The sequence below is a fragment of the Globicephala melas genome, chromosome 20 (assembly GCF_963455315.2).
Source record: "Globicephala melas chromosome 20, mGloMel1.2, whole genome shotgun sequence".
Taxonomy (NCBI): Eukaryota; Metazoa; Chordata; class Mammalia; order Artiodactyla; family Delphinidae; genus Globicephala; species Globicephala melas.
The window spans coordinates 30,635,543-30,704,424 of NC_083333.1; the positions used below are offsets into that span (position 1 = coordinate 30,635,543).

The window sequence follows — 68,882 nt, forward strand, 5'->3', positions numbered from 1 at the left end:
AAAAAGACTGGAGTCAGAGCACGAGGCAGCTTGCCCCGAGGTATCAACGCCATCCATCCAAGGAATCAATGTTGAACTCATTTGGACTGGTCCTCCCCACCCATCGGTCTGCCTTAGTGCTACCAACCCTGGACTCACCAAACAGCGTGGTGCCTGGATGGCTGCCCCCAGATCGTGCAGGTGCTGAGGCCCAGGGACTCACTGTCGTATGAGTAGCCCACGACATGGAATTGGTTTGTGAATTCTTCCGTGCCAAAAGATGGAAGAACCTGGGTGTGAGGACAGGTCAACAGCCCACTAGCCAATCCTGGAATCAACCTACTTCCAGATTCCTTAATAAATTCTTTTATCATTTACTGCCAACAAAACAAAACAAAACAAAACAACCCCAAACAAAAACCCAACCCTGTCCTCCAGTCTGTGGCACACACTGGGCTCACGGCAAGACATGGTGGGTGTCTTTTATTTGTGGTCAAGCACTCTGTTGGTGGCCTTTTAAGGTTCTTTGCAAATTCCCATTTTTACAAACAACGCTGAGATGAGAATCTCTGCCCCCATCCCTGTGCACATGTGCAAGGATTGATGGAGAAAAGATTCCAAGCACGTGCTGTTCCTTCTACCTGGAACACACCCTCCTCCCATTTCCCCCACATCTGCTGGCCCGCACTCTTCATTCTCCACTGAGATCCACTAAGGTAGCTCCAGCCTGTGCCTCCCCCTGCCACCCTCTGGTTTCCGTCACCTGTTATTCCAGCTTGTATTTACCCCAAGTGTTTTACTTGTGATCGCCTGTCTCACCCACAAGACTGCAGCTTCACACGGAAAGGACTGGGTCTGCTCATTCACTGGACCCCAGGGCCCAGCACACCCAATGTCCGAACACCCAGTGGACTCAACAACTCTTTCTGCATGAACAAGAGAACTTGGGAACCACAGTGCATTTTTTTTTAAAATAAATTTATTTATTTATTTTTGGCTGCGTTGGGTCTTCGTTGCTGTGCACAGGCTTTCTCCAGTTGCGGCGGCGGGGGCTACTCTTTGTTGCGGTACCCAGGCTTCTCATTGCTGTGGCTTCTCTTGTTGCGGAGCACAGGCTCTAGGCGTGCAGGCTCTGTAGCTGTGGCTCACAGGCTTAGTTGCTCTGCGGCATGTGGGATCCTCCCGGACCAGGGCTCGAACACGTGTCCCCTGAATTAGCAGGCAGATTCTCAACCACTGCGCCACCAGGGAAGCCCCCACAGTGCAATTTTAATGATCTCAGATAAGGCACAGCAGAGGGCACAGTGATAGGCAGGGGAGGAGACCCGACAGCTCCTTGTTGCTTCCCGACAAACCAGCTGGGCGGGCAGTGGGAAGTGGGAGCTCTCGGTTTGTGGACTGCAGTAGTTGAAAACTTCCAGTAATTTCTTTAAGCTCAGAGAGATCAACGGAAGCGGGGGGGGCCATCTGGTGGCTGGTGGTTGGAGATGGTTGCAGAGAGGAGGTGAAGGATGGGAGGTGCCCCGCCTCCGGGCGCTCCTGCCACCCTGGCTCCCCCAGCCTCGGGTCTAGTCCACACCCGTGGAGTTGGTCAGGTAGAAGGGACGGATGACGACTTGGAAGCTGCTGAAGGACCCTGCCGGGCAGGGGAAGAAGGAAGCACTCCTGGAGCTGTTGGTGCCCAGGGCGCTGGGGATCAGGGCCTTCCAGCCCTCGAAGTTGGTGACATCCGCCACGAAGTTTCTCCCACAGAGCATCAGGGCCTTGTTTTCATAACCGATGGTGGGATTGGAGTAGCTAGACTTGGAGAGGGCCAGGAGGGGGGGGTCGTCAGAGGAGCACGAGAACCCGTAGTTCCAGCAGCTCTGGACGGTGGGGAGGTAGACTAAAGACCAGGAGACTGAGCTGGCCTGGAAGAGGAAGCTGGGGTGCTGGGGCGTCTTGAAGGACCGGTAGCGGTTGTAACTGGAACCCGTCACGGAGGCGCTCCAGGTGGGCGAGGTGTAAAGCCGGGGCTGGTAGGTGTCCTCGGTGAGGTTCAGGCCCCTGTACTGAGCCAGCAGCTCGAAGGGCACGGTGTGGAACTCCAGGGCCTGCACCATCTTCTTCTGGAACAGCGCCTCGTGACTCCAGTACAGGGACAGGTTAAACTGCAGGGTGAAGAGGTCGCTGGGCGGTATCATGGGGAACCGCACCCTCTCCACCAAGCCCTCCACCTCCCTGCGGGAGATGCGCCTCTCCTGGCTCCATTCATCCAAGGCCAGCAGCACGGCCAGCTCGCTGGGAGTGACCAGCTCATTCCTGGAGAGCAGGTCTCGGAGCACGGCCGTGGGGACGCTCGGCCAGGCCTCGGCCTGCGTCAGGGCCCCGAAGTTCCAGGCCAGGAACTGCACGCAGATCTCCTCCAGCACGGGGTCCCGGGTGGCCAGGGCATAGGCATAGAGGTCCAGGGCCGTCCGGAAAGAGGGGTCCTGGGGGAGGAGGATGGCAAAGAGGTGTCCGCAGTAGCTCTGCAGCTGCTTGGCCCCGGAGGCAGAGGCGAGCTTGTGCAAGCACTTCACCGACGACAGAGAGACGTCGATCCTCCGGGAGTAGAGGTACCTGCGGGGAGACAAGGGCTGATGCCTGGTGATACTCCTTCCCCGCAGGACAGCAGGTGTGCCCTGGTGCACGTGAGCTATTGACCGCTGACACCGCGGTGCTAGCTATTTCAAGGGGCATTCAGAACCCCCTGATTTATCTCCTGGGTCAACGCACATTCCAAGCTCCCGTTTGCTTAGAGCCAGGTGTGGGCGGGTCCCAGGCTCTTTGAGGATGTTGTTTCATCCTCATCCGTGAGGGAGGTGGTCCCACCACCTCCTCCACCATCACCATCGTCCTCACGGGCCGGACCATGGGCGCCAGGGCCTGCCGGCCATCCCGGGCATCAGCGTTGCCCTGCCCTTCCCTTCCCACCGTCACGCACCTGGCCAGACCCCTTCGGGCCCCCACTGGGTGCCCGTAGGCGCCCCTCTGACCCCAGCACCTGTCAGGTGTTCCCGTGACATAGGCATCGCCGCTGGCCACCTCCTATCTGCCTTCCCCACCAGCCGTGAGCCCCGCGGGCGGCACCCAGTCTGTGCCATCTGCCATGTAACTCAGTGAGCCACCAGAAAGCCCTTTGCTGCGTGAAGATGTGTGCGGAGGGAGCCTGCTGGGAGGGGAAACGATAGGCTGTGGCTGCTGTCTCCTGGGACGTGGTGAGTGGGGTCCTGCTTTGGGAAGAGCCAAGCTCTCCCCATGGCTTCTCTCGAACGCTGAGCCTTCCCGGGAGCAGCGGACCTGGTGGCCACCCTGTCACCTGAACATGGAGCTGGGGGCGCCCAGAGCAGAGCTGGGGCGCCACAGTGTCCAGTGCCAGTGGCAGAGGTGGGCCCGCCCTCCTCCCACCCTCTCTGCCCTCATGCGCTCAACACATCACGTGATCCTGCTGATGACCGTGAACTCTGGGGCAAAAAAGGGCATCTGCACCCTCTGGCCCGTTGCCCATAGCTGTGTATCCGCCTGGTGGTGGCCTGAGCCCAGGAACCTCCGCCCTGGGCAGCACCCGGACAGCGGACGAGGCACTGCCTCTCTCATAGGCAAGGAGTGCCACCGAGGGCCCCGCAGATGGCCATTGACAAAGGGAGCAAGGAAACCACAGAGTGTCTCCGTCACCACCTTTTAATCCCGCTTTGGGGCCAGAGAGGGATGGTTCCCAGCCGCTGGGAGCTGTGCAGCTCCCACCCGGTGACGCCCCAGCCCGGCTGGCTCTCCCCGGTCTGGGCACACTGGCCACCCTCAGCTTCAGGCGGGCACCCGAGTGGCTGGGGACAGGGGGTCGCAATCAGCCCTTTGGCCCTGCGCCACCATCAGGGAAGAAAACATCCTGAAAGTTAGAAAAAAGACCAAAGGCCCTGGGATGTTAGTGACCCCCAGAGACCCCAGAAACTGGTGAGAAGCCGGATTACTGACAGAAGGCTCTGAACAGCAGTTGCCGCATGGGGAACACTGGGAAGAGGGAAGGGGAGCGTGCGGGGCAGCCGCAGTGAGCAGGGGTCCTCTGAGGCCTTCTGGGGCCTGGACGGGGCTCACTGCAGCCTCTCTGCCTCAGGGGAGGGAGAGAGACAGGGGCAGAGAGAAAGGAAGAGAGAGAGAGGGAGGGAGAGACAGAGACAGAGAGAGACACAGGGAGACAGAAAGGGACAGGGAGAGACAGGGAGAGAGAGCCGGAGCACATGGCCAGACAGTCCAGAAAATCACTGAACTCTGACCGAGGACGGTGACTCCAGCTGGGGCCGGGAAGCTGGGGACAGGCGCAAACGCATTACAGATACCAGTCCCGCTAGGAGGGGCACAGGATGACTGCCAGGTTCTTATATTGTCTTGGCTGAAAAGAAGCCACTTTAATCTGTTTTCACTGCCATTTGTTGTTTTCTCTTAAATGTCACTTTCAGCTACCTACAGCTTTGGGTCACGAGAGAGAACAGCTTTCATAGACGTGGTTCTTTTTTCAAGTCGATGCTCACAGAACCCCAGCCCCCCGGGAGGCCCCTCGGGTGGGGACAGAGTGGCCCCCAGCAGGGCGGTCTGGGGGAAGGGGCCGCCCCTCGGGGCCCACTCTCAGCTGGGAGACGGGCTCCTGAGCGTGGCCGGCCCACTGGTTAGACCCGAGGCCTGGGCGGCCCCGCCTGAGGGCTTCCCCCCACTTTTCTCCAGCAACAGATTTGGATTCGGTTTTTAAAAAAATTTTTTGAGTGAGCAGATCAGTCAGGTGAGAAGAGGGAGAATCCTTTGATGGTTGTTTTTTGGATGCTTTTACGACACCTGAGAGACAGGGGTGTGTGTGTGTGTCTGCGTGTGTGTGTGTGGGTGTGGGTGTGCGTGTGCGTGTGCGTGTGTGCTGCCCCATCTCTCACAGCCCCTGCAGAAAGAATGCATAAGAATGTGCGTGTGAACGTGAGGATGCGTGGCTGTGAAGGCAAATGTGTGAATATGTGTGCACACAAGTGTGAACAAGTGTGTTCACCCAAGCATGGCTGCCGTCGGTGCCGCATCCCTCGTCCCTGCGGTTTGCCTTGGAGGGGATGCTGCCCAGTCCCCAGCCCCTGGCCCCAAGGACACTCACTTGATAAAGTCTCTGACGACAGGCACACACTCGGTATCCACCTCCATGGTGACCCTGCTGCTCGGCTCCTTCCACAGGCCGTGTGCCTCGGGGTTGGTGGACAGGATCAGCTTGTGGGCACAGATGCCCAGCTCGTCCTCCTCCTTCGTCTTCACCCTGATGAACAGGTCACAGCCCTTTTGGCTCTCAAAGATCTGCTCTAGAGCTGCGGGGAGCTCGCTGGACAGGTCGAAGGTGTAGATGCCTCTGGTTTCTAAGAGGTAGAAGGGAACGTGCCGTGTTAGGAGGGGCCCTGGCACTCACTTCCTTTGTGACCTGAAAACACTTTTGCTCCCTGGAGTCAGTTTCTTCCCTTAAATCGTGGCCCCGCTCCTGCCTTATCTACTCAGAAAGGCTCCTGGGGAGGCAAGGAAAGAACAGCCCTGGAAGACAGGATGCTGTTGCCCTCCGTGGCCCAGAGCCCCCGCTCCGTCAAACACCCCTACTTAGCTCATCTGCCTCCTCCAAATTCTGACAGCACATCCAGGTGGGTGTTTCGGAGGCGCTGACTCCCAGAGCCTGGGGCCCCATCCCAATCAATCACTCACCCAGATATGACCTTCTAAAACCCAAACCTCCTGCCTGGTTTGGTCTGAAGAGGGAGGGTTTAATGGCAACCCTATTTAGAGTTTTGTGGTTCTTAGCAGCCTCCTTCAGGGGACCGAGGCCTAGAGAAGCTACTTGAAGCCCCCAGGGTGGTTTGGGGGTGATGCACCGCCTCTCCTGGCCCCTCCCAAAGCTTAGCAGGGAACTAAATTCCATCTGTTTTTTCTTTGCCACAAACAGGTTTGAATCAATTCTGACAATTAAACCAGGTGGGTTCAGCCCCCCCATTCCTCCCTGCACCCCAGACTCTCCTTTACTCTCACCCCGGGGCTCCCCACCAGGCCAGGGCTGCTTCCTGCTTTGCACCCCGGCCCCACAGCCCAGGTGTCTCCTGCACGTGCTCCCGCGCTCCCTGTGCGAGCCCAGGGAGAAGGACAAGTGGTCATGAGAGACGAGATAAAACTGGGACCCGAGGACTCAAAACTGCGGGGCAGCCTCGGTCCATTTAGAATGTCTGATGGCGTTGGGGAGAGGGCAGGGCTGGGGCTGTTTGCAATCAGGCCTTTCTGCCCCCAAGAAATGTCTAAAGCACGTTCAGCACGCTGTCTAAGCCCGGGTTCGGGGGGTGTGCTATAATATGTTTTGGAATGCGAACCAGCAGAAACAAAAGGCTGGCGTTTCGAGAGATAAGCCTGCAGCGTGTAGACACAGGGTGCAGAGGCACCTCGTTTTAATGGGCTTCACAGATGCCGCGTTTCTCTGAAACTGAAAGTTGTCGCAACTGTGCCTTGAGCTACACCATTTTTTTTTTTCCCCAACGGCATTTGCTCACTTTGCGTCTCTGTGTCACATTTTGGTAATTCTCAGTCACCTTTGATGTTACTATTGGAAAAAGATTATGACTTGCTGAAGGCTCAGATGGTGGTTAGCATTTTTTAGCAATAAAGTATTGTTTAATTAAGGTATGTACATTATTCTTTTAAAAATTAAGGTGTGTAGAGTGTTTTTTCATCGATAGCTTTTCTGGTTCACTGATTTTATGCCATCGATCTATTATATTTAGAACTGGCTAGTCTTTAAATTTGTTCTCTACAAAAAAAGAGAGAAAATATGCGTATTTATTTTATCTGAAACTCTTCAGCTTCAATCCTTTCTTAATGCAACAAGGCCTTGCCCGTGTACAGCTGAGCACGGGTGTCAGTCTCCCCGCACCTCCCCCCATCACAGGGAGGGGGCGCTGCTGGGCCAGGAGCCTGCATCCGGTGACAGCTGCTTTCTCTCTTGCAGGAGTGACCTAGGACTCTGGACTAGGGTCAGAAAATCTTTGTTCCAGTTCTAGCTCTGCTTCCAACTAAGTGTGCTTGCTTATTTATTTAATTGAAGTATAGTTGGTTTACAATATATTAATTTCAGGTGTACAACATAGTGATTCAATATTTTAGTATGTACATTGTTTCTTTAGACATAATACTATTGCACACTCAGTAGACTACAGTATAGTGTAAACATAACTTTTACAGGCACTGGGAAACTCAAAAATTCCTGTGACTCGCTTTACCGTGATACTCGCTGTCAGTGGTTTGGAACCGAACCTGAGATATCTCCGAGGTGTGCCTGTGTTTGGAATGTGGCTCATTGCCCGAGAATCGGGTTAAATGGAGCATTTCTGAGTGGCTCCGGTCGGTGGGGGGGGGGGGGGGGGCGGTAAGGAAGTGGAGATCTGTTGCTGTGAGGTGGTGGGAACTGGGCCTTTCCTGCCCCTCCTGGAAAGTAGGCACCACCTGCGAACCTTTGCACGGGGAGGTGTGTGATCCGCGTGGAGGGGTGGGGAGCCGACGTGACCACCGTCCCTGGGATGCCCGGCTTGGGTCTCCGTGGCAGCTCTTGGGCGGGGGTACAGGGAGGGCCCTGGGGCTCAGGATGGGGCACACCCCCCCGCCCCCGCTCACCGTTGGTGCAGATCACGCCGGCGTCCTCGTCATGTCTACAGTTGCTCTTCATCCAGCCCAGGGATGAGCAGTTGGCCAGCGAGGGCTCTGTCCCTGTGCACTGCACCTCGTCCAGCATGATGGGGCCCCTTCCTGGTGGCACAGCAAGGATGACAGAGCCTGGAGGGGGAGCTGGGGCTCTCGGGGCTCTTGTAACATCATACCGTGAACTAGCCTTGTTCTCACAAGGTCTGTCTGCCTCGTAGATATCAAATTATTATACTGCAATTTATGCGTCTACCCCTGTCTCTGAATATTTGGATGATTTCCCTTTTTTTGAATCACAGGCACTGCACACAGACTTTTCTTTTGGGGGGAAACTGTTTCAAGAAGGTAAATTGCCCGGAGTGGAGCCACTGCGCTGGAGGACACGGCCGCCGGCCAAGCCTGCGTGCGCGCCGGACCGCCAGCGCTCAGCCAGCGCGGGGCTTCGGCCTCTTTGAAACCTCTGCCGGCACCGAGCTGGCGGGAACGCCATTTGCCTGCCTTAGGTACGATCCCTTCCTGGGCCTGGTTACTTAGCAGCGCGTCCAGCTTTGGAGGCCCTGGGGACTCGCAGGTTACCTGGCCCGAAGGTGGCTCCGCCCAGAGCCTCGGTGGCATTCTCGAAGCCCAGGGCTCGGCAGACAACGCTGGCATCTGTCAGGTCCCACAGGTTGTCACACACTGTCCCCCACTGGCCGCTGTAGTAGATCTCCACGCGGCCCTCGTTGGCGGTGTCCCCGTCGGCCAGCCGCATGTCACCGTCATTCACGCCTGCAAGCTCCCGAGGGAGAGCAGAGGTCAGCAAGGATGAAAACCGCGTGCTGGGCCTCCCTCCCAGGGCAGCAGCATGGCCGCCCCACCCTCCTCGGGGGTCATGTGCTTTCACGGGGGCAGTAAAGTTCTCCCCAGTAGGGGGTGACCCCTGGATCCTTAGCTTTGAAGACTCCATCCATCCTCGAGGGGATCACCCCCCGGGGAGGAGTGGAAAGTACACGTAGACCGCCCCCCATACACACAGTGAGGGTAGACTCCACCTTTCTTGTCTCTGAGGTCTGAACCCTTTATTGATAGAGGAGGGGCAGAGGGGTGCCCGATGCCACCTGAGAGTAGGGTGGCAGGACCCCAAGGAAAGAATGGGAGACGGGGCGGAGGCCCACACTGACCCCACTGAGGGTGTCTGGGGCTTGGGGTGCAGCCCGGGCACCACAGTGAGGACTGCTGGAAGGGGCGTGCGGGAACGTGGGGGGCAAGCAGGCCCAGGGCGCCCCGGAACTCAGGCAGAGTGTGCCAGGCAAGGAGAGGAAGCGGGGTCCCGGCCCTACACCTGTTCTTCTGGGACTCGGCCCGCTGACCTCCCCTGCCCAGCCCCACATCAGCCCCCGCCGGAGCCGACAGGGTCAGGCAGGAGCTGGGTGCCGTGTCAAAGGGCACTTCTCAGATGGGGGAGCAACAGGCCTCTGTGGGGTCACCAGGATGAGGAAGGGCCTCGAAGTGTGAAGGGTGAGGACAGCCGTCCAGGACTCTGGAATCTGACTGTGTCCAAAGGGCACTGGCCTCGTGTCCCCAGGGTTGGGCCAATCTGTGGGCCCCTCCTGCCGGGCCCCTCTGGTTCCCACCGGATGAAATGGTGACTCCCTTGGCATCCCCCCACCAAAACATACAAGCCATGACTTGGGACACCCGGGGCTTCAAGCAGGAGAGAAGACCCGGGCTGACTCCCGTCACCCAGGCACTGGGCAGAACATTGCCCTGATTTTCTGCAAAGAGGGGGCTGACCCCGCAGAGCAAGGGAGCAGCAGCTTCACAGACGCTGCTTTCCAGATCTCCGGGGCCCCGCTCACCGTGAATCCCTGCGACCAGCAGCCACATCCACAGGAGCCGCAGGGGGGCCATGGCCTTGCCTGGGAGCCCCTGTCCTGCAGCGAAAGGAGGCAGCCGAGTGAGACGGCGGAGCTGGACAGCCCGCGGCACCAGGGCCGGCGTGTCCACCCAGCCTTTGGACCCTGCTCACGGAGGGCCGCCGGCGGGTGCAGGGCCTGCACCCTCAGAGCCGGGAGCCTGGGGAGCGCCCGGCGGGGGCCCCTTACCTCATCTGAAGGTGGTCCTCCGAGGACGAGGAAGACCTGCCCAGAGGAAGGGGGGTCTCTGGGCAGCGAGGACAGTGGGAACAGGAGCCCATCTCAGAAAGCTAGGCCTGGCGTGGCTGTGGGGGGGATGGGTGGGGAGGGTGGGGAGGGAGAAGGCAGGGTGTGCAGGGCCCAGATTGGGAGGGCCTGGGGAGCCCTGCTCAGGATGGGGCTTTGTCTTCAGTCAATGGAGCCCTGAGGGGGTGCCCTGAGGTCTGCAGCAGACGGAGAACATTCTGTGGGTGGGTTCTGGACCAAGTGAGCCCAGGGAGGGAGGGGGCGGCAAGAGCAGGGCAGGGGGACGCAGCAGGAGGAGGCCCCAGAAATCCGGGCAGGAGTGACAGAGGGACAGCCAGCAGTGAGAGAGCTTGGGCTGGGCGCGTCGGGCCGGGGGGACAGGGGTCAGGGCTGAGGCCCAGGCCTCTGACTGTGCAGCCGGGTGTGGGTGGGGAGAGGCTGCGGGGAGGGGCACAGGATGCGAGGACCTCTGAGGTCAGTGTCCCCAAGGAGCAGAGGCTCGAAGAGGCGGGGGACCACCAAGGTCACACAGCCAGCCCTGGGCAGGCAGGCAGGGGGGACCCAGGTCTCCCCACTTTTGCCTGGACTTCTTGGCTCCGTTTAATTGTCACTGCTCACTTTTCCCCTTCACCCCCATCCTGCCCCTCACTTGCCTCCCTCCCCTCCTGTCCACACAAGGGGTGGTCACTGCAACACCAACACTCACCCCCGGGGCCCAGCGAGCAGAGATGTGGCCTCTCTTGTGGCTGCCCCTCAAGTCAGGGCCTGGTGACCTCGGGGCGGCACCCCGGGACTGCGTTAACCAGACCCCCGGGGGCTCCCAGGCACGAAGGCCTGTTAACCATCATTGAATGGCATCCCTGGGCCAGGACCGCTCACACCACTGGCTCGTGGGATCCTGACCACGAGCCTGAGAAATGCTGTGTTGATCCCACCTTACAAGTGAAGGGGTAGCCGGCTCGGCTCACACAGCTGGGGAGTCGTGGGTGGTGTGTTTGTGTGTGGGGGTGCCCTCTCTTCATTACACTGACCTCAGCAGATGGCCAAGGGGCTAGGATGACCAACCGCCCAGTGCACTGGGGCCTGTCCCGGCTTTAGCACGGGAACACCTGTGTCCTGGGACATGCCCTAGGTCCCAGGCACACGGGGATGGCTGGCCACCCTCTGCACTCCCCAGACAGTGGCAGCCACCAGCTTTGCTCATCCTGAAACAGGAACTCAAGTCCCCAGACAGGTGGCCATTTAAGCGCTTGGCACGTGGTATGCGAATGTCACAGCACTTCAGGTGGCCGCGACCACCCGTTTTTGCCTGACTCATTTGGGAAGTGGGACAGAGTTTATGCAGACTGGAGAAAGGTGCTCTTCCTTTGGGCAGGTTTAGCCTGGGCTGAAAAGCACTGATCAGAGAGAGCACCTTGGCTGAATCCCGAGCCTGCTTGCCCCTTGGGCTGGTGTCCTTGTGTGCCAGTGAACAACCTGCCCAACCGTACACAGAGACCCTTTGGACATGGGAGCTGCAGTGATGGTCCCTGGACTCAGGAGAAGCACCAGATCCCCATCTGGGTACAAGCAGGGAGACTTGGCCCCCATGAGATTACATGGTGTAGAGAGAGGGACACCCACCTGAGAGCAACAGGCACAAGCTTACCTGCCCGAGACAACTACTGATGGCTGTCCTATAGCCTCCCGCCTGCAGGATCCCTCTGCAGACCACTCTTCAACCCAGCAAACCCTTCCAGTACAGAGCGTGGTCGGGCTGGTCTCAGGAAATGCTTCAGAAAGCTCAGTCTAGTTTCGATTTCTAGAAACCACCTGACACTGTTTTCTTCTGGGGTTGGCTGCCGCCAAGGCTTCCTGCACCACCCCAATCCCCCTCGGTGCTGACTGGGGCGGTGGGGATGGCAGTGGCCCAAGGCGGCAGTCTGGCTGATTCTGTAACCAGAGCAAGGCGGCCGACAGCCACATTTGAATTTCAATACTCTTCCGAGCTGGACCAGTGCCAGGCCCCTGCGCTGGGGGAGGGGAAAGGAGGGGCAGCAGCGGACAGCGGTCAGAAGAGCAGAGGATGGGCGTGGACAGGCAGGATGTGCATCCGAGGACCGTGGGCTCTTTCACCCACACCCTGAACCATTTCCTGGGTCTCAAGCCTGACCTGAATGTTGCACCCTGCTGGGGCGGGGGCAGCACCTCTGGAGTGGACATAAATTGTTCTGCCCGCCTCACGCCCACTCCCTTGCCTTTCCTCTGACAGGGAGCCAGCACCTCGATTTTCCCCTGGGGAAGCACCCCCGTCTCACCCTCAGGTTGTGTGGCTCCTCTGGGGCTGACCTGAGCCCGGTGGGTGGGAGACAGATGGTGTCAGGGAGGCGCCGTGATCCCAGCCGGCCCAGGGAGTCAGCTTCAGACTCCCGGAACGGGACCCTGCAGGGAGCAGGCGGCCTGGAGATGCTGATGTCTGTGGTGCCCCAGACTGTGCCTTGAGGAAAGCCCAGCTGAGGATGCAGGTGAGGGAAGAGCTGAGAGACGGAGGAACCTCGGTCCTGATGCTATGGCTTGAGCACCTGCATCCAGCTGGCCTGACGTCAAGGCCAAGCCCTGGCTTCAAGGTTAAATGAGGCAATCGATCTCTTCTATTTCTGTCACTTGCATTCCAGGTTCTGGACAAGAGCTGTCCCCTTGGAATGTCCCCAGGTCTCTCTAATCCAGTGGCTGTCAACCTGGTCGGCACATGAGAATCACCCAGGAGTTTCACAAACTCCCAAGGCCCAGACCTATTAAATCACAATCTCTGGGGTGGGGACAGGCATTGGCATTAAAGCCTTGCAGGTGGTTCCCATGTGCAGCCGGGGTTGAGAACCAGTGGGGGAGACAGAGTTTCCCTGGCAGACCTGAGTCCAAAAGAGTGAGCCCCCAGGTCAACCATTCAATGACTATTTGCCCAAGATGTGAGGTCTGAGGGGGCTACCGGCTCATCTAATCCCCTCCAAAGGAACCATAAAGATCAGTGGGGAGAGCAGCAGAAACAAAAGTGGCAGAAGAGACAGGGGAGTTTTAACACGCCATCCAGCTGAAGGAGCCTCAGTGCTGGCTGACACAGAAACCCCAGCACTGTCACTTCTAGCGTCCATCGGTACTTGCAGCAGTAAGTGGCCAGTCTAGGTCAGGAGTGCATAGGAAGTCCTTTGGGAGGTACTGGTGGCAACGTCGAAAAACCCAAGTTGCCGAATCTTTATTCCCTGAGTCCTTTCCTGCTGGAAAGTCCTTTGTGTGCAGGTGGTAAAATGTCAAACTGAGGCCCAGACATGGAATCAAAGCACGGGTGTCTGTTCCCCTCCGGCTCTCAGGGTCTCTCCAGGAACAGGAGAACGGGAACTGAGAACAGGAACTGAGACCATCTGCTCCAGAGAGGAGTGGCTCAGCTCTGGTAAGCAGACCAACTGAAAGCCCCGACGCTGTGGACAATCGGGCCAGTGGTGACAGTGTAGAGCCCGCTGCTGTAAGCAGGAAGCCACAGACGAGACGTGGTGGCGAGCGTGCTGGGGGCTGTCAGAGACCAGAGCCCTTACGACGCCCGTCGACATTCTTTGTGCCTCCTCTCCCACCCACCCCCCACCAAACACGGAACGCTGCCTGTAATACTAACCTCGAGGTAGCCGGCACTGCTGTCAACTTTTGACAGGACCCATTCAATACTCCCAACCTCTACAGGAAGTAGCTGCTCTTATTAACTCTTTAATAGATGAGAAAACGGAAGTGCAGAGAGGGTAAACCCAACCAGTTACACAGCTGGGAGCGGGAGAGCTGGGATTCCAACCCACACTTTTCTTTCTTTTTTAAAAAATTGGCTTGAGGGACTTCCCTGTTGGTGCAGTGGTTGGGAGTCCCTCTGCCAACGCAGGCAACACGGGTTCGTTCGGTCCCTGGTCCGGGAGGATCCCCCATGCCGCGGAGCGGCTGGGCCCGTGCGCCACAGCTACTGGGCCTGGACTCTGGAGCCTGTGAGCCACAACTACTGAGACTGCGTGCTGAGGCTGCTGAAGCCCGCGCGCCTGGAGCCTGTGCTCCGCGGCGAGAGGGGCCGCCGCAATGAGAGGTCCGTGCAGCGCAGCGAGGAGTAGCCCCCGCTGGCCGCAACTAGGGAAGCTCGCACACAACAACGAAGACCCAACGCAGCCAGAAATAAATTTATAGAAAAAAAAAATTGGCTTGAGATCTAATAATTTACACACAATAAAGTGCATCGATTTAATGAGTTTTGCCAAATGTATACAGATGGTAACCATGACAATCATAATATAGAAAACATTCTCATCATCCCCAAATGTTCTCTTATGCCTTTGCTGACAATCCCCTCTGCCAGCCCCCAACCCTGGCAACCGGGGATCTGCTTACTGCCACCGCAGCTCTGCGTGTTCTAGAATTTCATATAAATGGAAATACACAAGATATAACCTTTAACTTAGCACATGCTTTTGAGATGTCACTGAGAATATCAGTAATTGGTTCTTTTCTCGCGAGTAGTAGCCCACTGTGTGGACAGACCTCAATCTGTTTCTGCACTTATGCATTGATGGACATTTGGGTCACTCCCAGTTTTGGACCACACTCACCCGCATCCCCCACCACCCCCTTATCCGAGGCTTTGCTTTCTGCAGTTTCAGTTATCCGTGGTAAACTGCAGTCCAAAAATATTACATGAAAAATTCCAGAAATTAACAATTCGTGAGTTTTAAATTGTGCACTGTTCTGAGTAGCGTGATGAAATCTTGCGCCGTCCCACGTGGGACATGCATCATCCCTTCATCCAGCGTATCCCACCTGTTAGTCAGTTAGTAGCCGTTGTTGTTATCAGATCGACCGTCCAGATATCACAGTGCTTGTGTTCAAGCAAATCTTCTTTTACTTAATAATGGTCCCAAAGCACAAGAGTGGTATGCTGGCAGCTCGGCTATTCTCTTACTGTGCCTAAATTATAAATTAAACTTCATCATAGGTAGGTATGTATGGGAAAAGACAGTATATATGGGGTTTGATACTATCCACAGTTTCAGGCATCCACTGGGGTGCTGGAGAGTATCCCCTGTGGATAAAGGCGGGACTACTGTATTACAAATAAAGCTGTTAGGAACATTTGGAGACAAGTCTTTGTGTGAACATAAGTTTTCATTTCTTTTGTGTAGGGATAAGATTACTGGGTCGTATGGTAGGTGTATGTTTAACTTTTTAAGAAACTGTCCAACTGTTTTCCAAAGTGGCTGAACCATTTTGCGACCCTACCAGCAATTTCTATGATGGTTCCGGTAGCTTTAAATCCTTACCACTACTTGGTATTGCCAGTCTTTTCGGTTTTATCCATTCTGGTGGGTGTGTAGTGGAATCTTACTGTGGTTTTAATGTCTCACGATGTGGAGCATCTTTTCACGTGCTTATTTGTCATTTATGCCTCCTCTTTGGTGAGGTGAAGTATTTAAATCTTAAACACATTTTAAATTGGGTTGCTTATCACCGAGTCGTATACATTCTTTATATATTCTGGCTATGAGTCCTTTAGCAGATACACGACTTGCAAATTGTTTGGATGAAAAACTTGCCTTTTCATTTCCTTAAGAGTGTCTTCTGAAAAGCAAAGATTTTGAGCTTGGAAAAAGCACAATTTTCCATACTTTTGGTATCACATCTAAGAAATCTTTGCTTAACCTAAACTCACAAAGATTTTCTACTGCATAGAAATTTATAGAATTTTGTAGTTTTAGCTCTTATATTTAGGTCTATTATCTAACGTGAGTTAATTTTGTGTATGGCGGGAGATGAGGGTTTCAGTCATTTATTTCCATATCGAATAGAGTTGTCCCACCACTACTTATGGAAAGACAATCTTTTTCCCACTGAATTACCCTGGCACCTTTGTCAAAAATCAATTGACCACACACATATGGGTTTATTTCTGGACTCTCTTCTGTTCTCCTGACTTTATATACCTATTCTTCTTATGGCACTAATACATTTTGATGACTTACAGCCTTACATTAAGGCTCGAAGTCAGATAGTATCAGTCCTTCAACTTTGTTTCCCTTCCTCAAAATTTGAGTCTTTCCACCCATGAAGACAGCATATTCTTTGATTTATTTGGGTCTTCTTTGATATCTTTCATCAGTGTTTTATAGTTTCAGCATATAGATCTTGTACATATTTTGTTAGATTTATATCTAACTATTTCATGTTTTCCGGTGTTATTATAAATGACGCTGTTTAAAAAATTTTCCATTTCCAACTGTTCACTGCAGCTGCACAGAAACAAAGTTAATTTCTGTATTTGAACTGTGTATCCTTCAGCTCTGCTATACTCAGCTGTTAGCTGTTTTTTGAAGAGTCCTTAGGGTTTTCCTATCTAGTTGATCTTGTCCTTGGTGAATAAAGAAGGTTTTACTCTTTCTTTTCCAATCTAAAGACTTTTCTTTTCCTTGCCTAATTGCACTGTCTGGGACCTTGCATAGGACAGTAGGTGAATGAAAGTAATGAGCACAATGGTGGTTCCCTGGTTTGATCACTGAGCTGTGGTTATGTGAGAGGCTGTCACTGGACAAAATTACAGCAACACTGTACACAACAGTGTACTGTACACTGTTGCTGTGAAGGGAACACAGCAACACTATTCTAGTTTGGCAACTTCTTTGTGGTTTAAAATGACTTTAAAATAAAAAGTGGTGGGGGAAAAAGTGGTGAAAGCTGACTTTCTTGCCTTGTTCCCAGCCTTCGAAGGAAAGTCTCTCACCATGAAGTATGATGTTAGCTGCAGGTTTTTCACAGATGACATTTACCAGCTTAAAGAAGTTCCTTTTATTTCTAGTTTGCTAAGGGTTTCTTTGCTTATTTGTTTTTTTGTTTGTTTGTTTTTGTTGTTTTTGCGGTACGCGGGCCTCTCACTGTTGTGGCCTCTCCCGTTGCGGAGCACAGGCTCCGGATGCGCAGGCTCAGTGGCCATGGCTCACGGGCCCAGCCGCTCCATGGCATGTGGGATCTACCCGGACCGGGGCACGAACCTGTGTCCCCTGCATCGGCAGGCGGACTCTCAACCACTGAGCCGCCAGGGAAGCCCCGCTTATTTGTTTTAAAATCGTGAACGGGTACCGGATTTTGTCAAATGTTTTTTCTGTATCTTTTGAGATTATCACACGTTTTTTCCTTTTTCGTCTGTTAATATGGTGAATTATGTGGATTTTAGAATATTAAACCAACCTTGCCTTCCAGGAATAAATCACACTTTGTCATGATGTATTTTCATTTTTATATTCAACTGGCTAAATTTTTGCCCAGGATGTTTGGCTCTATGTTCATGAGCGACACTGGTCTGTATTTTTCTTTTCTCATATTTGTCTTGTTTTGGTATCAGGGTAATGGTGCCCTCACAGAATGAGTTGGGAAGTGTTCCCAGTTCCCAAAATCATGGAAGATTTTGTGTTGGCTCGTTATGATTTCTTCCTTAAATGTTTGGCGCAATTTACCAGTAAAGCCAGTTGCCCTTGGAATTTTCTTTGTGTGAAGGTATTTTATTTCCACTTTACCCACATCTTTTAACAAGTTTATTAAGGTATAATTTACCTGGAAATTTACCAATTTAAAGTGCACAAGAAGACAGGGCTAACATTTGTAAAGAAACTAAGCTCATTTTCTTTCACCCAGTTCTGAGACGACTTTGGGAAATTTCTTTTTGCTAGTGACACTCAGGTGTGAGTGGCCGGCAGGCACGAGTCACTGCGAGTCCAGGGTACAGCGGTTACTTAAGGACACAGTCAAGAGCCGATTTTCCATGCCTTCCTCATCCGTGTGCAGGTCTCCATCCTGTTTCCGCTCAGTCCCATGCACTCTGGCTCCCCCCACGACCCCCCGGAACTGTTCTCACAAGGTTCGCCAAGAACACCACGTCTTCCTTGTTGCTTGGCCCGTGGACACGCTCAACCTTCTTACTTGACCTCCTGCGGAGTCTGACAGAAGGGACGAAGCAGGATGGGCACGCTGCCACTTGACCCCATGCTCCCCTGGTGTCCTATACCAGTGCAGGCCTCCCTTCCTCACCAGTCCCTTCCTTCCGTGCGCCTGAGGCTTCTTCTTAGGACTTCTTAGGGCCCCGCGTGTCCTGCAGAACGATCTCATTCTTTCCTGCAGACTCATCAGACTCCCTAGTGACACCTGGACCAGTCTAGACCTCTCGCAGGGGCCCACCTCACTACCAGTCTTCCAGCACCTCCAACAAAATGGGTGAGCAGCTGCTAAGGAAGAATCGGGTGATTTTCTACTCCCCTCTGTGAATGGATTCACTTACTGTTCACGACAGCTCTGTGGAGTAGCTCCATTATCTTCGTCCTTTCACAGTGGAGGAAGTCAAAGGACAGAGAGCTTAGATGATCTACCCACAGTCATACCGCTGGGAAGTGTCAGAGCCAGGACTGGAACCCGGCAGTGACTCAGAGCCTATATATTGTTTCTTTAGGTAAGAAGTGGATTTATTCAGAGAGAAACACACTCCACAGACAGAGTGTGGGCCATTTCAGAGGGCGAGAGTAGGCTCAGAGCCTGTATTCTTTTTTTTTTTAGTATTTATTTATTCATTTCTTTGGCTGTGCCGGGTCTTAGTTGCGGCACGAGGCATCTTTGTTGCTGCGCGCAGGATCTAGTTGCGTTATGTGGGATCTAGTTCCCTGACCAGGGATCGAACCTGGGCCCCCTGCATTGGGAGCATAAATTCTTAAGCCCTGGACCACCGGGGAAGTCCCAGAGCCTATATTCTTAACCACTCTGACCAAAAGAGCATCTTCAGACTTGGGGAAAAGTTGGACTGGATGATTCAGTTTCCAAAAAGTCTCTTCGACTGCAAAGGTCCATGGGTCCCTATCCTGTGAACTCCCACAGCACATCAGCCATCCTGTGTCAAGAAGGCTTCTGGCTTGTTCCTTGCCAGGACCCCCTCTTCACCCCCACAGGGAGCGCACCCTTCACTGAGCCCCTGTGTGAATCAGCTCTCATATCCGCTGGGGCAGCGCCAAAAGACAACACAGACCAGGAGACAAAGAGAATACACTTTATTGTTTCCAAAACAATGGCTCCAGTAGGAAGGAACACAATCATTATGCTTACAGCAGCGAATACAGGGGGGAAAGGCTAGCTTTAAAATATTTGAAAATCACTGTGTGAAAATGGTGCTTCTGGGCACCTGAGTCTTGGATCTCAACTCAGTGACTGTCCCCAGTCCTCCAATCTTCCTAATTCCATCTTTGTATTTTTAATATCACACAGCCCTGATGTCATTCATGGATGTTTATCAAGGAGGCGTGTCAGGGAGCCCAGCTGGGCAAAGTCAGAAAAGACTTGGGCCTTCAGACTGTGTCCAATGGGAGCTGAGTTCCAGAGAAACATGTCACGTTCAAAGGTTTGTTTTCTGTTCTTTTGCTGTTTGTTTTACAGTGGAAGAAACAGACAACCAGCACAAGAATGAGGGATCCTTCCTGGGTTCCCTCCTAGCATCTGTATTAAAGTTTCAAAGCGGGAAAAGTCTGCGAGACAGGGGGTCCACACAGTAGCAGCCAGGGCCTACAACACAGCCCTTCCCAGCCATCACGAACCCTACATCCTCCTGAGGGGTGAGGTAGCTTCTGGGCGAGGGGGCGCCATGGGCTGATGGCAACGGCCCTTCTAGGCTCTGGTCCTGGCTGACCTCTGTCCCAAACTCTCCGCCTTTACCCTGGAGCGTGGAGAAGAGGCCACAGGTACTGAGACACACCAAGGTTTCTGTGAAGAGTTTCCAGGAAGAAGAGGCTGAGGAGACATAAAAGGCTAGGACAGAAACCACAGGGCCAGGCAGGCCTCGTCCACAGCCTCCAGGGTAAGGGAGCCCCAGTGCCTGGGGCAGGGTGTACGCTCGCCAGAACCCAGGGCCCCACTTGACTCAGGAAGTACAAATTCAAGTCATTCATGCAAGTCTTCCAAGGAAAGGCAATTTCTGATAATTGCTAGAAAACAGCAATGTATCCTTATCCTTATCTTTGTATCCTTTGACCAAGGACTTAGAAAGGGTTGAAAACTTGCCTGACCAACTGTAACTGCTTAATTACCATTTCCTTCACTGCTGGGATTGAATTTATTAACTACAAGACTTTGTTCTGATAAGATTTGCCAATTCCATTTTATAAGAAAGGAAATTACTTTTAATTAATATAAGTTAATAATAAAACTTCAAAGTGCTACACAGCCGCAGAATTTTCCTGAAGGCAGAAAACGGGGTCGGTCACTTGAATGGAGAAGTTTGATGGGGGCGTAGATGGTGGGCCTGCGTCCCCTCTTGCAGCACTTTGGGCACCTGCGGCGTTCCCGGAGGCCTGCCCTCGCTCTCACGGCCCTGTGATGTCCTGTAGCGTAAACAGGTTCTTTTCCAGGGGTCTGGAGGGGTGGATTTAATGCCCGGGGCTCACGAGGAAGGAAGAGAAGGGGGCAGCCCAGGAGCACCTAACTGGCAGGCCTGCTTCAGACTCACTGCTGTGTTCGCAGAAGGGGCACAGTGCTTGACACACAGTAGGAGCTCAAGAAATATTTATTGAACAAAAGAAGAAATGGAGAGAAAAGAAAGGTAGGTCGGATGGAAGAAAGGGCTGAATCAGAGGATGCGCCCCAAATTAAGATGCCTGCAATGACTAGATTACACCACCAGATGGCAGTGCAGGGAAATGTCCGGCCTGCAGCCCCAAGACCCCCGCCCCTTCCCCTCTGAGAAGCCACACCTCAGGCTGGGACTGAGCTCCCAATTCTGGAAATCTCTAAACCAGGTATACACCTCAGAGTTCCGAGGAAAAAAATAAAAAAGCAAAACTAAACATCACATAAAAGTGCAGTCCTCGGGGTTTTATAAAATTTGAGTCCTGACGTAGCTTAAAACTGTCCACCCCCCAGCCTTGTTCATCGTCTTGATTTTTCCCAGTTTAAATGAACTCTATGCCCTCATACTTCACACTCCCGATCTTGGTCTCGGGCAGGAGGAAGCGTCCGTCGAGCGTGAAGGCCATGATATAGGTGGCGATCTGGCCGCTGTCCTCCTCGGACTTGAGGGCCACGATGATCTGGTCATCGGTGTTGGGGATGAACTTGAAGGAGGAGAAGCCGTGCGTGGGGACCACCTCCCCCACGTGGCTGACGGAGATGTCGCCGAAGTCCTGCGCAGCACTCAGCAGCAGGTTGGTGCCCCTGCGCTCGTCATCCTCCTCACTGTAGCGCTCATGGCTGGCGCGGCGCGGCAGGAAGAACCAGCGCTGCAGTGTGTCGCTCCAGCAGGCAGACTCGTGGATGAGGTAGCCTGGGGACACACAGACCGGTCACCGCCCACCCTCCCCAGAGCCAGGGCGGCCTCGCCCCTGCACGCAGACCTTCGAGCGGCCCGGCACCGGCAGCGTCACCGTCATCTTTTCTTTAGGTTTCCATGTGCCTTTGCTCCCACCTGTCCAGAGTGACTGAGCCCGGGACAGCAGCACAGAGCCCGCGGGGCCGCGCTGAGTCTCTGCTGCGCCACTCTCTGGCCACCCTTCCTCGCCGGCTTCCCCAGCGCTGCCGAGTAGCCATGGCTGCAAGGTCTGTCTGTATTTCGCCTCCTTGGTGCTACTCAAGTGGCGCAAAGGAGAGCGCCAGGGGAAGAGGCACGAGGAACACGCAGGTCCGATCTGTGAAGATGGATCAGGGCAGGTGGGGAGAGGCTGCCTCGAAGCAGAAAAGTATGGGAAATGAGCCTATCTGGGCGTGAAGCCATGTCCTCAGTCACATGCCCCAGGCCTAGAGGTGACCAGGCCGCTCTAAGCACCACCATCCCCACTACAAACCATGACTCTTGGAAACGAGGGCAAAGAAGCAAAGCTCTGTGCACCTGCTCCCACCACGTCAGATGCGAGGCCTGACCCCAGGGTGGCGACCGGGAGGACGCTGTAGACGGGGCTGCTGTCTGAGCCTGCCGGGCCGTCTGTCTGGGTGAGTCGGGGTGAGAGAAAAAATGTCTCATTGGCCCCTGAACCCAGTGGCCTGGTGGGAGCAACCGTCAGAGACAGCTGAATCGTCAAACAAGGAAGAAGCGAAGCCCATGCTCGGCAAGCAACACGTGGAGGCCGCATGCTCGCAGCCACCCGTCTGCGCAGCGGCCGCTCGCGGGCCTGGCTCTCACCTGGCGGCCGGATCCCAGCAGCAGCCCGCAGGGCGTTGTAGCTGGACACCCAGTTCTCGTGGTCCACGCTGCCCCTGCAGCCCACCACCTTCACCCACTCCGGGTTCTCGTTCAGCACCTCCCCCGTGGCGGTGGTCCATTCCTTGCCCAGGCCGCCCACATACAGATGCTCGTCCTTCACAGCCAGCCACTCGGCTTTGAAGCCTGGGGACAGGGAGACAGGGGGCGGGCCTGAGGTGACGGCCAGCCCTCTGCTGGCCTGGCTCCGTGTGTCTGGTCAGGCAAGAGCAGAGAGCCCTCTGGGTCTGCAGCCTTGGGTGTCAGAGGTCCCTCGGGGCGGCGACAAGAGAGCAGAGGCCAGGCCAGCCTGCTGGGAGCTCCACCCCAGAGGGTAGGCGGTTGGGATCCTCTCCTTAGCGCTGACCCCACGGCATTCACGAGGCGCAGATGGGCACCACCTCTGCCTGCTGCCTCTCCCTTCTCTCTCCCGGCCCTCCGGAGCCCCCACATCTTCCTCCCAAACTCACCCCAGAAACCCTGCTGGGACCACCCACCTCACAACCCACGTGAACCCTGCTGCGCCCTGCACAGCCAGAAAGGCCCACCCTCCACTCACAAATCTCCGCGGACCCCAAGCTCCCTGTTTCTCGAGCCGTCAGCCCCGACTCAGACTACGCCCAATCCTAGGAAAGTGTAGGGAAGTGTCAGTCGCACAGAACGCGCCTGCGGTCCTTGAGGCCACACCTGACACATCCCTGAGTCAACTATGTGCAGGCGGCCAGAGCTAAGCGGGGCTTGGCGCGGGGGCTCACGGTAGCCACGCCAAACAGCATTTGTTTTCTTAGACGGATTTACTTACTACGAGCTTAGTTTTGAAGGCTGTGTGGGTGCTTTGTTCTTCTAGCGTGTTCTCACCTGTTCCTACACCGTGCTCCGAATTGTGCTTGCTTCGCAAATGTTCTGCAAATTTCCTGCCAGCCCGAGGAGCTGGGGCTGCAACCCTCCCTGCAAGATGCTTCTCTGCAGGTGGCTCTGGATGACGGACCACAGGGCAACCCTGAGCTCCCTTTATCCAAGGGGCAAACAGAACTACTGGATGGTGCCCTACACGCCCTGACAGCCTGAGGCAGGAAGCGGACAGCCAATGCTTTCAATAAAACGTGGCTGAGATAGTCCTGCCAACCTGCCCAGGCTTGAGCACACTTGGGAGAGATTTTTATCACCAGGAGAGGGGGAGGAAGAGGGGCGGGGTAGGGCCTGGCAGCGGCCCAGGGAGTTAATGCGATTCCTCCTTTGACCTCAGGCGCCTGCGGTGGAGTTTGGCTTTCTAGAAGGTGCGGACCCACCCGAGGGCACAGGCACGCGCAGAAGTTGGTGCCAACTCTCCTGCCGCCCTGTCCGAAGGCTCTGGGCACTCAGGCTCCCTCTCGCAGCTCTCCTATCCACCTGCTGGCAAACAGCAGAGCAGTGGGGCACAGCCGATGCCAGAGGTCCAGATTCCACTCAAGGGGTGGGGGGCGGTCACTGCTGCTCACACAGACCTTCCTTCTGCTGGGTTTTCAGAAAGGAGACGTTTGCTTTTTAATAAAGTCTTCGTTCAAAATGAGAAAATCTGACAACCCGGCTTTAAAGGTGAGGCATGTGGAGGGTGCAGGACGCAGAAAGGGGTGGTTCCTGGGGGCAGTGAGAGCAGCGGCGGCGGAGCCCAGCCCCGCTCCTGGAGAGGCCCTGCCTCCCCCGCAGGCCCCCAGCAGAAGCTCGCGCTCCTGGACACAGATTTGGTCCGAGGTCTCGGAGGCTTCTGCTCACGCTCTGGGGGCCGCAGGTCAGAGGCAGGGAGGAGACTAGATCTCCCTGACGTCCCCTCCCTCTGGACCCGTGACTGCTTCACTGCACACGTGTGCAAACCAAGCCCGCTGAGGCTGACCCAGGACCTGTCCTCTAGCACTGCAACGAGCCCAGGGGACAGATGGCCCGACTGACCTTTCCCCACGGTTCCGTCGCCGTCGGACAGGATCACCCAGGGCACGGCCTTGGAGCCTTCGATCTGGTAGACAACACCTGTCCGGTCATCCACGGAGTAGAGCTTCCCATTGAAGACAATCAGATCCGACAGCTCCATGCCCCGCCCCTTTTCCGCCAGGTGGGACTCCAGGACCTCGCGGCCTTGGTCCCACTCCACGGCCACCCTGTCCCCACTGTCTGACAGGGTCAGATAGCCCTTCTTCAGGTAACTGACCCAGGTGTTTTCCTCCTGGGCCCTTGACTCCGTGTCCAGGTCGGCAATGACAGCGATTCTGTACCGAGTCCCGCCCGGTGTCCTCTGGGGGGCTGATAGGGGGTAGGTGTCATTGTACCGGTCAGCGGATGCCTGGCCGAGCCTCCAGTTGTGGGCATTGGGCACGGGGGGCCGGCCAGGAGGAGGGCGGTGGGCGTAGAGCAGCCAGAGGACGGCGGCACCCAGGAAGGATGGCAGGATCACCTTCCAGCGGGGGCGGAAGCGGGGGTCTGCGGCCTTGGTCATGGACGCCAGCACGGGAAGGCCCCCCACGCTGATCCGGAGGGAGTGCATAGACTCATTCCATTCCAGGGGGTCGGAGGGCTGGACGGGCATCAGACTGAAGGGCAGGCGGGACCTGCAACCCAGGGAGAGAGGAGAAGTCAGCGACGGGCCAGGCACAGCGCTTCCCGCTTCTGTGAGGGCACACGGTCTGAGGCCGCCTCAACCAGGGTAAAGAGCACTGCCGCGACTCTGTGCCATTACTACTTCCGTGGCTTAAGTAAACCCCGGCTCTAGCAGCATCTGTGTTTACTCTTATTCAGCAAGAAGAAAAGTCTTTCCAAAGCAATGTTATTCCATCTCCTCTATCCCAGCTGGCAAGACAGAAAGCTCGGTGAGAGAAGGTTCCGTGCTTTGCAATCTTGCGGGAGGGGCAGCACGTGCTGGGGAGTGGGGTGGGGGTCAGGCAGGACAGGGTAACAGAGAGTGTACAGGTCTGCATTTTAATCCAAGGTCACCTCAGCCGAGAAGCCCTCCCTGACGGCTCTGCTCCCGACGACGGCACTCTCCATCCCCTTCCCTGGCATCTGTCACCACCTGACATCATGTTATAGTTATCAGTTTGTTCACCTGTGTCCCCAACTCCTAGAACAGTGCACAGTGCAGACGCATGCTCACTGAGTGAGTGAGCTGTTACTTCCTCCTGGGTTACGTTTCTGTAACATTCAAATATAAGTATAAAACACATTCAATCCAAACAAAAATAGTTCTGGTTTTGGCAACGTCCGTCCCCTGGCGTCTTTCTGTAATGCAAATGGCTGAGGGACCAGAGTCTGAGGGGCCCTCACCGACTGGAGCCCAGCGTGTCGGCTCCAAGGACAGCGTGCTCGCCACAGCCCATTCCCTGGGCACAGCTCGAGGCACAGCTCCAGAGCGGGTTGTAGCGGCCAGGAACAGCAGCTCCTGTCCCCGGCATAGAGCACGCAGCTCAGCGAGGCCACAGCGGCACCAGGCCGGCGCTGTCTCCGGGGCGGAATCAGCAGAACGCCAGCCCTCGGCCGCTCTCAGTCTCGGCCTCCAGCTGTAACTCAGTAGGTCTCAGCCTGAGAAACTTCCCTCGGGCCACGGAGCATTTCTGCCTTGGCCCCCAAAACAACCAACCGTGTGACTTTCCGTGCAGATGCCCCTCCCTCCACCAGGCAGCAGCTGGGAAGGCTGTGGGGTCTCACGGGGATCTGGCGGCTCTGTGTCACCCCCCACCCTTTGCCCCCCAAATGCAGAGCATGCGGCCCCGCTCCTAGGATGGAAAATCACAGCAACGGGTCCACATGGAAACCAGGCCTTCCCCTTCCCTTGCTTTTTGGACATTCTTAGGTTTCGGCCACAGGGTCAAGTGCAGAAAAGTGACTTCTAAGGAGGAAGCAAGACGCGTGGGGCCCTGCAGAACGGCCTCGGAGCCTTCCTCTCCTTCCCTGGGCACTGGCTCCCAGCTCCCCTCCTGGGAGAGGGCTCCCTCCTCCCCCAGGAAGCAGCCCCCCAACTTGCCATGCAGCTGCAAGCTGGTCGCTGAGGACTCCGCGGGAGAAACCGGAGTCCCAGCCCCTCCTCTGGTCTCGCCAAACCGACGCTTCAAAAGCACAGCCAGGCCAAAGCTGCCCTGTGTCCACGTCCAGCCCAGCGTCACCACTGAGCTCTCAATGCCTGCATCTCACCTCCTAGTCAGAATTCTGCCTGGATTTCTAACATGCACTCGCCCACAAATCCTCCCCCCACAGGAAGAGGTGGTGATGGAGGACGGCCATAACTGCAGTTGCCCTGGTCAAAACTTTCATCGAAACCTTGGGAGGTGGAACTTTCCACCTGAACATACTTTGACAGTAAGTTATGAACCACCACCACCTCGAAAAGCCTAGGCACAGCCCTGGTTCCCCTCCTCGCAGCACCTGCTCCGCCAGCAGGCCCTAGCGATCCGGCCACCCCTCTCCTCCCCATCGGCTCCCATCTGCTCTCACGGCCCCTTCTCACTGCAACCACACAGGCCGCCCTCCAGCCCCTGCTGCCACTCCCCTCCCTGACAGCCACTGGTGCCCCGCAGCCAGCGACACCTGCTATTCAAGCCAGTCCCTCTGGCCACGTCATTCCCTGCTTCGTGAGCAAACCCTGGCTACTTACACGACCCCTGCCAGCCCTCACCCCTCCCCAGCGACTGGCCACGCCAGCCCCCCTTCTGTCCCGACGGCCCAGCCGGCCCTCGTCCCCCAGACAGGGCTTGCCATCCTCCCGCCCCGGCTCCTGGCTGTCTCGCTTTCACCTCCTCAGAAGGACTTCCCTGCCCACCCTGTGCCCGCCCACCCTCTACCCCACAGCATCCAGTGCTGAAGGAGTGAAAAATACACCCACTTCCTGAGCAGCCCCTCAGCGTCTTGCCCCTGAGCCCCACCTTAGTTACGCGCAAGCCCATGGCCCTGGATCAATCCCTGATGGTCGAGTTGCCTCCTGGTCACAGAGCCGCAGGTGCAGTGGACACAGTGTCTGCCAGTGAAGATGTGTCGCCATTGCGATGTGGCGTCCTCACCGCCCCCGGTCAACCCTCTCCCCGTCCCTGAGTCACTATCCTCACTGTCACCAGTGATCCTGTCCCATCTTCCGCCCACTCGCACCCAGCAGAGAATCTGAGGCCACGGTCCAGGAGCCAGTGGAGCCCGCCGGCCACCCAGCCCTGGTCCGGGAGGAGCGCCTCCTGCTCAGGCTCAGTGCAGCCCTGCCTCCTCTTCTGGTTCCTTCCCACCATCTGGACTGGTCCAAATCTCCCATCCAAGTCACCGCTCTATCTCCAGATTGCACTCGCAGGTACACTGAAAGCGCTCAGTATGTTAATGGATGAAGGTGAACCCATGAATCTACGAATGAATGGAGAGCCCGCCCCCACCCTGTGACACCTCTGTTCCCCCCCCCCACCATCCTGGAACAGCATTCACTCTCCCGTCCATGCCAGGGTCTGCCCCCTGCCCCCGGAGATGACCCACCGACAGGCCTGCTCTGGGGGCCCAGCCCCGAGATCAGCCCGTAGGGTGTCTTGTTGCACCTCCTGCCAGCAGGCACAGGGATGTGAGTTGTGACCTGTCTGTGGTCCTCCTCCTGCCTGTCTCTTCTCAGCCCCCAAGGCTGGCTCCTTCCCTGCCACCCACCTCTTCTCCTGAATCCACACCTTCCGAGCCTGAATCTTCCCCCGGAATCCAGGCTAGGAGCCCAGCTGCCGAGCTTCCTGTGGCCGGAGCAGGTTCCCCTCAGGAACATACTGCTGGCTGAGGGCACTCCCAGCCCTCAGGGGCCATCCTCAGGCAAAATCACTCACTTCCTCACATCCAGGCAGGTGCCAGGTCCCCTCACCCGTCTGTACCCCAGCTCTGGATTCCCACCCCCACGGCCTCTGCCCTGGTCCTGTCTCACCTTGGCCTCCTGATGACCCAGACTGTCCGGGTCCAACCTGAGTTCTGCCACTTACCAGCCGCATGACCTCAGACAAGTGCCCTGGCTTCTCTGGGCCTCCGTCTCTCCACGTGTGGACTGTGTCTGTGATGTGCTGGCTTCCCAGCGCCACGGCCACTGGCTCAGATGCTGTAGGCCTTGGCGCTGACTGCCTGCCACTGGCTGGCTGCTTTGTTCCTCACTTTACTAGCACCTTCGCCCACCTGCTGGGGGGGGTGCGGCTTTGCAGGCAAAGCTGGCTAGGTGCCTGCCCATCCCTGCAAGCACTAGGCATGGCTGCAGAGTCAGTGACCTGGACAGCCTGCAAAGCTGAGAATACCCATGCTCTTTCCCCCCCAGGAACAGATCCCCAGGCTAGACCCTCTCCAATCTATCCTGCACACAACTGACAGAAAGATTTTCCTAAAAAGTGAAGCTTTACTAGCCCCCAACGCCTTCCTGATAAAGGACAAGCTCCGCAGCCTGCAGGGAAAGCCTCATCGCCTCGCGTGCGCTCCCCACACACAGCATGTTGTCTGCGATCCCACGATCCGTGTGCTGAAGCCCTGCCTGGGATGCCTTCTCCACCCGGCCACACGGAACCACCTAGAAGTCCCTGGCTGTCCCATGAGAGTCATGCCTCCGCTGTCCCTTCCCCCTCCTGCCCTGCGTCTATGAAGTGCCCTTCCCCCACCAGTAAGCGTCCCTCCTGCGGGGGGGCTGACACTGGTCCCAGAGGCACCCAGGCCGAATCCCAGAACCTGTGACTGTCTCCTTCTACGGCAACAGAGACTCTGCAGATGAGAGCAAGTCAAGGGCCTTGCAATGGGGAGATTATCCAGGTGGGGCCGCAAATGCGACGTGTCACGGAAGGGAGACAGAGGGAGACTCGATGACTAAGAAGAGGCCCACAGCCAAGAAACGCGGGGGACCCCCAGAAGCTGGAAAGAGGAGAGGACGGATTGCCCCCTGGCGCCTTCAGTGGGAGCGTGGCCTTGCCCACACCATGATTTCAGCCCAGTGAAATGACATTCAGATGGACTTCTGGCCTCCAGAACTACGAGGGCCAGTGAAGATGTGTCACCATGTGTTCTTTTCAGCCAGCAAGTTTGTGGTGATCTGTCAGGGCAGCCCTAGAAACCAACGCACCCCTGATGTGCCTGCCGCGCCTCTGTGTGAGGCCTCTCTCTGGGCAGGGGCTCTGCCATCTGTCTGGCTGCGATCCGGTCCACAGCCTCCCCACCTGACTCTGAGCCCAGGAGCGAAGGGGCTCTGCTCAGTCAGGTTGGCTCCCAAGACCTAAGGACACCTGGGGTTCGATCACCTTTTGTTAAATAAACAATCATTCAATTGCTCTCAGTGACAGGAGAACTCAGGCTGCCTTCCAGAAAATCCCTTTAGCTTCACCACTGGATCAAAGCCCAACCTTGGTCTCCATCCCTCCTTTAGGATCCCAAGGAATTACTTTTATTTTGTAGAAAAGAAAGTTTACAATCACATGCATTTTCACGCCATGCCACGGTCTGCTGGTTTACCACCTAAAACTGATGGCGAGCTGCCTGTAGTGTCTTGTTGCTGGAGGTCTGGTGCCAAGCGAGAGCTTGCATTTTCATTAAAAAACCAAACCAAACCAAACCAAACCACGAGAACCAAGAGAAACGAGCCAGCGCAGGTGAGAGGTGAAATGGACAAAGCTGTCCCCAGTAGGGCCGGGCTGACGCTTCTCCCCCTGCCCACGCACCTCCAAACACTACGCAGGTTAAATGTCTGCTTTAGTGTAACAAAAGTTTGTCAGTCCCACCACGTGCAGCATGATGGGCTGACTTTATATAACCCGGGAAACTGGAACCGAGTTGCTGCAGTAAGAAGTCACAGGCTCTTTCACCAGCCAGGCTCGCCTGTTGAGGGGCCCTGCAGCCAAGTCCTCTCCTGCTCAGAAACCCCAGGGCACGGCACCCCTGCTGGCTTCCTTCTCCATCGCCAGCCCCACTGCAACATCCACAGAAAGAAGTCGCTGATTGTCAAGGGGCAACAACCATCCAGGAGGCTCAAGTCCTAATTTCCTTCCCGGTCCCCCCTCTTTAGGGTGGGTATCAAGAACGGCTCACTGACACTCATGCTTTTCCGGTTTCTGTCAAACTTCCTTAGAAAACAGGCCTGAAACAGCCAGGGGTGGCATTGGGGTCTGTCCACTTGCTAGTGGGTTCCCAGGCCCAAGGAAGGTGGTACGACCTCTTCCTGCATGTCTGTCCAGGGTGACGCCACCTCCCCAACCCAGAAGCAGGAGCCCCTCCGAGGTCTGGTTACGGTTAAGAATGAGGACGGGCTCCGACACCCCTACCTCCACGGGCCATCCTTGCGCCTTTCGCCACTGGACTTAGCAGGGCTTAGACAAAAGCGGGCGGCAACTCTGGACACAGCTGAGGGCCTCTTTCTGTAGCTTCCTTTAGGAACATGGGTGTGACAGGTGGCAGGGCAAACAGGTTTAATGACAGCTGCCAGGGCAAAACTCCTCCCCTTCAGGATCTAGGGAGGCAGGAAGCTACAGGAGGCCCCTCCCAGCTCCCTGTCGCCCAGAGTGGCGGCCACTCTCCTCCCAGCCTCTCACTCCTGCAGAGCAGCTGCCTTCCCTTCCCTGCCTCGGTCTCTGAACTGAAGGGTCCCGGAGAGCGGCATCCAGACAGCAGACGGGCCTCAGAGTTCCTGCTCTGCTCACTGCCCAAGGGCACTTCCTGGTTAGAAAGTCAAGAGCTAATCCCGTCGACATCACTGACTCTTTGGGGCTGCAAAGACAGAGGCCAAGGGCTTCAAAGCCGCAGCGAGACAGCATCTCAAAGGATGCGGGTGATGTGTCTCAGCTCCTTGAGAATGTGACCTGATTCATGGCATTCTTCTGTTCTGGACTCGCCAAGGCTTACTATTTTGTATTTGAAAAGTCCATTTCAAATTTGGACAGGGTGGGCAGCAGAAGGAAACCAGGGAGGAAGGAAAAGGTCCCAGTAGTCCAGTATGTCCTTTAGGGACTCCTGAGGTCAGGGCTGACTCTGCGTGCTACCTAACTCTGCACCTCCCCTGACTCCTCTCCTTCTCTGCAAACAGGCATTCACAACTGCTTACTGAATCCAGTTAAATACACTTTGAGATAACTTAGTTTTCAGCCCTCTGTCTTGTTTTGAAGTCGCTACCCAAGAGGAGTGAGTTCGTTTTCTGCTGCTGCTATGACAAATCACTGCAGACTCAGCAGCTTAAACACCACAAACTTTTTAGTCTTGCAGGACAGAAGTCTGACGTGGGTCTCACTAAAATCAAGGGCTGTGTCCCCTCCTGAGGGGCTGGTGGAGAATCTGCTTCCTGGCCTTTTCCAGCTTCTCATGGCCGTCCACATTTCACGGCCCCCTCCTCCACCTTCAAAGCCGGCAATATTGCATCCCTCTAGCCTTCCTGCCATCATTTCCGTCTGAAGTTCTCCTGTCTCCCTCGTCCACTTTTAAAGACCCTGTGATTACACTGGGACCACCTGAATAATCCAGGATGATTTCCCTATTTAAAGGTTGCCGGTTAACAAGCTTAATTCTGTCTGCTACCTTAATCTCCCTTCGGCACGTGATATATTTGTAGATTCTGGGGGGTCAGGATGTGGACACCTTGGGGGGGCATTATTCTGCCAACCACAAGGAGGGAGACAGGGAAAGAACCTCCAGCTTTTCCCAAGGGGCAGGGCCATTCACACATGGCTCTGTCTCTGGGGCAGGCGGCACAGTGTCAGGTCCATCCACAGTTCTGCAGTTATCCCACCACAGTAGGGCTGCGTGAGCTTCAGTTGTATCGTTAATGTTATACTTGGAGGATTTTTAGCAAAAAGTTATCTTCCCAGTTGGAAGTGAGGTCCCAAACAAAACCACACATCATTGGGGTTGCTTCCCAGAGAGCCCACAAATATGGGGACACAATCACCCCACGATCGACCTGAGTCAGGGCTTGCTCCCACAGTGGAGGTGCACTTGCAAGAACCCATCTTCTCCCCCACTTTTCTCAGTGGCCATCATCACTGGGACTCATTCAACCCTTGGGACCCCTTGGAGCCCTTCTGGGTGGGCTCCAACCTCACCCTCACTCTCACACCGCCAGTAACCGTAGCTGCATCTGGTCTGGCCTCGTCTGCACACTGCCATCTGGAGCCCTACTCCGGCCTCATTCCCCACGACCCATCCTGCCGGCTGAGCACGAATGGAAGTAGGGCTCTGCTTCAGAACCTGGAGCTGTGAGTTCCACTTAATGACTGGACTTACTACAGAGAAACACGTAGGATTCAAAAAAAAAAAAAAAAAAAACTGTAGAAAAAGAGAAAACCGAACATCTTCCCAAACAGATTTCTCTATTATCAGGATTATTTTTTCCTAATTGATCACCTTGGTCTAATAAAAAGGAAAATCAACATAAAAGTCCTTAAAGATCAATATGAAAGTTTTAGATTCCCCTAATGTTGGCATTTAATAAGATCTTTCCGGGAATCTCCACAGTCCGGAGTGTTACTGGAGGGAAAAGAATAATCACTGGCTTTTTTTTTTTTTCTGTGTCCTAGGTACCATTCCACAAACATCTGAACAATAGAGAAATGACTTCCTTATCATAGTGCAGAGCTATTTCAGGACTCTGGACCACATTCCCAGAGCTGAGATACTCTTGTTTTTGAAGGAGAAAACACTAGGGCATTGATCCACCTACCCCCCCCCCCACAGCTGCCATGAGGATGGCCACATTGCTGCCTGGGAAGTCCCGCGACTCAGATGAAAGGGGCGTGTGTCTGCGGCAGCCTCCAAGTGCTCACCTCAAAGGCCACATTCAGGGAGCGGGGTGGACACAGCCGCTCCTCCTGCACCCTCGGTCCCTCCTCCCTGCCTCTGTGGCTCGGGAATGCCTGGCACATGCTCAGGGTGCCGTCAGACCGGCATGTAAAAAATCCCTCAAGTATCAACGGCTTAAAGTCTATGACACTGCTGTGGGCTATGAAAAAAAGGTGTGACCTACATTTGGTGAACATCTTTAGGGGGAAGATAGGAGACTTTCAGCTAATAGAAGGTATCAATCAGATCATATGGTGGCACAAAGTATACTCGCACGCACGGGATTTCCTCCACCACCCTGTGACGTCACAGTGCCTTCTGTGAGCAGATGAGAAATTTGGATGAGAAAGAGTGAGAAGACAGAGAATCCTGTTCCCAGACCACTGCAGTGGCCTCATGACAGCTCCTGAACAAGTCTACACTTCCCCCGAGTCCTCTCCCGAAGACACTCTCAGGACGCAGCCCCTACCAAGTGCAGAGGGAGGGGCTGGCCAGTCAGTGTGCCTCTCAGGCCGAATAGAGGGCTCATTGAGGCCGGCAGGGAGGGGTCCCCCGGGGAGGCTGCTGGTTGCTCTGGGAGGTGCCCCACCATGCCCACAGGCTCAGGCTGGGCCGTTCCACTGAGAGGCCTGTGGGGTGGGGCTGGGGGCTGGAGGAGGGCCCACAGCCTAATCCAGGAAGATCTTTCTCAATCAAGCTCCTCAAAGGGAGAGGAGGGAGAGGCTGCAGAGACACCCCCCGCCCCAGGCTCCTGAAGGACTGCAGCACTGGCTTCCTTCTCATGGACCCCCTGTGACCCCACGCTTTGGTCAAGTTTTGGTCCTTACACTGAAGAGCCAGCAAGATTCAGTCGACACCAGGAGATGCGCGCTCCCAAACCTACAATCTGTTGAGAACGTGGTGGGAAAAGATGTCAAGCACATACCGCGAGACAGGCAGGCAAAATGGAGCAAGAGTGCTAAGGGACACTGGTCTCCTGGGGGACACGCAGGTGCCCGGGAAAAGATGTGCCTGGCAGACAGAAGGGTGAGCGCAGGTGCAGGTGCCTGCCAAGCCTAGGGACATGAGGGCAAGCGAGAGGCACCAAGCGGCAAGGATGGGCAAGAGGTGCCTGTCCCAGGGATGGTGCCCATCCAGGCCAGATGGGAGGCTGGGAGGAGGGGAGACGGGAGGATGCACAGTTTGGGTGCAAAAGGAAGAAAAGTGCTGAAGGGAAGGAGAGGAAGGCCTGCTGGGGTGGGGAAGGCTGGCCTGCTGCAGGTATGACAAAGTGCCAGTCAGAGAGGGGAGGGCTCCCTAACTGGTTAGGAGAGGCCCTGCGTAGGTCAGAGGAGCAGCAATGAAATCACAGCAGGCAGGGGAGGGTCGTTCTCAAGGATAGTTAAGCGTCAGAAAGGAAATGCGTCCTTCAGGGTCAGAGGGGGTGATGTCCCACCCTAGTCAGAGCGGGGAGGTGTCCACAAGTCGGGGGTTGGGGCGGGGGGGAGTCTTGCAAGTCTGAGAGGGAGGAGTCCTGCAGTCAGAAAGGGTAGGAGTGCCGCCGTCAGACGGGATAGGTATCTCATAAGTCAGGGGGGGGAGGTGTCCCGCAAGTCAGAGGAAGTAAGAGTCTTACAAGTCAGAGAGAGGAGGTGTCCGCCACCAGTCGGGAGAAGAGGACAGTTTCTCAAGAGTCAGAGGGAGGCGTCCCACCACAGTCAGCGAGTCAGGGGGCAGGGGCCCCGCTCAGTCAGATGGGGAGGGATCCTGCGGGGCCGGGGTCGGGACGCGGCGGGGTCGGAGGAGGCGGCGGGCGCCGGCGGCCGCGGGCAGGCCGTCACTCACCCGGTGCGGGCTGGCTCCGGGGCCCGCGGTCGGCGGGGCCTCGCTGCGGGAAGTGCCGGGACCTAGCGAGCGGCCGACTTCCGCCCGGCGTGCTCGCCCCGCCTCCGGGCAACACGCTCCCGGCAGCCTCTGCTCTGCGGCTGCGCGCCGGTCGCCGAGTCGGCTGCTGGGAGTTGTAGTTTTTGCTGCTCAGCGAGCGGATCCGGGAGGAGGAGCCGCCGGCCAGGGGATAGAACGGAGGGAGGGGCGCTGGAGTCTGCGCCCACCCGCAGGCTATCTCCGCCGCGTTATTCCGGAACGTTGGCCAAGGCAAAATGGGAAGGGGGTGGGATGAAGGCTATGAGGAAGGGGTTATCATTCCTCGAGCTGAAATTACAGGACCCCTCTCCTGGAGGCAGAGAAGCGTGGGCCCCTTTCTGCCACCCTCATTCTCGGAGAGCCCCTCTCCTTGGCTCTTCTAATCGGCCACATCGGAATGTTGATCCGTTTCCAAAGCAAAGATCAGATCTACAGGCTGTACTGTCCTGGGAGGTGGAGGGTCCTGGGGATGGGGTGGAGGTTTCGCTGCCACTGGTTGGCAATCAACGAATCCTCTCCCAAATCAGGGTCTCTGATTCATCTCGTTTTGCCAGTCTCCTCCCCAGCCCCCGGGGCTGTTTTAATGGAAGTGTTAAAAGGTATCCTGGCCCTTCACCCCCCAAGTCCTGCAATGTGCCTATTTCAGAAATCCTGAAAAAACCTGGTAGCAGTGGCGCGTCACCCAAGAGCTTGACTAGGAGGGTGCCTCAGTGCTCTGCAGGTCTGCACCTGATTCAGCCTTTCGCTGCCTGCAAACAGCCTCGTGTCTCCCAAGAGCTTACAGATGCACAAGGGAAAAATTCAAATTATATAAATGGTGCACAGTGAAAAACAACCCCCGGTCCCGTTCTGCATTCCCTACCCAGAGGCAATCACTATTACTAGTTTCTTCCTAGAGGTATTTTATGACACACAAACTAATCATAAACACATATATTAAATTACCTTGTTAAAAAAATGGAAATGTGCTGAACATGGTTCTGCATTTTTTTTGGGGGGGGGAACCTTCTTGAATTCATTTGTTCCATACACCATATATACTGTTATTATTGTAAATTCTTCAAATCTTTTATTTATTAAGATACCTAAATCTATATATGCCTCCCAGCTTAAGAACTAAAACCTTAGCCCTGTTCTCCTGAAAGCTCTTTTGCTACTCCTCCCTCTTCCCAATTCCCTCCCATCCCAAGAGGTAATCACAATCTTGAATGTTGCGTTAATAATCATTCTCCTGCTTGATTTTATAATTTTAGCAAATAGGTATGTATCCCTAAACAACATATATACCTATTATAACTTTTACAACAATGAAATAAAACTCTATGCAGTGGATGAAAGATCAGGTCGCTCCAGAGGTATTATCAGGTGTATTAATTTTGCCCACTGATGGCATTAAATGTCTTTTCATTGCCTGATTACTAAGAGTTTGTGTTTGTTTCTTATATTTTTCGGTCGTTTCTATTTCTTCTTCTGGAGATGCCCCAATATCTCTGTGCTCTTTTTAGGAAAGAATCCATCTTCCCGCATTGATATGTATGCAATGCCAGTTTTGTCATAGATCAAGTTTCCATATACACATGGGTCTGTCTGGGGGCTTTCTGTTGTACTGATATAATTTCTCATAGTAGCTCCAATATCACTTTCCTCATCATTACCTCTTTATAATAAGCCTTCATATGTTGCAGGACAATTCCCCACTCCCTCCCACTATATCCCACCCACCCCAGCCTTTTAGGATTTTGAATGGGATTGCTTTGAATCTGTAGATTAATTGGGAGAGAATTGAGATTTTTATGGTGACGAGTCTTCTACCCATGAGCATGGTTTGCCTTTCTATTTACCGAGGTCTTCTTTAACGTCTTTCAATAAGGTTTGTAATTTTTCACTTCACATTAATGCTTGTTCCATATCATTATATAGAGAGCTGCTTCATTCTCTAGAGAGCCACGTGGTATTCCGCTGTGTGGATGTCCTGTAATTTCTTTTACCAGGCCCCTAATGATGTCCTTTTAGGCTATCTGTGATCTTTCTACATTACAGTGATGCTTCCGGACAAATCCCAGAACTTACTTATTTGAGCACAGTTATAAGTATATCTGTAGGATAAATTCCTAGAAGAAAAATGATTAGATCAAAGGGGACTTGCATCCTCTGGTGAATAGACACTGCCTTCCCGGGAGGCTGTGGCATGGAATTGCCTTCCTCCCAGTCTACAATCATGTACAACCAGGTTTTCCTTCTGATTTTCATTGTCCTTGTCTTCTTTGCATCCTAGGAGACTTCACCGTGACCTTCTCCTGGAAATTCTCTCCTCCTTTTGTTTCTGTGGCTCTGCATAAAAAACTAAAAATTCTTCACTTTAATTGTTCATTCACGTGTCTACTTACTCATTCACTCATTCATTTCAGAGTGAAATGCCTAGAATCGTGCAGTCCACCAGGGGGCCCTCCTATTTTGTACATCAAGTAAAGTAGTATTACCTAACCGGTCCGTCTAGGACTATCTCTGTGTAACTGAAAGTGCTGGAAAGGAATTCCCAAAATAGGGGAGTAAATGTTGAGAGATGAAGAAACCGAGGCATGGGGCATTTAATGTCTTGATTAGAGTCGGACAGCATATAAAGGGCAAAAGTAAGACAGTGAGTGTATTTTCCTCTCTCCGACCTCCCATCTTGGCATGGAGTCCAGAGGGCAGTCCTTCTCATAGTGAGAGTGTCTTCTCCAGGTGTAAGGATCACAGCAGATTAGCCTGTTGCATCCTTGCAGTCGCCAATCTGATTCCCACCTGCCCCCAACCCTTCCAGAACACCAGCAGCGCCATCCAGGAGCAATGAGGGTGGGCCAGCGGCCAGGGAGGCTGGGTGTGCCTGCCAAGTTTCCATCTCAGCTCCTTTCCCAACTCCTCACGGAGGCTCTCCCACACCCATCCCTTGGCAGTGGGACGCCACCATCCTAGCCTGCCTGTAGCTACCCTTTGAAATGGAATTCAAGAGTTTGCAATACCAGTCTCTGCCCTTGCCAGTGGGATGGCTGGGCAGCCTGGCCCAAAATAGCTGGGAGAGGCAGAATGTTAGTGCCCCAGAGGGAAAAAATCACAGCGCCGCTAATGACAGGCTGTGCTTATCTGGAACCGAGCGCCTTGCCGACGTTAACCGAGGTCACGTAGTTTTTTCCGAGGATGAGAAAACAAGCAGAGTGAGCACAGGGACATGCCCAGGGAGCGAGAAGGAATTGCCAAACCAGGGAGTGCACAGAATGTGCTGCGTCTGGGCGGGGATTCCAGGGAATGTGCCCCCCTCCCAGCACCGTGAGCCGCTGGGTTTTACGTCCCATGAGCTGCCCTTGTCTGAGAACGTGGAGCCACTGGGGAATGAATGTTCAGGAAGACATTAGGAGTTTGGCTCAGACATCCTTGTGCAGGAGGTATGGGCTCCTAGGGAATTCCAGGATGGGTGTGGCCTACGGCTCTTCTGGGAGCTTAAGAGACCTCTTTGGGCGGGGCGGGCTCATCATTCATCATCATCAGATGGCCTCTGACCCATCTCAGGGCTGATGAAATCTCCCCCAGTCACTGCTGCTGGCTTTGGGTTCTAATTCGTTAATTTCTTCGGTTTTTCACCATGACTCTTGTCCTAGAGCCAGCCCAGACTGCCTGACGGGAAGATATTTGCTGAACTGGGAACATTCCGCCCTGGTTGCTGGGGGCGGGTGGCTTTGGCCACGATGGAGAGAATCAAGCATTGCCAAATCTGTCCTACTTACCACTTTAAAGCAGTAAGGAAGTACCTGACAACGGGCATCAGGGCCCTGGCCAGCTCCATTTGCGTGACATAATATTTCTTTTATTGAGAGCTGACTTTGCTTTCTTTGGGAGCCTAGCCTGGCGAATCTTTGCCCAGTTGCCTGTTGGCTTGAGTTGTGGGCCCTGGTGGCACTCCCCAACATGTACTCAGACTTCAGTTCCCATTCTCTGGAACTTCCCTCACCTCTGAGACTTCTCTTTCTCATGAATATCTTGGGAAACCCTAGGCTCTTGTTGCCACATTTAATATCAACACCCCCTAACCCCCAGCTTCTGCCTCAGAAAAATGAGTAATCTCTTCCTAACTCTTGGGAGATGTGGGGACTCAACCCAAGAGGAGAGAGGGAAGATTATACCTGTAAAAACACTGATAGTTATAACGAACATTCTCATGCTTTACCCCAAATCCCCCAGTACAAAAAAACTCTGAAAACGTAGTGTTCCCTTAAATGTGGCACAAAACAAATCTCACGGAACAGTGTGACTTGAACTGTTGGGAGACCGTACATGCCCTTTATTTGTGCCACTTAGGACTATGTACGTGTCTGATGAAGGGGCCCTGCCCAAAGCCTACTGGGTAAGATGCTGTAGTGATAGTTGCGGCCTATTCTAGGCACATCTGTCCTCACGGGTTCCAGTAAGACACCCTGGACCTGGCTCTGCTTTACAGGCAAGGGGCCTAAGGCTCGCCAAGGTAGGGCAGCATCCCCTGGCTGAGGACTCAAAGACTCCTTTTAGAACAAGCCAGCTGCTGCAGGAAGACATGGTCATTGTCTGGCTGTATTTCTAGAGCTCTGCTCTATATTGGGCCTCTGAGTTCATGTCCTGGAAGGATCTTAAAGGTAACTCTCTTAGTTTTTCAACAACAAAGCCGTCTTACATGGGGGGCAAGAGGGGGACCAATCTTCCAACTTCTCATCTCTTTCTCTTCCAAGCTGCATGCCCAACTTTGTGCGCATTGAATTCTGGTATTGGTCCAGGACTTTCCCAGGTCTGAGTCTCCTGGGAGTTTTCCCATTGCACTTAGGGGGTTTCCAGTTCCTAGGAGTTCTGAGAAAGAACCAAGTCCTCTAACGTCCCAGACGAAGGTCCCAAAGAGGCTGCGTGAAGATGTAGCTTACTTGCCTCTTCTCTCGTGTTGCCGTCACCCTGCTGCGAAGGTTATTTGAGGACAGAGAGACTGGAGGAAGGTCAGTGGGTGTGCTGGGCCCGGGTCTTGTTTACCAGGACACGTCCTTGGGTTATGCGTGGGAATGAAGATGAGCTTATCTCTGGGTTTTCCTGTGTGGATAAGCAACCAGGGATGTAGGGTTTGCCAAGTCTCAGACACACGCCAAAGACCATGAGCAGTTCTGAGTCTTTTAATGCCAGCTGAAGTGAAACCACATCTCCAGGGGAGATGCATGTACTTAATCTTGCCACGGAGTCCTTGAAGTTCTCCAGGGTCAAGGAGCATCAGGACCACTTGTCCTTCTGCTCCCACAGGAGCAGGTTGGTGGCCAGGGTCTTTCCCGTGCCTGGAGCCCTCCGTCTCCTTTCATCTCCATCATTCTCAGCTTGCCTTGGCGAGAAGGAGTGCCACGTGGATGTCAGAAATGCACACCCCTCCTCCTCCTGTTTTGATTTCTTAGCTTTCCAGGCAGACACATGGGGAGGAGAGGTGGAGAAGAAATTCCAAGGCAAGGAAGAGTGAGACTCAGTCTGCTTTGCCCCGAGCATCCCAGTCCGGCATCTCTGCTTCTACATCTCCTGTCCAGGTGTAGCCAGAGGGAGAGGCCCTGGGAGGAGTGATGACAAAACAAAAAGTGCAGGGAGGACATCCAAACATTGGAGAGACCATGGGAGAGGGGGAGAAACAAAAAAGAAAGAAAACCATTATCATTACAGCAGAGTTGTGTTCCTCAGGCCAGATCCTTCCTCTTCTTCTGATTTGGTAAGATTCTAGAACTATCCAGATTCAGACTTTGGGGATGGAGACCAGCCTGACCAGGGGCAGCTCTCGAGAAGCCTAGGGCAGCTTATCAGGATGCAAGGAGGGGCCAAGGAAGTTGTATGAGGTGGAGAAAATGTCTGTTTTTCATATCAAAGAATGAAAGGCCTGATGGAGACTGAGAAATGCTGACTTTCCTGCTGGCCCCACCAGCCCTGCCCTGGCTCACACGTCCCCTGGAAAGTCTGCACCCCCAGCCAGGGTTCTTAACCTTTGGATCACAGACTCCTCCAAGAATCTGATCAAAGCATTAGACCATCAGCGTCCAACAACGCACATGTGCGTACACACACGGGCACACGTGCAAGTTTGTGTTCTGTTTCGGGGGTTCACAGATTCCCCCAGACCTGTCCATGGTCCCCGGACCCCAGGTGGATGTCTCAGGTCTGCCACCATCTGGGGACGGATTCCAGGGGCTTGGCTGCAAGCGCGCCAGGAGCTCCTTGGAGCCCATCCCCCTGCCCCCCAGCAACTCGGAGCTCCCAACCTTCCTTGTCCTGGACCCCCGGCCACTCCCGCACCTGGAGGGACTTCCGGACTCTCAGAGCCCCGCCCCCAGGCCCCGGCCCCCGCCAGCTCCCAGGGTAGCCCGGAGGAGGGTTGCGCTGGGCTCCCCTCCCCCCCGGGCACACACACAGTTAATCCTCGGCGGCTGCTGTTTGGATAAAATGCGCTGGGAGCGTTCGAGGCTCCGCGGCCGCTCACATCTGGCCCGGGTTTGCTCTTTACGCGTCTGTCCCGCTTGCTTCGGTCCTTCCTCTACTTTCGAGAAACCGCGTTTCCGCTTCTGGCCAAAGAGACCTTGTAGCCGAGGAGATCCAGGTGCCGGGGAGCGGCCGGCTGTCCTGCACCCCAACAACTTTCTGAGCCCTCTTCCCGGAGGACTTTTTCCTTCCTGCCTGCTCTCTCCTTCGACAAGTCTGGTCTTCCCCCAACCTGGCTGGGAGGGGGCTCCGCCGCTGGGAGATGCTCTAAGAGAGGCCGCGGGGAGGACGCGGGCGCCCCGCTCGCTCCCGGACGCTGGTGGCTGGAGGTAGGTGGCCTGGCGGACGGGACGTGGCCGTGGCGGGGGTGGGGGGAAGGAGGGGGATCCGGTGCGCCTTTTCCTGGCTTCAGCCTGGTCGCGGAGCAGACACCTACACGGGGCGAGGAGCGGGGTGGGAGGGGCCAGAAGCCAGTTGCGGCAAAGGGGCAGAAAGACCAGGAGTTGGCGGAGAAGGGCCCGGTGCCGGTTCCTGACACTCCCTTCGGAGCCGAGGTGCCGTGGAGAGCCGTGGCCGTGGTTTCCCTCTGTTGACCAGGGAGCAGGGGGCTTCTGTGGCAGACAGATGCTGTCAGGAATGATTGTTACCGCCCCCGATTTTTGTGGCGTGTTTATCTTGCTTCACTCTTCCCTGGGTGTGAAAGGGAAAGGAGTGATACCCAAGTCACCTCCGCACCTGGTGGGGAGACCCCACCCCAATAGCGCCTGGACTGTCTGAGAGCCAGCCCTGCCTGTGGGCAACTTGGACCCTACACAGAACAGGGAATGCTGGCTTTGGCCCCTGCATCTAATGGCTTTGGTGTTCCTGGAGGGGATCCAGCCTGGACAGGAAAAAATAATGTCCCTCTCGGGGGACCCTCTCGTCTGCCCACACCACTGAATGTGGCCCTGGTCTGGGCCCGAGTCACTGAGCTGCCCTTGAGCCTCTGGACTGCGCATGCCTCTCTGTGCACTACCAAGTAGCAAGCATCTCCACGGCACAGGTGTGATCCCCGCCTGTCCTGGGCACCCACGTCGTGTTAAACTGGGCCCTGCCGTGCCGATTCCTGGACAGCTGCTGTGTCTTCCGTGGGACCCCAACGTGCTTTAGGTGCTCACGGGCCCTCCTGAGCCACTTGGGAGGAAGGGTGACTTGACTTCTCTCTGTGACTTGCTTCCGTCTCCTCTTTCTCACTTGGTTTCTAAGAATGGAGGCAGTTTGGCACACTTGGAGCTTCCTCTTTCCAAGCTTTGAAAATGGGGAGTGTCCTGAGAAACTGAGTTTTCTCAACCACTAGCTACATCCTGGGTCCCTGGGGGAGGATGTGAGGTCCTCAGAGACGCTAGGCCTTTGCTTTTTATAGTTCAGGGAAGCAGACGGACAGCCCCACGTGCAAGTTCACAAATCGAGGCACTTGCCTGTGCGTACTGCAGGGAGAGGCAGGAAACATACAGGTGAAGGGGAGGTGGGGGGTGCAGAGGGTTGAGCTGCCCTTTCTGGTCCCCCTTCTCCACTCTCCCTCTTGACCTGAGAGCTGAGGTGGGGCTTAGAGATGACCCGACAACAGTAGTGGCAATAGAAATAGCGGCAGCCATGGATATGTGTGTGCTGGAACCCAAGCTCCTCAAGTTTCCAAATTTCCTCTTCCCAGCAGCCCACAGAGAAAGTTCCCTGGGGCCGGAAAGACAGCCGGGGTCTGCTTCCCAGGGACTCTAGCCCTCTCCTCTGGCTCTCTCTGTTTTCCTTCTCCCATCTTGAGTCTCTTGGGATGCCAAGGAACAGGCTCCTGGTGAGCAGCAGGTCAGGGCGACAGACAAATGTAGGTGCCAGAGGCCTTGGATGGGCCCTCTTTCTGCCAGAGGACACCGCTGCCTGTCTGGGGCAGGGGCAGCCATCAGTGAGGGACAGGCTCCCAGGTGGGAGCCGAGAAGGCTGACATGGCCCCAGGAAGGGTGCAGGCAGCTCCCTCCTCATTCCTGGGACGTAACCTCCCTATTCAGGGCAACCAGCACAGCATAATTTTTTTGGAACATGCTTTTTGTTATTCTTCCTGGTGCCTCCCGCCCTACCCCCCCCGCCCCCCCCCCATGTAATTAGCGTGACTCATAAACCAAATATTCTGGCATTGAACTTCACCCATCAAAACAAAGATGAAAAGAATTTTGTAGATACAGTCGTGCTGCTGGGCGTCCTCACCAGACAAGAGCTTGCCATTGCGCTTTTGTCTTCAGGGGCTGGACCTTTGCATGAGTCCCTGTTCCTGGAGCTCGGGTGGCTGAGGCTCCAGGGCCCTAGGGGAGAGGCGGTGGTGATAGCTTGCAAAGGAAAGGAAGAATAAAAAGTTTCCTTTTTGTTATGGTCCCCACACTCTGCTGACTACTTAAGGTAACTCTGCCTGCCCATCCACTGGAGAGAGATGTGAGTGTTTCCGGAGCAGCCTCATCTCCCTGCCCTGAGAGTCCAGCGATCTTAAGTGGGGGTGATGGTCTCCTGGGGCACTTCATCTTGGTGGTGTAACTACCGTTTGGGCAGAGGTTTATTATTTTCTTCCTGTTTTTACCTGCTGAAATCTGCCTTCTCGTAAAGTCAAATGAGACAAGGCAGCTCCCTGGACAGGACCCCAGACACCTCCCTGACCCCTCACACAGTACGAGGGAACATCTGCCCACTTGGAGAAGGATTTGGAAAAGGACCACCAAAGCCTGAACAGGTGCTTCCTTCCGTGCTCTAGGGGCAGCCCAGTGAGCCGGTCCCCCCGGGCCCAGGAGTCAGGATTCTTGGGGCCCCGCCCAGACATCCTCAGCCTGGCAGGACCAGTTCTGCTCTCAACCACGGACATGCAGAAGCGAGCACGCTGGCTCTTTTCCTCCTCCCCAAGCCGCGCCGTGAAACTTCTGCCAGCGCAGCCTGTGACCTCTGACCCTTGTCTTCCTGCCTCTCGGGGAGGGGCCCGATGCTGGGCGCAGGAGCGGGAGCTCTTGAGCTCATTGGGGGCAGCTTTAGCTCTGGGTCCTCGTCAAGGCTGCAGCTGAGAGGGGCCTGAGCAGCTGGAGGTGGAAGTGGCGCTCCGACGCCGGGAAGCTGCTCATCCTTGCCCACGCTTGCTTCCCAGAATTGGGCTCAAAACAGGATGGGCTTTGAAGCGCCGGAGGCCCCCCACTGCCCACCGGGGTGTCCCTGGCCTGCCCAGAGGCCTTTGGAGTCAAACCCTCTCCAGCTGTGGGCACCACTGGCACAGCCCTACTGGGGCATCCTGTCCCATCCTGCGCCTCCGTGTCCGACCACCTCCCTGCCTGACCACCTCCCTGGCTCCTGTAGGCAGTTTCCTTGAGATGACATGGAGCAGAGCAGGAGACTGCGGGCAGGAGGCAGGATGGGAAGGGAACGTGGGAGAACCGGACAGGCGGGAGAAGGGGCAGGCAGGCGGGGCGGGCAGTGGGGGAGGTGGGGAGCATGCCGATGCCAGGTGCGTGGTGCCTCGTGCTGGGTCAGACGTTGCTGCCAGCCGCTGGTGAATCCACACTCGGGGGGAGGTCCCAAACCTTTCGCCTCCGTTGCACGCTGTCCCCAAGTGGGGACATCTGGTTACCAGTCACCCTCTGCCCTGGGGACCAGCGAAGGAAAAGGACCTCGCCTGAGAAGGCTGCCAGCCCTGGTGGAGCTGCGGGCGGATGCAGGCCAGACGTCGGCTGGGCTGGGCCCTGCAGCTCTGCCCTGCAGGTTCTGAGGCTGGTGGTCAGGGTGGGGGACTGGGGTGCGCTTGGAAACACTTGGGCCCTTTCTGCTTGTGAAGAGTGTAAAGTGAGTTCTGGTGAGAGAGGGGTGGGTCTGGGTGGGGTTTGGGGTCGCCATGGCACTCAGGTCTTCCAGCATTCAGGACATCTATCCCTCACCCCTTAAGGTATAGCTATGAGAGCAAGACCCGTGGTTCTGTAAACTGGCCTGACCTACAAGGAGGAGACCCTGAGAATGGACCCTGTAGAGCAAGCAGAAGCAGGCCCAGGCAGCTGGGGTGCTGGGCTGGAGTCTGATGCCTGCCCTTCCCCCTTCTGTTCCATTCTACTCCTGGTTCCCTCTCTGCAGGGACCTCTCCTGTGGGGCCCCTCCCACACCTGACCCCTGGCAGCCCCCAGGGATGGGCAGACACAGGGCACGCTCACTGCACCCCCTGTAAAGAATGTCAATTCTTTATATCGTTCCCTCCTGCCAGCCGCACTCGGCCTCAGTCCTCTTTGCTTCTGAACATCAGAGGGCATGGGGGTCAGGGTGGCACCGTTTGCCATCCCTGTGAGATGTGGGCTTCCCCCTCCCCTCCCCTGCAGAGCTCACCCATGCACTGTTTTCTCTCTACCCTGCAAAAGCAGTGCTTTCAGAATGCACACTCAGTGGCCACAACCCCCACGCCCCGTCCATCCTGAGGTGTGGGGGAGGTTCCTGGTGATCCTGTGCCTAAACCCGAAGGAACTGCGCTCCAGTGGTGGATGTTACGATGCTGGCGCCGGGAGATCTTAGCACGTTGCTTTGATGAGGACGGTTATCACGGATCCCTGGCGCCCTGCATGGTGCCAGGTATGGAGCAGGCCCTCAGCAATCTGCTGAAGGGATGAATGCGAGGTCTCAGCTGGGGGATAAGTTCCTCAGGGCCCGGGGCTGCTGCCGCTGTTCCCACCGTAACCGAGTGAGCTTAGCAGGTGGACACCCGCCCGGCAGGCGGGAGTGTCCTCAGGACGGTGGTTCGTCAGGACCAGCCTGTCCTACCTAGCCGACATCTTCCTGGAGGCCCCCTCGAGGCGAAGTGGCAAGACCTCTGCTGTCAGACACACCTGGGTCTCACCTGAGCTGCAGCCCCTGCCACGGCAGGGCCTGGGGTGAGTGACTCCCTCCCTCTGAGCCCATTTGTTCCTCTGAGAAATCAAGGTGACTGTAGGGCACAAGTTCAGTAGCCTCCGTAAAGCACGTGCCCAGAGCCCGGCCGGCAGCAGGTGCTTAACCAGAGCTTTGTTAGAAGGAATCTCTGATAAATGACGGGGCTGCTCCTGGGCCGGTTAACTCGCCTGGCTGTTGAGCAGAAGTCCTGATGATGGCCTCAAAAGTTTGGCTCCATTTTCTCCTGTTTTGTGGCTGCAGGCAGCTTCCCTCAGTGACTGGTGTGTCAAAGGCAGGACAAATCCCCTGCTTCTACAAAACGTGTTCTCTCTGGCTGGCCTGATTCTAGCCCCACTTGGGTGCCTTTCCCGGCGTAATCAGTACCCACGGTAACTCCAGGGTTCGGCTGCCCCAGGGGAGGGCCTTTTCTTCCTCTTGTTCCACCGTGTCCCTAGAATCCAGCCCTCTTCTCGGTGCGCAGTAGACACTCAACAAACACTTGCAAAAGAACGTGGGACTTCTGGGCTTCCCTGGTGGCACAGTGCTTAAAAATCCGCCTGCCAACACAGGGGACACGGGTTCGAGCCCTGGTCCGGGAAGATCCCACATGCCGCGGAGCAACTAAGCCCGTGTGCCACAACTACTGAGCCTGCACTCTAGAGCCCGAGAGCCACAACTACTGAGCCCGCGTGCCGCAACTCCTGAAGCCTGTGCTCCTAGAGCCCGTGCTCCGCAACAAGAGAAGCCACCGCAATGAGAAGCCCGCGCACCACAATGAAGAGTAGCCCCCACTCACCGAAATGAGAGAAAGCCTGCGCGCAGTGATGAAGACCCAATGCAGACAAAAATTAATACATAAAAAATTCTCCAAAAAAAAAAAAAAAGAACGTGGGACTTCAGCACGAGGGCAGTTTATATCCCCCACAGTCCTGCCTGAGCCACAAACTTGCCACAGCATCCTCAAGCCCCTTCCCCGTTCTCCTTTTCTAGGCAGAGATTCAAATTCCCCCGAATAAACAAAATGCTCTCTTAGTCTCCAGGGTGGGGCTTACTTATCATTTGTCTAAGTGGAAAATACTGTGTACTTAATGTGAAAAAATATGTGACGGTTATAGGGGAAAACCCCAGAGACCCCCAAATAAGAAAATGGCAAGCATCCGTATTTTCATCACCCAGAGGTAATTGCTGTTAGCAGCCAGGTGGGTGGCCTTCAAATCTCTGGGCTAATGTACGTGCATGTGTGGATGTGTTTTTATGTATGTATGTTTTCAACCTGCATTTTCACTCATCAGCATTTTACGAACATCTTTCCACGCCAGTAAATATTCATCTGTTTACAGAGGTCAGTCCTTGGTGCTACCAGCTGAAGTTGCCCCTCCCCCTCCAGCATCGTTTATTTATTTATTTAAATGCCTTTAAACGAAGCGTGTGTTTCTGGGTTCCGAGCAATCTCCACCCCTCCCTGTCACATTACACCCAGCCCGTGGCCAATGGCCGAAGGCATTTGAGTTTGCCAGCCTGACCAACCACCTCGTCTTTAGTTTTCCACCGTGTGGCTGCACCATCATTTGTTGGATTGGACTGCTTTTGCAGGACATTGAGGTATTTTGTAAGTTTGGCTGATGGAGGCAATGGGTGGTAACTCTTTTTTTTAAAATTAATTAATTAATTATTTTGCATCTCACTCTCTTTATTTATTTTTTAACGTCTTTATTGGAGTATAATTGCTTTACAATGGTGTGTTAGTTTCTGCTGTATAACAAAGTGAATCAGCTATACATATACATACATCCCCATATCTCCTCCCTCTTGCGTCTCCCTCCCACCCTCCCTATCCCACCCCTCTAGGTGGTCACAAAGCACCGAGCTGATCTCCCTGTGCTATGCAGCTGCTTCCCACTAGCTGTTTTACATTTGGTAGCGTATACATGTCCATGCCACTCTCTCACTTTGTCCCAGCTTACCCTTCCCCCTCCCCATGTCCTCAAGTCCATTCTCTACGTCTAAAAATATGGAACGTTTCACGAATTTGCGTGTCATCCTTGCTCAGGGGCCATGCTAATCTTCTCTGTATCGTTCCAGTTTTAGTATATGTGCTGCCGAAGCGAGTGCTTGTAACTCTTTTTGAAGCAGGAGGCTTTCTGAGTGCTGATAAGAGGAGCATTTGAGGAAAAGATGGCTACCTGGTCACATCGGGATTCAGCGTTCTGATGACACTTAATGGTGTGACCTGGGAATTCCCTGGTGGTCCAGTGGTTAAGACTTCTCAGTTGCGCTGCAGGGAGCATGGGTTCGATCCCTGGTCGGGGAACTAAGATGCTGCATACTGCGTGGTGTGGCCAAAAATAAATAAATAAATAAAATACAAGAGTGTGCCCTGGGCCACTCTCCCCACCTCCCTTCTCCCCCCACCTCCCTTCTCCCCCCACCCCAAACCACCCCCAACCTGAATTAGAGATTTGAACACACTGGCTTGAGTCCTCTTTGGACGATGGCTCTGCTACTTGGGAAGGGCTGAAAGGGACTGTGGATTTCGGTCAATACTGAAAGTCAGACCCCAGGCACTGGAGACACGTGTGAACTGAGACACATCTCCTGTGTATGAGGACCTCCTGATCTGTGGGGGGACCAGACAAGGAAGCCGGTCTCTGCTAGATACTGGGGGAGGAAACTTCCTGGAGGAGGTGGCATTAGGCCGGGCTCTGAAGGACACAGCGACAAGGAAGGTGGCAGGAGAAAGAGACAGAAGACGAGACCGTGGTGTGACTTAGGACTTCCGGTGGCTCCAATTGGCTGGGGTGAAGGATACACATGCAGGGGTGGGGACAAGGGGGCCAGAAATGAGGTGGGAGGCAGATGGTGAAGCGCAGGGCTTAAATGTTTCCTTTATTTTCATGGAAGCCTTTTGAGCCAAGGGGGGCATTCAGATCTGCAGGTTTGAAAGCTGCCTCTGGCCAGCAGTTTGGAAGGTAGAGGAGAGATGGGGAGACCAGCGCAGGGCTGAGAAAGAAGCAGTGACAGCGCCCGAAGGGAGGGAGAGGAGAGACTGCCAGGGGGCCTGGTTACGGTGCAAGAGAGGCCGAAGTCTGCAGAGCTCGGAGATGCAGGCCGGGGGCCCTGTGTGAACAGCTGTAAGCGCTGAGGAGGAACAGGGACGGCGGGAGCTGGGGAAGAAGACAGTGAACTAACTGGGGGCTTGAGCATCCAGAGCGAAGACGACATGATCTGGAGACAGCTGGCCATCTGGGTCTGGACCAGCGCTGTGCAGTAGGACTTGGCGATGATGGAAGTGTCCTCCCAGCTGTGCCGTCCAAGAGGGTAGCCATTTAAAATGTGCTCGAGTGGCCGAGAATGGAATTTTTCACTATGTTTAGTTGTAAAGGATTTAACTGGCCCAGAGGCCAGAGGCCAATGTTCTGGAGAGCGCAGGCCTAGAGCTTGGTGGCCGGGGACGCCTGCTGGGGACAAGGATCAAGGAGCTGTCCGCTGAAGCTGTCACACAGGAAACGATGGGCGGAAAGTGTTCGGAGTGAGAGGGGCTGAGGGCTGAGGACACGGTCTGGAAAACACCTGTCGCTAAGGGGGAGGTTATGGAGGGTAAACACAGCGAGACAGCGTGGGCCGGATAGGGGGCGGGGAGGTGGGCGGTCGTCGCCGGCAGGCGCCCTGCAGCCTGCACGGGAGCTGGACATCGGCGATCTCAACCAGAGCAGTCTGGGCTGCAGCAGGCAGTGGCAGGGCTGACTGGATGCTGAGCTGAATTGTACTGTTGACTTAGAAGCTGTTAGATGTGGGACAAGGTTCTACCTTTTGCCAAGCTTTCCCCGGAGATGGCTGTAAAATGCGGCAGTGATTTCCAGGCCCTAGAAAACGAAAAACGGTGTGGTGCTTGTAAAAGGGATGGTGCGGTCGGCGCACAGGCCGTGGAATTCCCAGCTTTTTTCCTCCCTCTGTCTTGGGAACGGTCAGCCCCCGAGGGTGTCACCGCTGCGGGGCAATGGGACGTGGGCCAGGCCACCTTCGGCGCGGGCTCACGGCAAGGCACGAGCTGTCAGTAGCTCTTCTCTCTCACACGGTTCTCAAAGCGGGGGCCAAGCCTGCCGCCCGAGGCCTCACAGCTGGGAGGTGATCTAAGGACAGGGCTCTAGTCAAGGAAATCTTTGTTTGCACTGGGGAGGCTGGGCTGGCCAGGTGCCCCCGAAGGCCCGCCGCCTGCAGCCCACGTAGTCTCCTTGTATGCAGGGCCTGGGCAGAAACTTAGGCAGTGTCTTCTCTCAGGTCCAGGTAAGCCTCTCCTGGTCTAGGTGCAGTGAATTGCCTCAGGAGAGGATGGAGATGTCTCAGGATGGGAGGATGCCTGGCCCCTCTTTCCTTCACTGTTTTATCCCAAGTCAGCACAAAGGAAGCCCTCGTTTGTTAATTAGCAAGTAGCCCTGGGAGACCCCATCTCTATCGCTGGCCTTGGGCTTTGGAGGTAACCAAAAAAACCCCAAACCTTAAAAAAAATAAACCCTCTTCCTTACGCCAGAGAACAGCTTCTTGGAAAAAGGGGAAGAGGGAGATTCAGCAAGTGAGCTGGGCGCCAGGATGCCCTCACCTTTTGGGAAAGGCACAGCGCACCTCCCGTTGACCAGAGCTCCTCTAATAAAGGATGCACAGCCCCCACTGCTGCTTCCTCTGCAAGGTTGGGAGGAAGCGGGAGAGGGCCCGAGACCGGCTGGGGCTGCCCCATTACAGAAGGGAAAATTAGGTATGAAATGGCTTCCTGGGATTGGCGAACAAATGTCATTTATCAAGTGGGAGCCACTCTACCTCCCTCCTGCCCATCACCAGAGGAGTCTGGTAAGTGGAAAATGAGTGTGATGAATGGCTTCCAGGGAAGGAAAGCAGACGTCATGTGTTAGACAGTCCGGATGGTCATAAGGGCCAGAGGGACACCCCAACATGGGGCTTTCTCTTTTCTAGGCACCCCAGGATCTGAGTCCAGGGAACCTTCTGCAGCAACTGGAGAGCTCTGAGTGTCTCAACGGGAGAATTTCCGCCAGATGTCGAAGCAGTGAGGGGCAGCCCCAGGGCTTCCTTTCTGGTAGAGAAGATACTGGGGAGGGGAGGGTGGCAGGAGCAGATGTGCGGAAGGATTGCTGGTGGCTGAGGGACAGTTGACGCTGTGTTGAAACAGAGACTGATTGGATACTGATTCGCGTCGCCTTCTCGACCTAGAAGACCTTAGGTGTGGGAGACAGTCCTATCTTAGGCCAAGCTTCCTCGGGAGAAGCATGTAAAATTTGGGGGTGGTGTCCAGGCCCTAGACAAGCCAGACAAAGATATTTGTTTTGGGTGAATTGAAGTCTGGGACACAGCCAGAGCTCCTGGAAAGCATCAAATGGTACAGAGGAGCGGAGACCTTCAGGAGGTATTAAAGAGGCTTGATGACTGACTCGATGTGGCAGATATGAGAGAGGAAGGCGTCTAAATGACTCCCAGATTTCTGGCCCGCTGTTTGTTCATAGTTCCTACTCCCCCACCCCCCAACTTCATCTTAATAGAGCAGAGCTGCCCAACAGAGCTTTCTGCAGCGATTGAAATGTTCTGTGCAGTCCAGGAAGGTAGCTCCCACCTCCCTGTAGCCATTGAGCCCCTGGAATGTGGCTATCGTGACTGAGGAATGGAATTTAGAATGGTCTTTAATTTAATTAATTTATTTTTTTGGCCATGCTGTGCAGCATGCGGGATCTCACTTCCCCGACCAGGAATCTAATCCGTGCCCCCTGCAGTGCAAGTGCGGAGTCTTAACCACTGGACCACCAGGGAAGTCCCTAGAATGTTCTTTAATTTTAATTGGTTTCAAATGAAATAGCCACAGGTGGCTAGCGGCCACTGCAGTGGACGGCACAGGCCTAGAATGTCACATTTTGAGTCAACATCTCCTGCTCTGCCTTGAGCTGTGATTGTGTACATATCTGTCTCCTTCACTGGACAGTAATTTTTTTTTGTTTTTAATATTTATTTTTATCTATTTGGCTGCGTCAGATCTTAGTTTGGGCACTCGAGATCTTCGTTGCGGCACATGGGCTTCTCTCTAGTCGCGGTGCGTGGGCTTAGTTGTACCGTGGACTTAGTTGTCCTGTGGCATGTGGGATCTTAGTTCCCCGACCAGGGATCGAACCAGCGTCCCCTGCATTGGAAAGTGGATCCTTAACCACTGGACCACCAGGGAAGTCCCCATGGATGGTAATCTTGAGGTCAGGGAGTATATTTAATCTGCGATGGAATCACTGTCTCCCAAGCTCTTACCCGATGCTGTGCAAATCACGAGCATCCAGTAAACCGTGCCTGTGTTCAATTTTCTCCTGAGAGGGAATTCCAGAGCTACATGGGCATTTCAACTTGTCTTCTAAACTCCTTCTAATCCAGGGAGATCCTAGACTTCTCGCCTCTCAGAACAGCTGGTTACCCGATGAAGATTAAGGAAGGTTTATAAAATGCTTTTGTCAAAGGGCACTGGGCGGGGTTGGCAACAAGACAAAAGGCAAACTTATGGAGCTTGAGGGCTAGGAGTTCACTGTCGGAACACAGGCATGACACCACGGAGGTGGGCGGGCCCCCCAAAACGACAGGACCGATTTTAAACGGATATAAGGAAACTTGCACTTGTGTATGAATATCGTCTCCTTAAAGGATTCACCACAGATCCATTCGAGGGCTGGGAGGATAAAAATCATTAACCAGGAAGTGTTCTCAGACTTCCTGCCTTCCTCCGGACCCTGTCATTGACCCAATTCCTCCCTTTCGCCTCCCACCTACTGTAGAGGGGGGTTCTTCCTTGCTGGGGGAGGTTAAGATGCAGGGAGATGGGGAGGGTTGACAAGACGGGAGTGGAGGAGCTGCAGGTCCTGAAGGGCGTGGGTGGGAGATAAAGATGTTCATGGAATTGTTATGGAATTTGGAACACGAATGTCTTCACAGGGTTTGGGGTAGGCAAGTCCAGTTCTGAGTCATGTTGGAATTAACTTCAGATGTCTTGACCGCAAGGCAGCCAGGAGACTGGACCACTCGGGTCCAGATTCACAAGGGTTACACACCACTGGCCAAAGAGTCCTGGGGGCTGCTCCCCGGACGTGACAGCACGTTCTTTGAGTCATCTTTCTGGGGGCACACCTTCCCCCTTGTAGGGCACTCTGTTTCACTGGAAATTGCTAAAGAGGGCCGGAGCTGAGTTTGGTTAGATGTTGGCAATACTGGTTTTTCTTTTCTTTTCTTTTTTTTTTTTTTGCGGTACGCGGGCCTCTCACTGTTGTGGCCTCTCCTGTTGCGGAGCACAGGCTCCGGACGTGCAGGCTCAGCAGCCATGGCTCACGGGCGCAGCCGCTCCGCGGCATGTGGGATCCTCCCGGACCGGGGCACGAACCCGTGTCCCCTGCATCGGCAGGCGGACTCTCAACCACTGTGCCACCAGGGAAGCCCTGGGCAATACTGTTTTTGCCCAAAAGTGAGTAAAATGATCATAATGTCATGATGTTGACTTTGCTGTGGGACTTAGTAAAAGCGTTCTGAAGACGGTTTTGAAGAGGGAAAGCTTTCAGTCTGGGTTTGCTTTGACCCCAAAGAGGAGGTCCTTGAGGAGAACCACCGACCTCTGCTGCCCTCACTCAGTGCTCCTGGCGCCTCCGACTCTTTGCTGGGTCATCGCGGGCCACCCCCCCCCCCCCCGCCACTGATAGCATCACCCCTGCGCCGGCTGCATCCTGGTCTCCATCTCTTCTATCTAAGTACAGAAAATCCCTTTTCCAGACTTAGAAAGAAACGTACCAACGTGCAAAAGTGTACTTCCATTGAGGGTAGAGGACTGATTCTCAACTGGGAGGATTTCTGCCTCTCAGGGGATAGGTGGCAAAGTCTGGAGATGTTTTTGATTGTCGCAACTGGGGGTGGGGCTGTGCTGATGGAATCTAGTGGGTGGAGTCCAGAGCTGCTGCTGAACATCCTACAATGCACAGGACAGCCTCCCACGACAAAGGCTGATCCAGCCCAAATGTCAATGGTGCCGAGGCTGAGGAGCCCTGGGGACAAGAGTCCAAGACAGCTCTGTACTTTCTTTTCCTGTTATTTTCCAGCCTTTCCCAAATGAATATATATTACTTTGGATTCAGGAAAAAAAAAATGTTGGAAGAAAGGAAAACCTCTTTTCTTTTCAAGTGATGCAAGCTTGGCATTGAAAAGGAAAAAGAGAGTAATTATCAAGGCGCCAAGGAGAAACAGGGGAAATACAGAAATAGGGCAATAAACAAATTTGGAGAATTCAATCTGACTAATATTTGTTGAGTTCAGGGTGCTGCAGGATGCTTGGTGGGTCCAAGTTGAACAAGACCGTATCCCAAGCCCAGAGGAGGTCACAGGTCTGCTGTGCAGAATCTTCTAGGCCAAGAAAAACTCTCTGCAGAATGAGACAATATGAGACACGCAAGCAAAAAAGAGTAGGGAGAGTTTGTTCCAGTTGAGGGTCTGGGAGACCTTCAGAAGGAATATGAAGCACCTGAGTTGGGTCTTGGGTAGGATTTTTTTTTTTTTTTTTTGGCTGCGTTGGGTCTTTGTTGCTGCGCGCCAGCTTTCTCTAGTTGCGGAGAGCAGGGGCTACTCTTTGTTGCGGTGGCTTCTTTTGTTGTGGAGCACACCCCCTAGAGTGGGCGGGCTTCAGTAGTTGTGGTGCATGGGCTTAGTTGCTCCGTGGCATGTGGGATCTTCCCGGACCAGGGATTGAACCCGTGTCCCCTGCACTGGCAGGCGGATTCTTAACCACTGTGCCACCAGGGAGGTCCCTTGGGTGGGATTTTGATGTGATCTGAGGGCAGCCTGTTGAATTCAAATCCAGCCCCCATGGCTTAAAAAGTGGGCAGCCTAGGCTTCCCTGGTGGCACAGTGGTTGAGAGTCCACCTGCCGATGCAGGGAACAAGGGTTCGTGCCCTGGTCCGGGAAGATCCCACATGCTGCGGAGCGGCTGGGCCCGTGAGCCATGGCCACTGAGCCTGCGCGTCCGGAGCCTGTGCTCCGCAACGGGAGAGGCCACAACAGTGAGAGGCCCACGTACCGCAAAAAAAAAAAAACACACACAAAAAAGTGGGCAGCCTTAGGCTAATCGACTTCTCATCACGGTTTCCTCATTAGTGAATTCAGTATAATAATGAATGAATATTGTCTCCTTAAAAGATTCACCGCAGGTCCATACGAGACCTGTGATGGGGTAAAAACTATTAATGAGGAAGTGTTCTCTTTAGGGTTGTAAGGATGAGTGAAAATGATGCAGGGATGCCCAGCACCGGGCCTGGGGCAGTTGTCAGTCCTGTTAGCCTGGTTATTAGCAGAAGAAAAGAGGACAAAGGGTGCTCCTGGCCAGGGGAGAAGGATGTGGGCAGGTGGGCAGGTGCCAGGAGTTTGGGGGTGTGGCTGGAACCTGGTGCTCAAACTGTGGTGCCTTGGCAGCACCTGGGGGCTTTTGGAAAATGTCTGTCCCAGATCTGCCCAATCAGAATCTGCATTTTCACAAGATTTCCCAGGTGACGTGTATGCACGTTGCAGTACATGAAGCAGGGAGCTTGAACATGGGACGAGGGGTGCTGGGCAATGCAGGCGAAGTGTGGGAGCAGACTGGGGAGGGTGGTGCCCACCCTGGCAAGGAGCCTGGAGAAATGATGGATGGGTAGAGGGGGCGAGGAGAGAGAGGGAGAGATTCTTTTAATATGTATTTTATAAATTACCTTTATATGTACAAATTTTCTTTGCCAAGTGGAGGGGAGGTAGTGGACATTTTGAGGAGGGGGGCTGGTCCAAGCAGTCTGTCTGTCATTTGGAAGGTCTCTGGGTCCTGACCCTTGGCAGGTAGAGAACGTGGATGTGGGGGGCCCAGCTAATCCACTGCAGGGGGTGGGGGTTGTGCAGAGAATTGAAGAGCGGGCAGAAGTGTGGCTTCAGGGGGTGGGGGGATTCCTGGGGAGGCCAGGCTTCCTGGCTCAGAGTCTCATAGCACATCTCTGAGGAGCCATCGGGAGAGCCTCAGCTCTGGTTCCCGGTCTTCGGCCTCCCCCAGGTTCTCCTGACTTGGCACGGGGTTCCAGCAGCGAGGGCGGCCAGAGAATTCTGCCTTCCGAGCTAAAACAGCGAGCCTGCTAACACGCAGAATAAAGAACAAAGCCAAAGAGTCGGCCCCGCGGAGAGGGTCGTGCCCTCACCGGCCGCGAGGCCTCTGAGCCATGGAGTTGAAGGAGGTCCATGGTGGCCTGAGATGCGTGAAAGGAGCATTCATCTGGATAGACGATTACCGACAAAAACAGAAATCCGTCTCGGTATTTTAATTTTCCTTAGACATGAAAGAGGAGTTAAAGACAAATCAGACAGGACCTTCTGAGGCTGTTCCCTTGCTTTGATGCTTTGCCCCTCCCCACGATGCCTGGTTCCCGGCCCCAGCCCAGCTGCAGGGGCAGGGTGGAGGCGTGCTTACTCCCCCGGCCTCAGTTCTTTCACTGTGCAGGCCAGAGGGTCCAATTAGGTGTCCTTGTCAGCCCTTTTGGTGTTAAATTGTATGATTCGGTGAACAAAATGGGCTGGGATTGACCACCGTCACCCCCTCCGTGATGGGGAGGTTTCCCAGCCACCAGAAACAGTCGAGGCACGTGTGACTTCTGACTCCACACACCAGAAACGGCTGAGGCACGCGTGTAAATCCCACAGCTGGGGTTAGCCGGGGTGATGCCTCTGACGGTGAGAAACCAGTGGGATTTGTCTGTTTTAAGCCCAAGCACTGCCCCCTAGTGGGCTCACTGGGAACCCCCAGTGGACAGCTCTTTCTGGAAGGACTATCTCAATCCTGTGCAAAGAGGGTCCGGTCCAGAGCTTTTTGGAGAGACATGGGGCTGGCTTCGATGACAATAAATGCCCTGTGCGGCGGGGCGCCACCCCCCCCAACACCAGATGCTCGAGGACACGCTCTTGCGCTCCCTGGTGGCCAGAGAGCGACATGTCAGCGCCTGCCTGCCCACCGGGCCCCACAGTGCAGGCTGGGGCAAAGTCCCTGGACAGCGGACCCCCCAGATTCATTCGGGATTTTGCTCATTGTCCTAACAGGGCCGAGACACGACCATCTGCAGAGCTCAGAGTTGAGGGGTCTCCTTCCTGGGAGGCGTGGGGGGCCAGGCAGAGCCATGCTCAGAGGCAGCAGGTGGCCTGGTTCTCCAACGCCAGCCCGGCCCCAGGACATGTGCGTGAGGGTGTGCGAGTCTGTGCATATAAGTCTGTGAGTGTGCTGAGAGTGTGAATGCCAGGTGTGGGCATGCATGTGTGCATGTGAGCGTATGTATATGCACGTGAGTGCACTGGAGTACACGTGAGTGTGTTCAGTGTGCGAGTGTAAACACAAGAGAGTGTGGGTCTGAGTGTGTGTAAGTGTACCGAGTGTCTTGAGTGTGTACAGAGTGTGTTTGTGTATGAATGTGTATTGAGTGTGTATGTGCGTGTGTGAGGGCACTTGTATATGTGCATGGATGTGCACTGGTGTTTGTGAGTATGTATGTTGAGCTTGTGTGACTGTGTGTGTGAGTGTGAGTGTGTGATCGCCGTCCCAGGAAGAGTGGCAGCTGAAGCACTTAGTGGGTCAGCTTGGTGGGTCGGGCAAGCACTGCAGGCTTGTTTCCCTGCAGGGCCCTTCCAACCCGTGTCCTCCCCGTGTGTCTCCCCAGCAGGGCTCAGCGGGAAGATGGGCCCCCGTGGGCTGGGACTCGCGCTGGCGTGCTGCCTGCTGCTGGCCTTTGCCTGTGGCCCGGTGCTGGGCCGCGTGCCCCGTGGGCAGCTTGAACAGCAGCAGCAGCAGGGGACCAGGGAGCCACCGCTGGACCACGCTGAGAGGTGAGGCTGTGCGGTGTGGATGCAGGAGCGCTGGCTCAGCAGCGGGGATGAGCCTGGGGGTCAGGTGCCCTAGGGGGCTCTTTGGCAGCTAGAGGGGAAGGAGCAGAGGCCAAGGCTGAGGAGCCGGTGCTGGGGGACAGAGGCGCCATTTCTCCTGTCAGTGACCCGGGCCTGTTATCTGAAACTGCGGACAGTAACCCAGCCTCATTCCAACCCCAGAGGAATGTGGGTCTGTGTGAGGTGCTGCAGCCGCATCCTTAAAAGAAGAACACACCACAACCCCAACCCCCAGCTCTCGGTTTCTTTGCGTCCTTGCCTGTCCTTTGAGAATATCTTCTAGGGTTCTAAGTACAACCTGGAAGTAGGAGACAGGGACGATGCTGGGCTGAGAGCTGATCTCCACCACCCTGATGTCTGATCACATTGCAAGATGGGGGATGGTGGCTGAAGACTGGCACAAGAAGTGGTGGCTTTCCTTGAAAAGTTATGAATTTCTTCCGAATGGCACTGTCTTCATATATATGACCTTCGATGATATATAGACTCCAGGCTATTTGGGATATTTTGTAGGGATGCATAAAATGCTTGGGATTACTCATGAAAATGTCATTCATCAAACGTGAGGTCCTAACACCTGATGCTGACTTTGAGTTTCTTTATCACTTTGAGCTTTGGGCTGACGTGATACCTGAGGCTTCGGGCTGTCTTGGAGTACAATGGAATTGCATAGGATTTGGGGCAAAGTAACATCATTCTTCTTCTTTGTCTTTTCTTCTCCTTCTCCTCTTCTTCCTCCTTCTTTTCATTCAACAAACATTGATTGAGGGCCGTTATTGGTCTGGCCATCCTCTAGGCACTGGGGACACACATGTGAATGACACAGTCACTGGCCTCCAGGAACTCCAAGGCTATGGGGGGACAGACACACATGATCCAGTTCAGTGTGTCCACGGTGTGGATGCGCGGGGCGGGGGCAGGGGTTGGGGAAGGCTAGGAGGAGGAGTGACTGGGTCTTGAGGACACCTGAGGGGCATCCCAGGCACAGGAGGGGAAAGCCGCCTGGCAGCCAGGATGGCACGTGCGAAGTGTGGCCATTCCAGTGTGTGGCAGTGTAAGGGCTGGTAGGTCGTTTGGGTAGGGTGGTTGGATGCTGGAGGGTGGAGGATGGGAGGGCAGATGAACCTGGTGGGAAAGGGTCTCTTTGGAACTTCATCTACAGGGGAGTCATGGAGAGGTTTAAATTTCATGGTACCCTAGAAAGAATGCTGGAGGGTGGCAGAACAGCGGATGAATTGGCAAGGGAGAGATGAATTCCAGGAGGGCATTCCGAACAGCAGTGGTCCCTAGAGGTGAGGAGAGCCGAGGGCCCAGCTCCTGGAGGTACTTTGATGGTGGGGTGGGCTGACTCCTCAGGACTCCATGATCCTCAGAATGGATTGGTGAGGCCAGAGAAGCATCTGCAATGAGGCTGAGCGTTCCATTCTGGGCGACTGGCGATGCTGCTGCTGCTGTGAACAGGGTTTGGAAAGAGAAGATTCTAGGGATGAGCGGCAGTGATGGGCCATCAGTTTGGGACACATCTCGTGTGTGGGGCTTGTTGAATCTCTAAATGGAGACTTCTGGTGAGAGGTGGGCGGGGGTCCATCTGGGAGTCTAGGGCTTGTAGGTGGCTGAGTTTAGGGTGTATAGATCCATCTCCTGGATTGTCTGTGGTCTGAATATGGGAGCAGAGGGAGACAAAGAGCTGACCCTTCAAGACGGACTGTGCCACCTCCAAGGTGGCCGCGTCACAGCCAAAGAGCTGCGAGCAGATAGCACGGTGCGGTGCAGTGTGACGCCTCGAGGTAGCAGCATGGAGCTGTCGCTGCCGCTGCCCCCCGCCCCCCAGGAGCAGATCTGGTTGAGCCCTCTCATTTGCAAACGAGTCAGCTTAACATAGCAGCTTCTAGAATCCTAGATACATGAAGGGGATGTCCAGTCACTCCACTGGCATGTCACGTGCCAGATTTCTCCCATGTAGCCTCTATCTTGCCAAGCTCCTCAAATTGTTGCCGTTCTTGTTATATCGTTGTTTCCACGACTGTCATTGCTGTCAACAGAGGGCAGGGGGCTCTTTCTGAACCTTCACTAAAAGCCTGAGAATTTGCCAAGAGCCAACGCAGTCTCTGTGGAGGGAAAATTAACACAGCCTCACACATCCAGGTGAGAGAAGGCGAGACAGGTACCCTAGGCCCTCTGGTGGCAGAAGAGAGAAGAGTTCCTGGCTCTGAGAGCTCTTGGCTTTCACGGTGATGTCTTTACTCCCTTAGGGATGAAGAAAAGCATGAAAAATACAGCTCCAGGCAGGAAGAGGAGCCCCCCGCATCCCGGTGCTTTCGCTGCTGTGACCCTGGTACTCCCATGTACCAGGCCATCCCGGTGCCACAGATCAACATCACCATCCTGAAAGGTCAGGCACAGAGACCAGCAGGGGGGACCGTCCCCTGGGGAGGGGGCACTGCTCCGTCCTGATTGGAGGGCAGGGCAGAAGATGGAGTTAGGGAGGGGTGGGCAGGAGAAGAATGGCGCCCTCAGGGCACCGAGCAGAGGCATGCTGTCATCTAGCGGGGAGAAGGAAATTCCGTTCCTGAGGCTCTGGCCCCTTTCCAAGAGGAGGGGTTGGGGAGGGATCCACAGGGGAAGGAGCCTCAGGGCAGCTCGGGGTCTCACCCCCCCTGCCTTTGCACCGCAAGCCTCAGCTTGACGGTCCTGTGAGCAGCAGATAACCTTGCACAGCCTGGGACGATTGAATCGGGAAGCCAAGCGGCCCGGGTCCCAGATCCTCAGGCCCAGCCCCTGCGTCTGTAGGTCATTTGTTCGGAGGGAGCCGTGGGTCCCGCTGCTGCTCCTGTTGCTTTTGGATAAACGCATACGTTCCCTTTTCTTCGCCAGGACTTTCAAGAAGGAAAAAAAAAAAAACGATTGCTTCCGGATGAAAATAGAATAATCCTTGACGCCACGTGTTTTCCCGTCCCATTTAGGTGAGAAGGGCGACCGAGGAGATCGGGGCGTGCAAGGCAAATATGGCAAAACAGGCTCCGTGGGCGCCAGGGGCCACGCGGGACCCAAAGGGCAGAAAGGGTCCATGGGGGCCCCTGGCGACCGGTGCAAGAACCACTACGCTGCCTTTTCGGTGGGCCGGAAGAAGCCCCTGCACAGCAACGACTACTACCAGACGGTGATTTTTGACACGGAGTTCGTGAACCTCTATGGCCACTTCAACATGTTCACGGGAAAATTCTACTGCTATGTGCCCGGCATCTACTTCTTCAGCCTCAATGTGCACACCTGGAACCAGAAGGAGACATACCTGCACATCATGAAGAACGGGGAGGAGGTGGTGATCCTGTACGCCCAGGTGAGCGACCGCAGCATCATGCAGAGCCAGAGCCTGATGCTGGAGCTTCAGGACCAAGACGAGGTGTGGGTGCGCCTCTTCAAGGGCGAGCGCGAGAACGCCATCTTCAGCGATGAGTTTGACACCTACATCACCTTCAGTGGCTACCTGGTCAAGCCCGCCACCGAGCCCTAGCCGCCCGCTAGGGCTAACCTCCATCGCCACAGGCTAACCTCCCGTTGTCCCCGTGCCCCGCCCTGCTCCGCCAGACCCCCACCCCACCCGGGTTTCCCCGGCCCACACGTCCCCAGCTTTGGCATTCGACATGACGCCCCTCGCGGGAGTGGGAAGCAACGTCGGCTGTGTGGTCCCAGGCCCTGCCGTGTCCGCACATGAAATCACCAGGCGGGTGCCCACGAGAGCTCCCCTCTGTGTGCACGTCCTTGAGTGACCCCTGCACGCGTGCCACGACGCGCCAGGGTGTCCCAGAGTAAGCCACCCTTGCTCCCATTGCTGGGAATAATTAAGCCAATTCTAAAGGTTGTGAAAGGAGCAAAGTAAACCATGGAAAAGAAAGGGAGGCATTATTATTTTTGCCTTTCTGCCAGCCTCGCTGGCTCCAGGCAGGAGGGCTGTCTCCCCTCGAGGCTGCCGGAGACTTCCTGTAAGAGAAGATCTAAAGTAGATGCCAAGGGTGACAGGGGAAGGGGGTGGGGGGTGTGGGGACCGGAAAACCATGTCTGGCTTAATATTTTAGGCCACGTAGGAACCTTCTTGGGGGACAGCTGGACTGACGTCCACATCCCGTGGACATTCCTGTGGCCTTGCCCGACGGCTCAGCTGGTCTTTCTGAGCCACAACGGCGAGGGGGTTCGAACTGGGCAGCAAGGGTCAGCTCCTCAGAGGGACAGCCAAGCCCTCGGCCGTGGCCTCTGCGTTGGTGAGCAGCCTGCCCGCCGGAACCCGCAGGCTCCTGGCGGCAGATGGCCCCTGGCAGCCAAGCTCAGTACAACCCAGCAGACCCGTGCATCCTGGCATGGCTCTACCCACTCCCCCACCCCACCCTTGCGTCCTAGACGGGGCCCCCACGCCTGTCACACTGGCATTGGCTTTCTGTCCCTCCTCTCCAACGGGTCAGCTGTGGAAGGAATCAGGGCCTTTGATTTTGCAGCAGCTGTCATGGTTACACAACTTCAATAGACCCGCCTCACCCACCGTCTCAGAGTCCTGCTTCCCAGAGAGTTCACCATTCAGCGCCCCAGCACCCTCCCCTGGGGCCTCTTTGACCAGCAGCCTAAGAGCAATGCAGGAGGGGGCTTTCCTGGGCCCCAGAGCAGGGGAGAGCTGGAAGGGACCGGAAAGCTCCCCCCTGCCTGTCTCAGGGGCTCCTGCATGGCTCAGCGTCTGAGGGGGTAGAGAGGGCACGTCCCAACCACCGGGGTCAGAACCTCTGCTCTGAGGGGGTTGGGGGGATGCCTGGAGTGGGGCGCTGCCTGGATTGGTGCTGTGGCCCGTGGCTGACTTTGGCCCGGCAGCCCTTCCCCACTTCTCTGCATCAACGCCCGGGGCCAGGGTCACCCCGTCTGCTTGGGCCCTGAGCCCCTCCAGGAGCCTTCCTTCCCACTGCCTGCCTGCTAAGCCCTGATTGACCAATCCCTCTGCCCTCCCTGAGCCTGGCCATTGGGTCTGGGGTCTGCACATCCTTCCCTCTGAAGGACTTCTGCTGGTCAGACTTTAATAACTGTGTATACATGTGGGAGGGCTGGGGAGCAGGGCGCCCGCCTCCTGCTTTGTGCTGCCCCAGTGCTCTTCCAGAAAACATTAAACGTGGAATTGTGTGTTTCAGCATCGTGGCCTCCTCAGTTTGGGTGTTGAACCAAATCCTCCTCCGTTCTATCCACCCCACCCCACCGCCGGAACCCCGCCTACTGCCTGTTGGAGGCCTGGGGGCCCTCAGCTTGGTACCTGGGGACATTGGTACCCAGCAGGCACAGGTTGGGCCTTGAACTGCCTCATTCGTCACCGGAATGCATTTCACAGTTGGCCCCTTTGGATGCCCTGTAGGGGAGGAGCCTTCCTTGCTTCTTCCGGATGGCCCCAGGTGTTCCGTGGCTTGTGGCTGCATTACTCTAGTCCCTGCCTATCTCTGTCTTCATGTGGCCTTCTTTCCTAGATCTCTTAAATCTCCCCCTCCCTTCTTTCCCAGTTGTTGGAATTAGGGCCCACCCTAAATCCAGGATGATCCCCTCTCAGGATCCTTGACTCTATTACATCTGCAAAGACCCTATTTCCAAGTAAGGTTACGTTCACAGTTAGCAGGGCTCAGGACCTGGACCAATCTTTTGGCCCATGGATGGACACAAGTCAACCCACTACAGCAACTCGCAGGCTTGAATACACCCACCAACAGCCCCCTTTGTGACCAAGTGGTGAAGAGCAGATGTTTCTTCTTCTCTCCATCGTTTGCCAACTGGGTTAGTGGCCAGGGCCCTTACCAGATGGCCAGCAGGCAGTGCAGAAGCTGCCTGGGTCCTGTTGGTGCCAGCAGGCTGGCAAACAGCTGCTGGCCTCCCTTTGCCTGGTTCTGGGTGAGCCGGTGCAGCCGTGCTGGGCCTTGCGCTGGGGCCAGACCGGAGGAGGCGGACACTGCAACCCCGCTCCCTGCAGGACAAAGATTGGGCCTCGCCATCCTGCAGCTGAGGCCACCGGGCAGAGGATGCAGCTGGGAACAGGGGCTGAGTGCATTTCCCAAAGGTGTGTGGAAAGAATGAATCAGCTTCATCCAGGTGCCCACTGCGTGCCCTCTCTCCAGGGACAGTCATGTGGCGTGGAGCGTGTATCACCTGTCCCACTGCCGGCCAAGCCGGCATGCAAGAGGAGGCAGCCTTTGCTCCGGAGCCCACCCAGTCCCCTTTCAGGGTCCCTTGCTCTTTAAGCTCTTCCACACCCAATCTTCCACTCCCTTCCTGCTGACACTTCCACTCTGCTCTTTCTTGATCCTGCTTTGTGCTAGCCCAGGTGCTAGGTGCTGGGGACACAATGACAAATAAGACATGGTACTTGCCATGTCTCGAGGATTTTTCTAGGACTTTAACTGCAGTGTGACATGGATACCATCTTCTCAGAAGAACAGCACGCGTGGCCCCTAGTTATCTGCTGCACCTGACCCCTGGCCAAAGCAGTCTACCTTGCATTGGCTCCTTTCCCCGTGTCCTGACCCTGGCTATTGAGGAATTGGCTAACCATCCCTGGAAAAGTTCTGATAAACTCAGCTGCAATACAAATACTTGTGTTTTAGCGAAAGGACTTAGAAACGGCTGATGACTCAGGCAAAGGAAAGAATTGCTTATGTTAGAGCTTTCAGGAGTCTTTGTAGCCAGGGGCGGGAGCAGTGAGGAGGGTACGCCCAATCCCACGGGGTGTGTGTGTGTGCGCACACACGTGTGCACGCTCAAAGATAATTTTCTGTGGGGCTCACTGCGGGAACACAATGGCATGGTGGCAAAGCTAGTTTTATTGGGCCACAGTAATGAGACTGGGATAAAATGAGACTTTCTTGCCCAAATCATGAAAAAACCGGAAGGTTACAGAAAATAATAAATAAAACAAGATGCCTCCATAGGCAAAAGAGTAGTCTCTCTACCTCATACCATATACAAACATTAACTCAAAATGGATCGATGACCTAAATAGAAGAGCTAGAGTAATAGCCTTAGGAGAAAAAAACTTAGGTGTAAAACATCGTGACCTTGTATTAGGCAATAGTTCCCTACATGTGACACCAGAAACACAAGGAAATTGGACATCATAAAAATTAAAAATTTTCTGCATTAGGGGCTTCCCTGGCTGTGCAATGGTTAAGACTCCACGCTTCCACTGCCGGGGGCATGGGTTCGATTCCTGGTCGGGGAACTAGGATCCCGTATGCCACACAGCGTGCCAAAAAAAATAATAAAATAAAATAAAAATAAATAAAATAAAAATTTTGCATCAAAGGACACTGTTAAGAAAGTGAAAAGACAACACGGAATGGAAGAAAATATTTGCAAACTGTATCTGATAAGGGACTTGTATCTAGAATATATAAAGAACCCTGGCAACCCAATAATAAATGACAAATAACCCAGTTAAAAACGGCAAAGCATCTCAATAAACATTTCTCTAAAGAAGCTAAACAAATGACCAGGAAGCACATGAAAAGATGCTCAACATCACTAGTTCCCAGGGAAATGCAAGTCAAAACCACAGGGAGCTACAACCTCACAACCAATAGGATGGTTGTGTCATCAAAATGACAAAAGCTGGCAAGAATGTAAAGAAATTGGGACCCTTGTACACTGCTGGCAGGAATGTAAAATGGTGCAGCTGCTTTGGAAAATGGTCTGGCGCTTCCTCAAACTGTTAAACATAGAGTTACAGACAAGCCAGCCGTTCCGCTCCTACTTACGTACCCAAAAGAAATGAAAATATATGTCTACACACAAACTTGTGGATGAATGTTCTTAGCAGCATTACTTGTAATAAACAAAAAAGCGGAAGCAACCCAAATGTCCATCAGTGGGTAAATGTATGCAAAAAATGTGGCACATCCATTCAATGGAATATTACTCAGCCATAAAAAGGAATAAAGCACTGATACAGGCTACAACACGGATGAACCTCAAAAACATTATGCTGAGTGAAAGAAGCCAGTCATGAAAGACCACATACTGTATGATTCCATTTATATGAAATTCCAGAATAGGCAACACCATAGAGAGAGAAAGTAGGTTAGCGGTTTCCAGGGGCTGGCGGGAGGTAGGGGGAGTGACTGCTGACAGGTATGAAATTTCTTTTTGTAGTGATGAAAGTGTCCTAACATTGATAGCAGTTGCAGTTGCACAACTCTGTGACTATACTAAAAACAAATGAGTTGCACAGTTTAAATGGGTGAATTGAATGGTATATAAATCATATTTTCAATAAAGTAGTTATAAAAAGCAAACAAAACACACACACAGGGCTTCCCTGGTGGCGCGGTGGTTGAGAGTCTGCCTGCCGATGCAGGGGACGCGGGTTTGTGCCCTGGTCCGGGAGGATCCCACATGCCGCGGAGCGGCTGGGCCCGTGAGCCATGGCCGCTGAGCCTGCGCGTTCGGAGCCTGTGCTCCGCAACGGGAGAGGCCACAACAGTGAGAGGCCCGCGTACCGCAAAACACACACACACACACACACACACACACACACCAGAATGCCTTGCCCTCTTCTGTTGAGCTGCAGAGCCAGTCTCGTTACGCCAGGCTTGACTTAGCATGGGGCTAGGGTCCGGGGTCCGATGAGGTGGGATGGGAGTGTCAGGGTTAGTTCTTCCAAGAGCATTAATGAACAAACATTTTGGAATCAAATGATGGATGAGATCATGCAAACACAGAAGGCTGACTCAGGTGCCAAGCGAAGCATTCCAGAAGGGACAGCTAATTGAGGACCATGGCTTTCTCTCTGAAGTCCCCACACAGCTGGAGTAGGGACTAGGAAGGCACAGTGACCTCAAATGCCCCTACCTCAACTGGCCCTGGTAACCAGCTCCTCCCAGGGCAGAATAGAGCACAGCCCATTTCTCCATAGGTAGATGACCAGGCGAGGACAAGAAATTTCTACCTTAGAGATTTTCACAAGTAAGATTAGAAGTCCACACACTCTAGATAATTTGAAAACATCCCTGCCTAAAGATAGAGAAACTGTTCCAAGTGTTCAATTGAGATAGCCACTAAGTGAGTTGTCCATTCAGTTGAGAGCCTACCTACTAAAAATATCCAACAAGTATGTATTAAATACTTACCATGTGGGGGAAAAACTCACAGCAGAATTATCACAATCAAAAATTAAAATAATGATTCTTGCTACCTTTGAGGAGATAAAAGACAAGATTGAGAATTGTGGCAAAGAACTTGAAACTAATGAGAAAAAGAAAGAGCCACATGGAAACTCTAGAAGTGGAAAATAAAACGAGTGAAATGAAGAACTCAGTGGATGAGTATGCCAGCATATTATACAGAGCTGAAGAGAAAAATCAGTGAATTAGAAGATAAACCTGAAGAAAATATCCAGTAAGAAGCACGGAGAGCCAAAAGAAGCAAAGGACAGAATAGAGGCGATACCTCTACAGAGGCGACACTGAGAAAGACCTGCTTGACACCTAGGCTCAGAAGTCATATTCCAGTGGTCAGCCCAGAGAAGGGATGGGTAAAAGGCTCTATCTTTGGTTGGGAGGAGACAAAAAGAATTTGCAGCCATGTCTAATCCGTCAGAGATGCCACTTACAAAATGTCATTTGCCTCGGAGTAAATCTAACAGTAGATGTGTAAGACCTCTACATAGAGAACAAAATATTATTAAGAAAAAAAAATCTAAATCTATGGACGGTATGTTGGTTCTTGCCCTCTCAGAGGCAGATGCCAAGACAGGATTGGAGATACACGAGATCTGTAATTATAAAAGGATATAACTCAGGAACAGCCAGATGGGAGAGAGGCATAGGGGAAAGTATGTGGGGAGGGCCTGGGAGCTTCCATGCTCTTTTGGGAAGGTGCTACCCTCCCAGCACCTCCATGGGTTCACCAAGCCAGAAGCTCTCCAAACCCTATAGTTCAGGGGTTTTTAAGGAGGCTTCATTACATTGATTGGCCATCAGTGATTAATCCAATCTCCAGTCCCTCTCCCCTCCCCGGAGTTGGAGGTGTGCATACTGAAAGTGCCAACCCTCTAAGCAAGGTTGGTTCCCTAGCAACCAGCCTCCATCATGTGGTGGCGGGGCTCCCCGAAAGTCACCTCATTAACATGAACTCTGTTGTGGTTGAAAGGGGCTTGTTATAACTCACAAAAGACACCTTTACGGTTCTTATCATTTAGGAAATTCCAAGGCTTTTAGGAGTTCTGTGCCAGACATGAAGACCAAACATACATTTCTTATTATAAATCACAATATCACAGAGGCCAAAACAGACTCAAGCATGTGTGGGCACTTGATTTTCCAGAAAGGGACAGTGCAAAGCACGGAGTAAAGGACGGTCTTTCCAAAAATCATGAATGACTGAGGGTTCATATGATAAAAAATAAAACATAGATAAAAAATAAAACATATATACAGAATAGACAAACAACAAGGTTCTACTGTATAGCACAGGGAACTATATTCAATATCTTGTAATAACCTATAATGGAAAAGAATCTGAAAAAGAAATATATATATATATATTTAACTGAATCACTTTGCTGTTCACCTGAAACTAACACAACATTGTACATCAACTATACTTCAATTAAAAAATAAAATAAAATAAAATGTGACCTCCGCCCTCACATTATAAACAAAAATAATTCCAGGTGGCCTGTAGACCAGAAGGGGAAGGGCAAAACAATAAAGCTTCTAGAAAATAACAGAGGATGGAGTATTCCATATTCTCATGAGTTGGGGGTAGGGAAATACATTTTGAAAAAGACACA

The 68,882-nt window shown here is 54.4% G+C and overlaps 2 protein-coding genes and 1 non-coding gene across 9 annotated transcripts; 1 reads left to right on the top strand and 2 right to left on the bottom strand.

Moving 5' to 3' along the window:
- Positions 1–952: 952 nt before the first annotated feature.
- On the bottom strand, positions 953–34,759 carry LOC115842696 (soluble calcium-activated nucleotidase 1). Of its 4 annotated transcripts, none has more exons than XM_030837883.3 (6): positions 24,001–24,649; positions 9,525–9,599; positions 8,263–8,454; positions 7,660–7,791; positions 5,126–5,378; positions 953–2,580 (listed from the first exon to the last, which is right to left on the bottom strand). In XM_030837883.3, exons 1-6 carry the CDS (start codon positions 24,629–24,631, stop codon positions 1,548–1,550), a joined length of 2,316 nt encoding a protein of 771 aa, XP_030693743.1. In that variant the 5' UTR covers positions 24,632–24,649; the 3' UTR covers positions 953–1,547. The 4 variants fall into 4 exon arrangements, with proteins under 4 accessions (XP_030693743.1, XP_030693744.1, XP_030693746.1 ...); XM_030837884.3 differs by lacking the exon at positions 24,001–24,649 and adding an exon at positions 11,476–11,613 and having other exon boundaries at positions 954–2,580; XM_030837886.2 differs by lacking the exons at positions 953–2,580; positions 5,126–5,378; positions 7,660–7,791; positions 8,263–8,454; positions 9,525–9,599 and adding exons at positions 18,893–21,165; positions 22,018–22,221; positions 34,654–34,759 and having other exon boundaries at positions 24,001–24,653.
- A 6,453-nt stretch (positions 34,760–41,212) lies between these two features.
- C1QTNF1 (C1q and TNF related 1) lies at positions 41,213–62,091 on the top strand. Of its 4 annotated transcripts, none has more exons than XM_030837887.2 (4): positions 41,213–41,555; positions 57,859–58,024; positions 60,334–60,473; positions 61,045–62,091. In XM_030837887.2, exons 2-4 carry the CDS (start codon positions 57,876–57,878, stop codon positions 61,593–61,595), a joined length of 840 nt encoding a protein of 279 aa, XP_030693747.1. In that variant the 5' UTR covers positions 41,213–41,555; positions 57,859–57,875; the 3' UTR covers positions 61,596–62,091. The 4 variants fall into 4 exon arrangements, with proteins under 4 accessions (XP_030693747.1, XP_030693750.1, XP_060146620.1 ...); XM_030837890.2 differs by having other exon boundaries at positions 57,862–58,024; XM_060290636.1 differs by lacking the exon at positions 41,213–41,555 and adding an exon at positions 51,199–51,217 and having other exon boundaries at positions 57,862–58,024.
- On the bottom strand, positions 48,137–48,243 carry LOC115842799 (U6 spliceosomal RNA). Its single transcript, XR_004035479.1, has one exon. It is a non-coding gene; the product is annotated as a U6 spliceosomal RNA (small nuclear RNA).
- Positions 62,092–68,882: the final 6,791 nt, after the last annotated feature.

What these genes read in the sequence shown, in the direction of transcription:
- LOC115842696 (XM_030837883.3), bottom strand. Translation starts at nt 24,631, where the DNA reads ATGCCCGTCCAGCCCTCCGACCCCCTGGAATGGAATGAGTCTATGCAC. An exon ending in CGACGGAACCGTGGGGAAAG is followed by an intron (nt 9,600 to 24,000) that starts GTCAGTCGGGCC and finishes CTTTCGCTGCAG; the next exon opens with GACAGGGGCTCCCAGGCAAG. An exon ending in CGGAGCCACCTTCGGGCCAG is followed by an intron (nt 7,792 to 8,262) that starts GTAACCTGCGAG and finishes CTGTGCCACCAG; the next exon opens with GAAGGGGCCCCATCATGCTG.
- C1QTNF1 (XM_030837887.2), top strand. Translation starts at nt 57,876, where the DNA reads ATGGGCCCCCGTGGGCTGGGACTCGCGCTGGCGTGCTGCCTGCTGCTG. An exon ending in CCGCTGGACCACGCTGAGAG is followed by an intron (nt 58,025 to 60,333) that starts GTGAGGCTGTGC and finishes TTACTCCCTTAG; the next exon opens with GGATGAAGAAAAGCATGAAA. An exon ending in CAACATCACCATCCTGAAAG is followed by an intron (nt 60,474 to 61,044) that starts GTCAGGCACAGA and finishes CGTCCCATTTAG; the next exon opens with GTGAGAAGGGCGACCGAGGA.